General features: G+C 30.7%; 1 protein-coding gene across 3 annotated transcripts; it reads right to left on the bottom strand.

The window, feature by feature from the left end:
• Nucleotides 1-18636: 18636 nt before the first annotated feature.
• LOC132722150 (glycosyltransferase family 92 protein F13G3.3-like) lies at nt 18637-54786 on the bottom strand. Of its 3 annotated transcripts, none has more exons than XM_060706592.1 (2): nt 53970-54764; nt 18637-21529 (listed from the first exon to the last, which is right to left on the bottom strand). In XM_060706592.1, the coding sequence occupies exons 1-2, from the start codon at nt 54485-54487 to the stop codon at nt 20620-20622; spliced, it is 1428 nt and encodes a 475-aa protein (XP_060562575.1). In that variant the 5' UTR covers nt 54488-54764; the 3' UTR covers nt 18637-20619. The 3 variants fall into 3 exon arrangements, with proteins under 3 accessions (XP_060562575.1, XP_060562576.1, XP_060562574.1); XM_060706593.1 differs by lacking the exon at nt 53970-54764 and adding an exon at nt 24087-24980; XM_060706591.1 differs by lacking the exon at nt 18637-21529 and adding an exon at nt 49237-50596 and having other exon boundaries at nt 53970-54786.
• Between the last annotated feature and the right edge of the window lie 12782 nt (nt 54787-67568).

The following is a 67568-nucleotide window of genomic DNA, read 5'->3' as shown; positions in this document are numbered from 1 at the left end:
ATTAATGAAACTACTAATATCGAAACCTGTTAAGATTACAAAGATGAATTATAAAACATTTGGTGTATTTTTGCTTTCGCTATTTTGTAACATTATAATAACAAAAGTGTATTATTTTTGAATAGGTTTTGTGTTGATTTTTTGTAAATAATTTTAACAGATGTTGTATGTTTTCTTGATTGCGTTGTATCGCTTGTGTTTGAAATTTTTCTAAAAGATAATATATAATTTTTTTGAGTTATCGGTTTATTCGCTTTTGTTGGATTTGTTAGATAATAAAGAAAAACATTGATGCAAAGCATCAAAGGGCTCCAAGAAGAAATTTGGCAGGCAACTGAAGAATGAAATATACACATATGATGACAAGATATTCTTATAAACTACCAGAAATGTAATTATCCACTTATGAAATGAGCGGACGAAAAGACATTTTCCCATTAAATGAACTTTGTTGGCATGCTTAAACAGAATTAGAAATATTACTTGTTATTTTTATGATTCGTGGTTATTAAAATAGCCAAAGGAATATAACAATGTATGCAAATCAAATGTATTAATCCATATGTGTAACGCAATGACAACACGCTAAACCACAACCTTTGTTAATTGTCCCTTATTATGTTATCGCTTAATTAGCGAAGACCCCCTCTTAAAAGGTATCTTTCACACTTTTAATTTAGTAAAAATATGGACAACTGGTTATATTTACCAAAATGTTTGATCATGGTTTGAGCATAAATTGTTTTTATTATACAATAATTGTAAATAATCTATTATAATTTTTAATTAAAAAAAATACAAATTTTATGAAATTATTGTTTTCTTTTCTTTTTCGTGTTTTATTTGCTATTTTTAAAATAAATTGAAGTTTTTACTACTCCTTTTTTTATTAAAAAATTTGTAAAAATAAAATTAAAAAAAAAATTCAATTGTCATATTGGACCGACGATTATAAGTCAAAAGCTTAACTGGAAAAAGTCCGTAAATTATGGTTTATCTTTTAATATATTTAATATTGTTTATTTTTAAATCCATTACATGTACATTTGTAAATTTTTCCTTTTATCATTTTTTTAAATTATCAATCCAAAATTGAATAATTCATAAAACCTAATTTGTAAAGCTTTGAAATTAAATTCCTCGGCAATCCTTTTACTAAAACACGGATTTAACAAAATTAAAAAAATGTTTCAAATTGAAATAATGTCATTTTAATACCATTTAAAAATGTACCTTTTTTCTCAATTATTGTACAAATCAAACGGATTTAATTACATATAAAATCCGTGTAACCATATTTATTATTTTTTTATCACATATGATAAAATGAAACATGCTTATTGTTGGGTTGTTTTTTTCTAATTGTAACAAAATATCAAACATCTACTCCAAAACCCGGGAGATAGACCGGACAATTAAAACGTGTGATACTATTGCCGGTCACTAAGTAAATCCCGGTCAAAAATGGGACCGGGCCGAGACCGGTAAAATTACCGAATAGGAGTGATAAATAGATATATCTATAAATAGATTTGGAATATTTAGGTCATCAACTGATCTTTCTAGGATACATGTACAACAATAACATACCATGAATTAACCCACTGTGTACTACAAAATGATAAAATAAAAAAAACCGAAGAGCGCGATTTTATTGACGGAAAACGGTTATTTTCATTTTGAAAATGTTTGCATTCCAAATTCTCCAGTTTCGGCTATTCATGTATCATATAGCGACATTTCAATCTTAATTAATAATCAAGCACCCTCATACCGATCGGAATGATCGGCTTTTATTATGACCGACTAAAAGGCTCGAGAAGTTGCTGTCGCCCTTTCACAAAATCTGATTTCATTCCATAAGAGTGCCGCGCTTCGGCGCGGACGCCAATTATAAGAGTGTAATATTCTGATCGGTTGTATCGCTTTCGTTAATTTGTGAGATAGTATTGTATGAGCGAATTAATCTGATCGGTTGTTTTGCTTGGGTTGATTTTCTAAGATAATGTCACATGAGTTATCGGTTGCATAGCTTGGGCTTATTTGTAAGATGATATTACACGATCGGATGTATCGCGTGAGTTGTAAATCCCAAAAACTCGAATTGTCAAAAAACGATGGAAAAATAGCTCTACGAAATTAAGTCCAAGTATAAATGCATTGTGTGCGCAAAAATTCAATATGATTGGCATTAACGTTTCTGAGACAACTTAAACTTAGATAGTAACGATTCAAATAAGCGTAATTTACTATAATAACGCTTGTGCTGATATGCTACTCTTATTTTCTTGGGTGGGTTTTTTAATATGGACAAAATCATTCACATTTTTGGAAATGTACTACTTACTGAATGAATATACTATCTGAATAAAATAAAAGGTGCAGTCAGTGATGAAATGATACGGGATGTTCGAGCTTAATATTGGTTTGCGTTGGTTGCAATGAGTAGAATAAGTTGCCGTCAGCAGAATTAAAGGTTTAAGACCCATTATGTCCAAGTAATTTTTTTATTTATATTCCTGAAAAGATTTTTTTTGATGTCCTATGATATTTTCCAAAAAGTGTCTTATTGACAAGTTTCTTAAACCGGATTCATGCTTATTTTGAAAGTAAAATAGTGTTAAGTGAACAAAGAGTGTGATTAACACATTGCAAACGGCACCTTAAATTTTTTTTCTTTCTTAAGATCGTAGTACTTTTTGCTTAAGGTTGATTTCCTCGAAACAGGTTTGGCTCATCTGAAGGCATTCAGCTTTAAAATGAACTAGTAATTTTATGGAAGTTAAAATACTACTTTGTTAACATTTTCTTTCTATCTTTATGACAAAAAAATCAGAGCTACTTTCTACTCTGAAACGCTTATCTAAACGTTATAAAACTTATGTTGCCCGTTGTAAAGAATGATAATATTCGTTTATAAGCCATAATAAGTATTTAATGTAAATATTTTATTATATAACTAATGTAATTCAAATGATATGGTATAAAGTATTTACGGTAATGGTCCGGCAGGGTCGTTAGGTGTCCCGACATTAGCATCAGTTTCCCGCATTTCTATTTCACCAGTTATGTCCCGTATTGTCCACAGTTGGCAAATTACAGTGACTTTATGCATTGGTTTTGCACCAATGATAAATATCTTTTTCTCCGTATTAATATAATATGCTGAAATAACAAACATTGTCAAAGATTTGTCTACCGGTTGCCAAGACCCATCTTGGCCTTTCTGTGTTTTATCTAGTTTTCGTCGACAAACTCCTTTAACCAAAGAATTATCCATGACACGAAGATGTTTAACTTTGTCTCCGGGAACTGCTGTATTATCGAACCAAGCATCACTTGAGGCTTTTCTAATCAAACTCTTAAACGGTATATCCAATACAGAATTTAAAATAACATTGTAAACTTTTAAATTACTAGCAACTAATACGAATATTATTGAAACCACGAGAACTAATATCCACACTGTCTTAGGTTTCATAAACCGGTATTTTTTTGATAACATTTTGTGATATTCCTGTCTGTTCTGCATGTTTATGTTTTAGTCATTCAAAACAGTCATACACATTATTTTAAAGTTTATATCACATGCATATTACAACCCACTCTAAGATAAAGCTACTCGTATCCAAGTTTGTTTAATTTGTCCTTATATGTTGATAAAGACAACTATGTGTATCGTTGCTATTAAATTTACTGTAGGTTATCCATTTAAAGAATGAATTGTTTACAATGATCTATTTTCCGACTAATTTGCATGTTTGTATCTTATTATGCAAATGTGCAATTATGCAGATGTGTCGAATAAAAGACACAGTTAAAGTTGTAGTGAAAAAAATTTAAACACGTTCTACGTACATTGCGCTTATCATTCACTCCTGAATGTCTGAATTATTGATCTTAAGGGTTTTATGTGTACAATGAACATAACAACGTAAAATCCTTTACGAAGATAACACTTTTAAAGGAACAACTACATCCCTGATAAACGACATATTCACTTTATTACAGTTTGACATAGTTAACTTGACATCGTCAGTTGTTCTATTTCATAGTGGAAAGATAGCGGATTGTGTTTTACTTTTTTGTTTTGTAATAAGTCTTTTACAGATATTTTTGTGGGGCGGGATAAGTGTTACCTGTTACCTGTATCTTGCGTTATCCTTTTTTGGTTTATTCCAATTTAACTCGGTAAACAATAAAATGTGAAAAAACAAGATCAATAAGCGCATTCCCCAACAAGAACCACCGGAATTGAGCCCAGCTGAACAAATCCAAAATCGTTGTATATGAATAAAACGAGTTAAAATTTGGAAATAAATGATATATTTAATGTCACGTGTTTATTGCCTTTTCATTTTTTTAACTTACTGTAGTCTGAAGTAATCTTAACGGACAAAGAAATCCGATATTGATATTACATACAAATTCAAACGCGCTTGTTTATCTCAATCAACTACGTGTGGCCTATATAACGTTTAACTGCCATGTATATAAATGAGTTAGAGATAACGATTGTTTTGTATTCGTAGCAATACATTGTATTTTGCATTAATATTATCATCATTATCATTAAAGTAATTATGATTATTATTGATCCATGATTGTAGTTCTTCAAATGTTAATTACATTTTGTCGACAAATATCTATTTACATAGCCGTGGAAATTTTCACAACACTCTCGGCAACGTATTGACCGCTTGTAAGCTTTAAATCATTATCCGCTTAATACCATGCTTGACGCAGTAGTCTACAATACTTTACTCTTATTTTGATAACGTTTTTATCATAAGTGAGTGCATTGGTTGCCGTTTGACAAAATACGTGTGTTTATATGAAGTCAATGGCTTTTTAAAGCGAATGTCGAAGTCATATGATCAACACGAGAAAAATATCAGAATGAAAATGTTTATATTATATATCATGTTGTAAATGTGTGCACTAATACATAAATCTGTTTTCAGTATGTCTATAAGCAAATTGTCAATTGTAACATTTTTACTTATAAAAAATTATAAATTATATTTCTTGTACTGATGTAAGCTCTATTTTTCACGTTATTTCAAAGGCTTAAATGATTTATTCTCGATTCAAATTACTTAAATAATTGTATCTATATTACATATGATTATGTTTTATCAATAAAAAATAAAAAATCAATCACAGGAAAAAGACATCAAAGCGAAGTGAGTATAAGAAAAAGCATCGAAACACGAGGCTATCTGATTTGTTCGAGAGGGCAAAGCCCCCCCCCCCCCCCGAGTATAAATCAGATTGTCGAGTGTTTTGATGTTCTTTCTCTTTTGTATCATAGTCAAACATAAAAACGCGTTCCCTGTTGTCACAACATGAAACCCCAGAAAAAAGTAACCAATGAAAGAGCTTCTGAATATTAATCTATTCCTATGGTCCATGATTTTTCATCGTAGCACCGTTACTTTTCCCGACATTTATTGTACAAGATTTTGAAAAGTATGAATCATTGGAATATGAAAATATTTGCATGGTATATGTTTATAATTTAAATATTGAAATATATAAGAAAACAATAACAGGTGGCCCAATGTCAAACATGGCACGTGATAAATCACCTCTCCTATTGTATAACCACAAAGTATTTATCACTTTTATTATTACCCGATGTATTCCTAAAACAGTCACATGAAAACAAGCTTCGTAACAAATGATGTTATGCTGCTTATTTCGTTTGCTTGGTTTTCTTCGTCCTCTTCATTATTACTTTCACCGTTAATTTTGATCATTTCAATATATATTATAGTCTTCTAACTAGAATTGTAAATTTTGGTAAATAACTTGGTGGAAATTGTCTCGTTTTGGAAATGTTCACTGGTTAAAAAGTGATTTATTGCTGTGAGATTAATTAAAGACCAACACCCATAGGGGTAATCAAATTCCCTGCCTTTCATTTTAATAAACATCTGGGCAAATCTCGATTCTTATCTTGTATGACCTAAATACACACACACAAAAATATCCGTGAGAATCATCCACAAATATTTTTTCATTTAATGTCAGTTTCTTTTCTGACTCAATACATATTTAATCAACACAATCGTGTTATCGTGTTTTTGTTTTTATTATTTATTACGCTAATTTAATTGAATAGATATTAACGAATTGCCACTTAAAATATGGCAACAGGAACTACATAAGCATTCTACAAACATTTCAAAACTTATTTGTTGCTTACGTTTTCCAACCGTAAATTGTAAATTAAACACACTTATTGTTTACATACTAAGCTTATATTTAAGCTAAATCCTCAAAAGATATTTTTACATGCTAAAGTAATTAATTAAAATGGATAAAGCGGACATTGACAAACTAATGTTTATTTTTTTCCCAGAAAACCAGACAATGAGAAATATTCAACGTAATAAAATGTAACATCTTCTTAATGATAAGACATTTTGTGTTTTCACCATTTTCATTTTTAAATGTTGAAATTTACTACAACCGGTGTTAGAGGACGTGGACGGTAGCTTGCACTTTTCAGTACCGTCCATAAACAGGCTCAATCGAACCGAGCCTACAACATTTTCCATTTAGCCGTGATGGCCGCTCTGTAGGAATTCTATTTTCTCTATTGTACTGGTCTTCGATATAAATTAAGGTAATGTCACTTTGAGTGGAAACATTTTTGTGTGTCATTAACCAGTCATCGTCCGACTCAAAATATTACCAGAAGGATTAAAATATGATATGCGGCAAAAACGTTTCATTCTGCTTTTAGCTATAACGATAAGAAGACGTAGTTCATGTGTAAATACCATGTTTTTGGTGTACATTATCAAAAAAGTCCGACCATTGTCAAACCGTCATGTTTGCATTTTGTTTTTGTGTAGTTTTTCAGTAATTTGTTTTTCGATTTTTTGTAGAAAGAATATGCTGGACATATTCCTGTTTATGTTGATGATATCTTGTAATAGACTTATAATAGACTAAATCATATAAACAAAAATGTAGGTTTTTAATCATCTTTCGTATTTTTGAATTCCAATCGAGTTTCATATCATTACTTATATTGCTATTATTTAATAAGTAAGTTTTATACAGTATTGTTTTATTTTTTTTATTTATCATTCCTTTTTAGTGTTCAAATGCAATGCCCTTTATCAGTGAAGGACGGTTACAAAATTTTACAGTTACTACACCAAGGGTCGTGTGCGATGAAGAACAAAATTCGACGGAAAATTAATGGACTTGACAGTCATATCTCAATTTTATAAACTATCCGTTGGTATTTGTTGATCCTGTTTTTAGCTCACAGGGTGAGCTTTTGTGATCGCTTTTCGTCCGGCGTCCGTCCGTCGTCCGTCCGTCCGTCCGTAAACTTTTACTTTAAATGACATCTCCTCATAAACCACTAAGCCAATTTCATCCAAACTTCACAGGAATGTTCCTTTGGTGGTCACCTTTAAAAAAATTTCAAAGAATTTAATTCCATGCAGAACTCTGGTTGCCATGGCAACCGAAAGAAAAAACTTTAAATATCTTCTTTTAAAAAACCCAAAGAGCTAGAGCTTTGATATTTGGCATGAAGCATCTTCTAGTGAATGTCTACCAAGTTTGTTCAAATAAAAGCCCTGGGGTCAAAATTGGCCCCGCCCCAGGGGGTCATTGATTTTCCCTATATGCATACAGTAAAAACTTAAAAAATCTTCTTTTACAGAACTCAAATAGCTAGAGTTTAAATATTAAGCATGAAACATCTTCTAGTAAGTGTCTACAAAGTTTGTTCAAATAAAAGCCCTGGGGTTAAAATTGGCCCTGCCCCGGGGGGTCATTGATTTGCTCTATATGCATATAGTAAAAACATAAAAAATCTTCTTTTAAAGAACTCAAAGAGCTAGAGCTAAGATATTTAGCATGAAACATGTTCTAATGGGTGTCTACCAAGTTTGTTCAAATAAATGCCCTGGGGTCAAAATAGGCCCCGCCCCGGGGGTCATTGATTTTCCTTATATGTGTATAGCAAAAACTTAAAAAATCTTCTATGAAAAAACCCAAATAGCTAGAGTTTAGATATTAAGCATGAAACATCTTCTAGTAAGTGTCTACAAAGTTTGTTCAAATAAAAGCCCTGGGGTCAAAATTGGCCCTGCCCCGGGTGTCATTGATTTTCCTTATATGTGTATAGCAAAAACTTAAAAATCTTCTTTGAAAAAAACCCAAATAGCTAGAGTTTAGATATTAAGCATGAAACATCTTCTATTAAGTGTCTACAAAATTTGTTCAAATATAAGCCCTGGGGTCAAAACTGGCCCCGCCCCTGGGGTGTCATTGTTTTTAACTATATTTGTATAGTAAAAACATAAAAAATCTTCTTTTAAAAAACCCACTGAGCTAGAGCTAAGATATTTAGCATGAGTGGGTGTCTACCAAGTTTGTTCAAATAAAAGCCCCTGGGTTAAAATTGGCCCTGCCGGGGGGGGGGGGCAGGTCATTGTTTTTCATTATATGTGTGTTGTAAAAACTAAACATCATGACACATCTTCTAATGGGTGTCTTCCAAGTTTGTTCAAATAAAAGCCCTGGGATTTAAACTGGCCCCGCTCCGTGGGCCTCTATACAGTTGAGCGACCACAGGGCCATCATGGCCCTCTTGTTTCATAAAGTATCAATCATTCAAGTATTACGTATATTTATACATATTTGATAACACACATTTCATGTTACAAATAATGCATGCTTCTTTGATGGTCATTAACATAATTATCAAACGAAACATGGAGGGAAATAAAAGAATGTTGTCTTTTACTTCTAATGAAAGAGCTTAGGTTGTTTGCAGCTTTATCAGTTCACAGTGAATGTAAATCATAAATAATAGATGGTATTCTATTACATGTGAATGTTGAATTGTGTTAAAAGAGTCAATGTAAAAGTTGGTTTGTTTGAAAAATTGCAAACTATTTCAACACAAGAAAGGGTAATTCAATCAAAATATACTTGTTGTCGTTTAGTACAAAAGCTGGCTGCCAAAGAGGCAATAAATCTTCAGACATTTTGGTTATTATCTTGAAGAGACTTCAACAGAAACCAAATCAGAGGCAATTTGTGAACGATGTATTTTCGAAAGAAGCAATGTTGACTGTATTGCAGTATAGACTTGTTAACAAATCAACACTTCTATCTATTCAAATCAGTCAGTCAAATAATTCATGTTTATTCTTCTTAACAATCTGAAGGTTTATCTGAATAGTAAATATATAGTCAAATACACCAATTGATTGAATCAGGTCGGCATATAACACATACTATTCATGTGAATTACCTAAAATATTTATTCTAGTAACTAAAATAAACCTTACATAATGTGAATAAAAACGTCTTTGATTAAGAGAAACAAATGAATACCTGCACATACCATTGTAAACATTTTCACAATTATATTTCAAGAACAATTGGACGTCATATCCAGGATCAAACTAAAGCAAACGTTTTTTGTTTGTTTTTTTTAAGCTTGAGTACCATCCCAAGATAAACATCATTCGCACAATTTCAAATAATGAACTGAGAAACGGAATCAGCTTCCGTTTAAAATTTACTGTATCACTAAATTATATCCTTTGAAAATATAACAATATTGAAGATTCCATGTACTTGTACGCTATTGTTTACCACAGAGATGCTCTTAATTCAATGTTTTGCTGCAACAAGATAATTAGGACTCTTATTAGATCAACACATATTGATTACGTCTTTTTCAACAAAAATGAAGTGACAATTAGCCTTTTGATATACAATTACACCTTAGGAAGCCAACATAATCTAATTAGATAAATCTATGAGCTTCTACTGAACGTAGATATTCAACATTGTTGTTATTTTAGTAACAAACATTATAGTAAAATGGTAATTGTACTGGTAATCACACTTTAGCATGGAAATAATTGGGACTGATTATCAATAAACACTAAAAGACAACAAAATTAAATAAAGTTGTAAAATGACAAACTTTTAAGTAAAACATATCATTGATATTATGCAATCCAATTTCCCGATTCTTCACTTAGGATTTTGCGGACAACAATTTAAAGCAAATTCGCATAATGCAAACGGGCCATCACTTGATGTATAAAGACGATGAAGCCTCTACCGTCAATAATCTAAGCAAGCTTTTATATTGTAAACTTGCCCTTAAGTGATAAAATATATTGAATATAATAAATTTCTAAGCCTTAAGATTAAGTTTATTACCCTATATGGCAGTGGAATAAAAATTTAAAGTCATTACACTTTCAGAACTTGTTTTTGTATTGCTTCTATTGTTTGTACTTGACCATGTGGGATATTTGTAACGGTTTCAATCAGGCCAAAATTATCAGCAGAAGGTCTCAAGACGGTTCAATTACAACTTGAATTACTGTGTAATCAAGAAAAGATCAAATTTGGTATTGTGACATGAATAAATGCGAGTGGTAAAGACACATGTTTTATGCGAATTAGTAATTAGAATAATTTGTATAGCAACAAAGCAGAATCAAATTTATTCGAATGTCATGAAAAGTCGACAGCACGGTGAATTGGTTTATTATATATTGAGAGAAAAAATAGCTTCTTTCCTGTTGTTAAATAATAAACTCAAAACAGAAAATTCATCTATTAGATTTGCTACTTTAAACTTTGAGTATTTATCATTTTCATATTCAAAGTGTATGGCATGCTGTTTTTGTTATAACTTATTTATAATTATGTATAAAATTTTGCATCAATATGAAGGTTTAAACATGATTATAATATTTTTTTATTTCTTTGTGAGGAAAGTTTTGTTTTTGTAGCTTAAGAGATGAATATTGATGAGAACAAATATAATGGAAACATTTATGCATTATGATGTTGAAAATATCAATAAAAAAAATTATTGCATGATAAACTACACTTGATACATTAGAAAGTGTTTAACACTCTCTGCATGTAATAAACTCATATGTTTGATGTCTTTATCTTACATTATTATATTTTAGAAATTATATAACCCAAACAGTGATTTTATCGCTCAATAACATCACTGTTTGAAGTTCGGATGCGACGAAATATATCACGAGGGCGTAGCCCGAATGATATAATGATGCGCATCCGAACGACAAACAGTGATGTTATCAAGCGATAAAGTCACGATTTTGGATTTATTATTTCGATTCTAACACGACATCAACAAATAAATGCTGCCGTACCTGATATTTAGCAAAATTGCGCCTGATTTGTTTCCGTACTTATTTTAAGCGCGTGAGGCGTATGAGGCTCCTTATTTAAAGTCTCTTCATATTCGCAAAATACAAGTATGTTACCAGTGCATAATAAATGCAATAACGACAATTACATCATATGTGACTTTAACTGCTAAAGAATATTTATCAATAAACCATTTAAGTATCTAAACTTTTTTGGACATTCTAGGGGAGATAATTTGATTTGATAATAGTTTTCTATAAGACGTTTTGTTACAAATAACGCACAATTATAAGACACTTTAATTTCTGAATCACATTATTTATTTATTGTCAGTTAAAAAGTGTGTATAAGTATATCCTTTCAAACCTGTATAATTATTGTGCATCTTTTAATGTAATTAATTTAGAACACAATATCTTGCCGAAATGCATCTGATTTCAGTTTTTATACAATTTCAGCTATGCTTTTTTTTAAATACACAATTATCAATATATGACGGATTTTTTTCTAGTCCAACGCTTTTTGTAGTTAAATATGCCCGCTTGATACTCATATTTGCCATTGTATTCTTTATTCATCTGATGCTTTATTTTAGTAATAGATACAAATGAAAAGCGACGTAGGGTTGACCATCTTTGGCCGTTTGTTAACCTTTGTTATACCGGCAGCATAATCAGCTATAAGTCTTCGGACGATTCAATTCCATCTTGATTTAATCTAATCCTAGACCAATCAGGAAAAGATCAACATTTCATTGAGCCCTGATTATTCCAAATAACAAATACCACATTATAAAAATATTTATGGTAATAACAAAGCCAAAAACAAAAATCCATACTGTCGAGTTTTTGGAAAAAACATGCAGCTTACCAGTTTGTTACGCTCAGTCACTTTGGGGTACTGCACACTATGAAAACTGAAGGAAAACATAAGATTTATGTGTTTTTTTTTTTGAGGTTACTGTTTTTTTAGCTTTACATTTATTAATTTTAATGAGACGTTTATAATTACAGTCTACTTTAATTTTTAACATATACGAATAATGTAACATTTTATGTGTTTTATTTGCTTACAAGAGGCCCCTCATCATTATTGTACTGAATGTTACGTATTTTTGAAGATAATGTTTTGTTTCTCAATGAAATGGTATGCGGTATTTTAATATTTATACAAAAATCCATATGTAACTTAAGGCAACTATTTATTACGATCAAGTACTCTTTTATTTTCAATGACTTTTGATTTATGACACCCTTTATGTGCAATAAATATTACAATTATGTATACAAAAACTCACTTATTATGCATTAATCTTGCATAAGCAGATTGATATTACATACTTTCTCTCAAGAATGACTTATGAAACAAAGTGTATGATATATATTTGTGTACTAAGCTTGGCTAGTTATTGTTTATAGTTAAGTGCTATAAGAGTAACTTGCTATCAAGATCGAAAAGAAATTTTAATATAGTTTGCACTCTTATTCTTTTTAATATTCGTTTATCACTGATCTCTGGATAAAGATACAATACAAAATTAATTTTAACAGTGCTTTACCTGGTACGACTAAATACAATCTATTACACGTTACAACTAACACGTTACAACTAAGCAATTTAATACAGTACTGATAACTAAGCATCACATAAGTCAATATGCATCCTGATAAAAATACGATAAGATATGTTTACTCGAATATACATCATTTGCTGGTCGTAATAAATATTTGATATAGCTCATTAGTCTTCGAAAGACTGATAGAGTGTCTCTGGAAAAAAATAAATTGAGACCTTTATCACCCTAATTATAATCAATACTTGACTTGCCATTTAACATTGTCAGCATCAATGCGTCAGCCGTCTATCAATTTTCGCCTGTGTCCCAAATAAATCACTTATTTCTATTTCATCATGTTTTCCTTATGTGTACTCTACACTTGTAGGAGAATTGATTCTCCTGCTGTCAAGATGCGATTTCTCAAAAATTAGTTTAACGTAAGTGGCGATTGCAAAAACATTGAAAATGTTATAAATCAAAGATTCCAGAAAGTATTTAATATATGAAGTTATGTTTCAAGTCACGGATTTGGCTTTGATGGCGTGAACTGCGGTTTGCTTATTACTACTGCCGTCTAGAAACAGGCTAAATTAAGGCGGGCCTGCAACATTTTCATTTTCCCATTTAAGCGTTCTTAAGGAATTATGTTTCTCTATTACAGGATGCAGTCTATGTTGTAAATCTCGGACTTGTATTTCTTTACAAAATCTCGATTAAAAACGTAATTTACTAATACTAATTTTTTAACATTATCAAAGCTATACAGTAATTTCATAATGAATAACTGTTGAGTTGTTTTGAACAAGAACAAGAACATTTAGACATGTTTCAAGATGCTAATTTTTAACAAACAAGAGATGATAACTGAAAACTTTTGCAAAGTACGGCGTTTGCTATTAGGAAAATTATAACTTTATAATAAGCATACTTTGAACAATTCGTGTTTGTCAATGATACACAACAAATTCAAAAAGAACAATACAAGAATTAAGTTTGTTTTTGTAGAAAGCGTTGCTGCAGTGTTGAGGATTTGTGTTGACTTGAACTTGATTAATCTCTGATGAGTTCCTTTCAACATATAATTGAAACGTCTAAAGAATTGTTGAGGACTTCTCTATTTTGGAACAAGCTGGCACCAAAATCATTTCGATTAAATTACCCCTTGAGTGCTAGAATAATTACCGACATCTCTGACAGTTTTTATATTTTCAATTTTTATTTTCAATAAAACCTAAATATATGACGAAATAAATGAATAATTTCTTTTTACTGGCATTTTCATTAATTAAGGAGTTTTATGCTTCAAGGATTTAAATTTTTCATGTTTACTATGAATGCAAGATATGCAACAATGAAATTTTAACATCTTTGATTAAAACTGATAAAACTCAAAACATATAGTTTGTTATGGAATGGCAAAGTTACAATATTATGCAACGCTGAAATGAATGCCTCAAAATTTAGCTAGTACAAGATAGGAACAACTTTATTAAACTTCAACATTGTCTACGTGCTTTGTTTAAATTTTATATAATGAAAAATTGTGCGTCAAGTTGTTAGGCAACAAGTATTCCATTGATTATTCATCCTAGGAAGTAATTCTCACCATTCGTGGTAGCCCACATTAAGACAAAACCGGATTATAACCCATAATAAATAACATAGTTAAATACATTTGAAATTCAATCGCCTAGTTTCACTGTGTATATTACTTCTTAAATTTTAAAAATAATTACACAAGCCTATTATTGACATTTTTCTTACGAATCCCGCTGCAATTACTTTTCAATCGTCTTAAAGTAAATGGCCTAACGGAACACACAGCGCGTTTCAAAGCAAACAACACTGAAATGATTCAAACAGAAGCTGATAATATAAATCTGTTAGGTACAAAAAAGGTTAAAGGTTCATTCCAATGTCGTGTATCTTTACAATCTTTTTTATTAATGTATATATAAGGCACCGTGTCTATTAACATGCATCGGTATTGTCACAATCATAAGAATTCGGGTTTTACATTTATTTATCATAAAGACTATTTAAAAGATATATAATGAGATATGACATCATATTTATAGTTGTACAACAACATACAAATGTATATGTAATTGCATCGAGAATGATATCAACTGATCTGCTTAGATTATGGATGTGAAGTGTCAAATTTTGGTTCTACTGAGATTTTATTAATATTCCGAGCATTTGGAAACTGACAATGTTGAAAATATATTTAATTTGCTGTGATATTCTGATTTGCAAGGCATCTATTTGCTTGTCACTTGACATTTTGCACTATCTAGACTTGCTGCACAATCTCAGCTTGCTGCAGTACCTGGTTTTGTTGCAGCACTACCTGGACTTGCTGACTTTGTTTCCCGATTGTTTTGCTACATCACTGTACTTGCATAATTACCAATACTTGCTGTACAACATGAACTTGCTGCAATATTGGGCTATTCTTTAATTGTTACAATACCTAGACTGCACTACCTTAAGTGCTGCACTACCTCGACTTGCTGCAGTAGTCGACTTGTTGAAATATCTGGATTTTCTTTACTATCAAGACTTGCTGCATTACTTTAGTTTGCAGCAGTAGCTGGACTTACTGCACTACCTGGACTTCCTGCAATACCTATACGTGCTGAATTATCTGAAGTTGCGGCAAAAACCTGAACTTACTTAAATATAAAAATCTGGAAACAAAGTGATCCCTTGGAAGCATTAATCACAACAAAATTACAAGAGAATTGCAGACTCGGTTTGATTGAGTCTGTACATGAGAGATAATGAATACATGCAACATCCCTCACGCCCCCTAGCAACGGCTTGAGCTGTACTCAATTCTCAACATTTAATAGTGCTGGCATCAATGATCCCGAAGGACCAGAAAAATATAACAACACTGAAGTGAAGTACGACTTGGTTTTTCTGCATTTTTGGACCTGTTGTACGCCTATCTGCGTCACTTTAAAGCAGACTTGTACTAAGTCATGCTTCTTTCCAGGGAAGCAGACCTTTTTTAAGTCTTGATTATTACCTGTGAAGCGGACCTCTCTAAGTCTTTTTTCTGGGATGATGACTGTTGCGAATGTTCAATTCATATTTAAAAGCGGACTGTTTCCTAAACTTGCTGCGTTATCCGATTTGTTCACTCGAGCTTTGCCCTATAGACTTTCTCACAAATGGGAGATTTTGTGAAAGTCAAACCTGCAAAATCGACATTTCTTAATTCTTCATTTATTTCCAAATTCATACCTTTGGTCTAAAATCATATAAAATATGTCAATATACAGTATATTGCTGAACATGTATGCTCACTAAAGCAATACTTTATTTGTAATTTAACAGCTTCGAGAATTAATATTGGTATCTAAATATATCCCTCATGTTTCAAATATATTACACTGAAATAAAATATTTTCATACTCGTAGCACTTGATTTCGGCAGTTTCTGGACAAAGCTATCATTTCCAATATCTGGGGAAATTACAAGCCAATCAGAATTTGTGAAAATTTAGAGCAAGATTCAAAAGTATAATCATTTAACTATTGGGTTATTTGGTTCGAATTGCTCTTTATTGAATATCAAATGTAATTCTTGGCATGGGACATCTATTTACCAAGCATAACTTTTACTCCTTTTTTATAGCAAATATCAAAATAACTGTGAAAAGAGATTCTGTAATAAAGTGTGTTACTAATGTGCGTGAAATACAATTTTCTAGACAAGTAATTTCAATATATCACATTTGTATTTATTGAAATCTTTTATATATTTAACCTGGTATCCTTTGTTAACATGAAAAGTTTTACACGTTTGAATTATCCCTCATGCACAGAATCAATCAAAGCGGGTCTGCAATTATCATGTTATTTTGTTGATTTAATGCTTCAAAAGGATAACTTTTTTCCAGGTATTAATCCGAATCTACGATGGGTTGAAGGACATAAACTGTGCAGTTGAGTGGTGTTCAGATACTTTAACTATAAAAACAGCCAAGCTTTCTCAGGTTTTGTTACAGGTTATAAAAAGATAATATTTTTCTAAGGAACAAGTGATTCTGTCTTTGATGATACTGATGTTATTGTAATTGACATGGATAGCTGGTTTTGGGAATGACAGTTAAATTGGTATAAAGTTAAATAGGCCTCAAGTTAAAACGGCCAAAAATATGATAAATCGGTCTAAAAAAAGATGGCTTCATAGGTACGTTTCATATTCATTTTGGAACCAAACTGACAATGTTCAGTCACTTCGTTTCTCAAACAGTCTCTCGCAGATCATTGGATCGATTAGATATGTGTCATATTTTAAGTATGCATCGTAAATGATTGACACATAGAATATTTACTTTGTCATAAATAATCTTAATCAATTTTTTAATTCGACAGCGTACATAACCGAAATGCAGGTCTATATACAATGTGTTTTTCTTTCAAAATAATGATTACGCTTCTTTAATTCAATTGTAAAGTTTTGTTGTAAAATAAATTATCTTCAACATAAAAGTGATAAGACCACCTGTCCTGTACATAAGTATATTGAAAAGATATGTAGGCATCGACGACAGGTTAAGCATATTTTTATAACAGCCAACAAGCGGTCGAGTAGTTAAGGTCGTTAACTTCAAATCACTTCCCTATATTGTGTTGATGGAACGTAAAATATGATAAACAAGATCATCAAGGAAAGGCAGGCCCCCAGTAACAAGAGTCGGTGGCATGGAGCCCAGGAGGACCCCAAACAAAAACAGGGAAAGGCATAAGGCAGAGTACGAGCAGGCAAACCACTACCTAAGAATAAATAATTAAAATAAAAGATACTCATCAGTCAATAAAACGGTATATCTGTCTTTATAAGCATCTATTAACATGTATTCATCCTTTGGGTTAACTGTCTTTAAAATGTCATTTCGTATACGGATTGAACTTTTTGCTTTTGTTTTCTTTAGATGAGTTTGTACGAAAAACATTTATTAATTTGATTTTTTTACTTCGTGCTATTAGACAGAAATCAAGAATACAAACAGTCTTATCAAGACGTTTAACAATAGCTTATCTAGTTTATTGCCATAACTTTCATTGTTGGTCCAATATTATACAAATAGCCCTTGTTCTTAGTACAACTTGGTAAATCATTACCTTAACAATCAGATAAATGTCGTGAAACACACTCTACAGTTAGTCACATTGTAAACAAAAATTTGCTGCGTGCATAATTAATCTCTTAAGATAAGACGTACAAATAGATAAAACAGATAAAACACCTTAAAGGCAAATTAAGCCAATTTATGAAAAATATTTAAACTGTGGTGTCCTCCTATAGTTTCCAAAAGTTTATTCTATGGTCATATATCTGAGCTATGCGTTTTAGCAACAGTAAAAGTGATTTGGTACTTAGTGTTTTGTATTGAAGTCAAATATTTTGTTCTAGAACATTTAGTTATCGACTATATTAATGTAAGTAGTATCGGACCGTTTATCTCGCACTTGCCAACAACATCCATATAAAATTCTTTCGTGTCATATGCAATATATAATACCATCAACTCAACATAATAACTTATTGTATTACAAACCTTCAATTATAGACCAGTTACCTTTAAAGAGACTCACTGTGTCCAAAAAGCCTAAAAACATAAAAATGTATTTCTTACAACTGGGACACTTACAACAGACGTATATGCAAAAGATGTATAAGAAATATAAAAGAAATCAATTGAAAAATATAAAAAAAACAAGATCAACAAGGAAAGGCAGCGTTCAATGAATCCAAACACCACACGACCAGGCAACAAACGAGTGTGCTATTTTAGCCGTATTGAAAGCAGCATGCTTATTTCCATGAAAATATTGGAAATTTATCTATACGTAAAATATAGTAAAGTGAACAAAGATATTAATTTAATTTGCAAAAGAAATTTACAATTCACGTATATTAGAGGTCACAATATGCAAAAATAGCCCTTATTGCATTAGTAGCGCAACAGAAAAATTGTAATTAATACTGCAAGATCGACCTTTACTCGCACTACTTGTAAATTATTACTGCAATCTCTTTACTTTTCTTAACATTTTAGTACAGTTTTCTCAAGGTTTTATTTTCTTGAAGTATGCAACTTTAGTGAAAAGTGCTTCAATATTTAAGGTCATTTTCTACAATTAGCATAATAATTCTGGACAAAAAAAGTTATTGGTTTAGACCTATATTAAATGGGACTTAAATCTTGAAAAATAGTTCCAGTCCCGTCATATCAAAATTCCACTTTAAAGTGACAACATATTTATGATCGCATATAAATAGATTTTCGCCTTAAGAAAGTACCATTCTGTTTTAGCACAATTTACGATGATCCGTTTAGAAGAAATGCCTATTCATTTTAAAAACGAAAAGAAATGTGTGTCAACGAAATGTAAGTGATAAATATGCCACATCAGTGTTTCTCGTTCATTGTGCTTATTACAGATGACTTATTTGTCTGACAAGTATGTTGTAATGGAATACGTCTCGTATTGTTAATTATAATGACAAATACGTAATAGAATATGTCTGGTATTCCTTTTTAGAAATAAAAATGTTGCCTGGTTTCTGCATCCTTCGGCCAACAGAAGAGAGACGTTTCAAAAAATTATGAAAAACTTTTGAAATGACATTAACTGAATTTGATTCCTTTCCTTTCCTTTATTTCCTTGGCCTTACATATGCTTAAATATAATCTAACAAATAGTTAGGCTGCTATATTATTCTTATTTCAAAATAGATTCCTAGCACAGTTTCATTTCAATCAATATATAATTTGTTTGTAATAGTGTTATCACATTTCAAAATGCAGAACAAATCTTTATAATATAACTTTATTCCAGGAATTCCAAGTCTTGTAAATTTGTAAAAAAAGTCTTCGGAAACATGCAACACAATACCTGTTTACTTTTAATATTGATACGATAAATCAATAGAGATACTCTTTATATTAAGTGTTTGAAATACATCAATGAAACGTGTAAATTATTACATGAATTGTAAATATTCTAATTTACTTTTTTATTAAGTGTTTGAAATACATCACTGAAACGTGTAAATTATTACATGAATTGTAAATATTCTAATTTACTTTTTTATTAAGTGTTTGAAATTCATCACTGAAACGTGTAAATTATTACATAAATTGTAAATATTCTAATTTACTTTTTTATTAAGTGTTTGAAATACATCACTGAAACGTGTAAATTATTACTTGAATTGTAAATATTCTAATCTACTTTTCTTTTTATTTACGTGCATTTTACTGAAAATTGATTTTCTTGCATATTTTTCGGCTCATTTGGAGGTACATGTATGCAGCTTCGAAATTTCATATGGCCGTGTATTAATGATCCTTTTTGATACAACTGGAGGAGCGGATCATGTTGTATTAGCTTATTGACGTTTGAACTGGGCCATGTAACCTTTCAAAACTCATTTTAACTAAAAACATATTAACTAAAATGATTATCATCTTATATTTTGACAAGTGATTTTAGCATAGTTATTTGGATTTTTTACAAATAACGACCAACTATTATATATATTTTAGGAAAAGGTTAAGCCTAGAAAAGAACAGCATAATCCTAAACAAACACATCAATTCGGAAATTGAAGGGTGAACAAACACTATATGATTTTATAAAAGGAAAATCGATTTCAATATTAAATGAGAAATTACTAAATAATAATTCAGATATTTCCACACACTTCAAACGTTTTTGAAAGTCAATGTCCAGTAGAGGATTATAATGTCTTTTATAAGTTGTTTCTGTTTCAAAAGTACTTTCATCAAATAACCTCTAAATTGTGACGTAAAATTTTGTTTCCTGTAGTAAGTGTTTTATTCTATCATTAGATTCTTCAACTTTAATTCTTTCCATACGCGTTCAACATTGTTGATAAGCACGTCTTCAAATTTGTCGAGGACTGTAGTATCTTTAACCCTTTGCTGTTTATCCTCGTAATTCTCCCAGTTTCTATAGTGGTGGAGCAAACCTATTTGTTGAGCAACTTTAACAACACGTGCATTGGGGATTTCATGTATAAGGATATAATTGACACGTGATGGCCGAACAAAATACTTTGAACGGTCCATGTGGCGATATATCTTTGTCTCGTGATCAAAATGTTTCAAGGTTATTAACTTTAGTTGTTTGGCCTTTGTCTTTCCTTTGAATTCTACCTCATCATTTGTCCATTCTTTTCTGAAAAAGGTATTTTTGAAAATGAATCCATCCGCCGATTGGTCAAGATCTTTCAGCATTTGAGTCCAGTTGAAAGCATTCCCCGAATGAGGAATAATGTATTCATCCAAGTCGATATTTGACATAAATTCTGAGATTTGCTTAGTCCTGAAAAGACAGTCATTCAGTGCAACAGTTTGACCAAAGTAATGAATGTGATGTTGAACCGGAAACGGAAGTCTCCATGGAATAATTTCTGAGAAATTGCGTTCCGAATAGAATTTCAAAATATTTTTCACATCTTCCGATATTGAATAATCATAAACGATAATTTTGTCGACACCAAGAATTCGATTGAGTTCTACCCATTCGATGAATTCATGAGCACTTCTGTAGCTGAATATTGGCGCCAAACAAACCGTAAAGTGCCGTTGGTAAGTGTCGACTTTTGAGGCATTTTTTATACTCAGGAGATTCAAAGCGTTTTGACACGGATGTGTTGCCAGTGAAACAAATGATGGCGTATCATTACCATTTAATTTACATTCAAACGTCACTGCAGTATACCTGTAAGAGAATAATAAATTGTTGTATATTTATATACAACGTGGTAACATGTGATATGAATTTGAAAAGAAAAAACACTTCCTAGCGGACACAATATCAGATTTAACTAAAAAGTTACGAAATAAGTAAATGTAAAAAGGATTAATCAAATTTAAGAAAACCCAAGGAGAACATTAACTTAATGCGATTCCATTTTGGAAAAGGCCACTACCGGGAGAAATTAGTTGTCGCGTCTTCATCGCTTGATGTCATTCTTATTTTACAACTGTTAGAAAAAATATATGAATATACAATGGTCAATAATTTGCAAACCTTTTATACGTAAAAGCACGTTATGCGTCAGAAACGAATATAGCATTCCTCCTAAGAAAAGGTCGAACATGATTAAAATAACCTTTAAATAACGGTTTTAGAGAATATCATGTCAGATATCAAAGTATCGCTGAATGTGAAATTATTTGTCATAGAAAATAAAATATAAATATGAAATAGTATTTCAACTTCCATACAAAATACAGAATCACTACAACCGTTCTTATTAACAACTAGCAACAAAAGCAAACGACGGGTCGAGTAACTGGCCGATGAGTTACTTTGAAACTAAAACGGGACACTTAAAATAAGAAAGCTTTTAACAAGTAAGAATAAAGGTATTCATGGGGCATAATGGGCCTTTAAGCATGTTTAATATGATAGATAATGGTATGTTGGGATGTGTAATATTACAAATAACGTTACGTTTATTTCTTCCATATATTGTTAGAAAAGAAGTTCACTCTTTACTAGATGATTCACAAACTTAATTGTCGAAACCGAAACGTTCGGCAGTCTAAAAGACAATTAATATTTTTCGTAGTGTTGCAGTTGCTTAAAACACTTAAGTGTGTGTTTTTAGTTTACTTATGCTCGCCACCGGTTGCCCATATGAGTCCCTCAGATGAGTATAGGTCATTTTAGATTTTGGAGGATAGTGCAAGATACATATACAGAGAGAAGGCCCAATTCAATAAGCTTCTCCTGGTTCATAAGCGTGTCCAGTGTTTAAGCACTCAAATACTGGACCTCAATTTAAAGTCTCATCAAAAATACTGATTAGTAATCAGTTCGCCAGTCCGGGAATTGAACTCACAACGCCGAGATTACAAGTCTATGCATGGTATTTATGTATAATATACTAGAATTCAGTATAATACTCAAAAATGTATAATGAAACTACTATATCAAACGTGTAAGATACAAAAGATACTATAACATGGGTGTATTATTGCTTTAGGTATTTTGTAACATTATAATACAAGATGATACTTAATGAGTGTATTATTTTGATAGGTTGTGTTGATTTTGTAAACAAATACAGCATGTGTATGTTATTCTGAATCGTTGTATATATTTTCATGAGATATCGGATGTATCGCTTGTGTTGATTTGTGAGATAATATTATAAGAGTGTAATATTCTGATCGGTTGTATCGCTTTCGTTAATTTGTGAGATAGTATTGTATGAGCGAATTAATCTGATCGGTTGTTTCGCTTGGGTTGATTTTCTAAGATAATTTCACATGAGTTATCGGTTGGTATAGCTTGGGCTTATTTGTAAGATGATATTACACGATCGGATGTATCGCGTGAGTTGTAATCCCAAAAACTCGAATTGTCAAACGATGGAACACAGCTCTACGAAATTAAGTCCAAGTATTCATGAATTGTGTGCGCAAAATTCAATATTATTACATTAATGTTTTCTGAGACAACTTAAACTTAGATAGTAACGATTCAAATAAGCGTAATTTACTATAATAACGCTTGTGCTGATATGCTACGCTTATTTCCTTGGGTGGGCTTTTAAATATGGACAAAATCATTCAACATTTTATGGAAATGTACTACTTACTGAATGAATATACTATCTGAATAAGATAAAAGGTGCAGTCAGTGATGAAATGGTATGGATGTTCGAGCTTATATTGGTTTGCGTTGGTTGCATGAGTAGAATACGTTACCGTCAGCAGATTAAAGGTTTAAGACCCATTATGTCCAAGTAACTTTTTTATTTATATTCCTGAAAAGATTTTATTTTTTTTGATGTCCTATGATATTTTCCAAAAAGTGTCTTATTGACAAGTTTCTTAAATCGGATTTATGCTTATTTTGAAAGTAAAATAGTGTTAAGTGAACAAAGAGTGTAATTAACACATTGCAAACGGCACCTTAAATATTTTTTCTTTCTTAAAATCTTAGTACATTTTGCTTACGGTTGATTTCCTCGAAACAGGTTTGGCTCATCTGAAGGCATTCAGCTTTAAAATGAACTAGTAATTTTATGGAAATAAAAATACTACTTTGTTAACTTTGTTAACTACTTTGTTTTCTTTCGATCTTTATGACAAAAAAAATCAGAGCTACTTTCTACTCTGAAACGTTTATATAAACGTTATAAAACTTATGTTGCCCGTTCTAAAGAATGATAATATTCGTTTATAAGCCATAATAAGTCTTTAATGTTAATATTTTATTATATAACTAATATAGTTCAAATGATATGGTATAAAGTATTTACGGTGATGGTCCGGCCGGGTCGTTTGGTGTTCCGACAATAGCATCAGTTTCCCGCATTTTTATTTCACCAGTTACGTCCTGTATTGTCCACAGTTGGCAAATAACAGTGACTTTATGCATTGGTTTTGCACCAATGATAAATAGCTTTTTCTCAGTATTAATATAATATGCTGAAATAACAAACATTGTCAAAGATTTGTCTATCGGTTGCCAAGACCCATCTTGGCCGATCTGTGTTTTATCTAGTTTTCCTCGACAAACTCCGTTAACCAAAGAATTATCCAATACAGGCCGTTTAACTTTGTCTCCGGGAACTGCTGTATTATCGAACCAAGCATCACTTGAGGCTTTTCTAATCAAACTTTTAAACGGTATATCAAATACAGAATTTAAAATAACATTGTAAACTTTGAAGTTACTAGCAACTAATACGAATATTATTAAAACCACGAGAACTAATATCCACACTGTCTTACGTTTCATAAACCGGTATTTTTTAGAAAACATTTTGTGATATGCCTGTCTGTTCTGAATGTTTATGTTTCAGTCATTCAAAACATACACAATTTTTAAAGTTTAAACCACATGCATATTACAACCAACTCCAAGATAAAGATACTCGTGCCCTAGTTTCTTTAATTTGTCCTTATATAATGATAAAGCCAACTATATATATCGTGGCTAAAGCACATTCATTAAATTTACTTTAGGTTATCAATTAAACAATGAATAGTTTACAATAATCTATTTTCCGACAATGTTTCGAATGTTTGTTTCTAATTATGCAAACGTGCAATTATGCAGATAAATACACAGTTTTAGTTTAAGTGAAAATAAATTAAACACGTTCTACGTACATTGCACTTATCATTCACTCCTTAATGTTTGAATTATTTATCTCAAGGGTTTTATGTGTACAAGGAAATCCTTTACGAAGATAACACTTTTAAAGGAACAACCTCATCCATGATAAACCACATATTCACTTTATTACAGTTTGACATAGTTAATTTGACATTGTCAATTGTTCTGTTTCATAGTAGAAGGCTTTTAAATTCATCGGCGCGGAGAGTGTGTTTAATTTTTTGTTTTGTAATTAGTCTTTTACAGATTATATTTGGTGGGTCGGGGTAAGGGTTACCTGGAACCACTGTATCTTGCGTTATCCTCTTTTGGTTTATTCCAATTTAACTCGGAAAACAATAATATGGAAAAAAAACAAGAACAATGAGCGCATCCCCCAACAAGAACAACCGGAATGGGGCCCAGCTGAACAAATCCAAAATCGTTGTATATGAATAAAACGAGTTAAAATTTAGAAATAAATGATATATTTGATGTCACGTGTTTATTGCTTTTACATTTTTTTAACTTACTGTAGTCTGAAGTAATCTCAACGGACAAAGAAATTACATACAAATTCAAACGCGCTTGTTTATCTCAATCAACTACGTGTGGCCTATATCGTTTAAAAATGAGTTAGAGATAACGATTGTTTTGTATTCGTAGCAGTACATTGTATATTGTATTATTATCATCATCATTATCATTTCTTGTATTGATGTAAGCTCTATTTTTCACGTTATTTTCAAAGGCTAAAATAATTTATTCTCAATGCAAATTACTTAAATGATTGTATCTATATTACATATGATTATGTTTTATCAATAAAAAAACAATCACAGGAAAAATAAGACATCAAAGCGAAGTAAGTAATAGAAAGATCATCGAAACACGAGGCTATCTGATTTGTTCGAGGTGGCCTAGCCCCCGAGTATAAATCAGATTGTCGAGTGTTTTGATGTTCTTTCGTCAAACATAAAAACGCGTTTCCTGTTGTCACAATATGAAACCCCAGAAAAAAGTAACCAATGAAAGAGCTTCTGAATATTGATCTATTCCTATGGTCCATGATTTTTCATCGTAGCACCGTTACTTTTCCCGACATTTATAGTACAAGATTTTCTTTGAAAAGTATGAATCATTGGAATATGAAAATATGTGCATGGTATATGTTTATAATTTAAATATTGAAATATATAAACAATAACAGATGGCCCAATGTCAAACATGGCACGTGATAAATCACCTCTCCTATTGTATAACCACAAATTTTCGTAAGTAATTATCATCTTTATTATTAGCCGATGTATTCCGAAAGAAGTCACATGACAACAAACTTCGTAACAAATGATGTTATGCTGCTTATTGCGTTTGCTTGGTTTTCTTCGTCCTCTTCATTATTACTTTCACCGTTAATTTTGATCATTTCAATATATATTATAGTCTTCTAACTAGAATTGTAAATTACGGTTAATAACTTGGTGGAAATTGTCTCGTTTTGGAAATGTTCACAGGATAAAAAGTGATTTATTGCTGTGAGATCAATTAAAGATCAACACACATAGGGGTAATCAAATTTCCTGCCTTTCAATTTAATAAAAATTTGGCCAAATCTCGATTCTTATCTTGTATGACCTAAATACACACAAAAACAATATCCATGAGGATCATCCACAAATATTTTTTCCATTTAATTTAATGTCACTTTCTTTTCTGACTAAATACATATTGAATCAACACAATCGTGCTATCGTGTTTTTGTTTTTATTATTTGTTATGATTAGTAAATGAAATAAATGTTGATGTCGGATGGCGACATGGCCGATTGACCGTGTGTGTTCAAACTCCGTCAGGGACAAGACGTTCTTTCTGTGCGCCAGCAATTTTACACTCAATGCTTAGTACTAATTGGTTCCGGGAACTGATTCGAGAGTGTTTCAATAAGATTATAGTTTTCAACGCAATCGAACGAAAATAAATTCGTATTTAAATAAATGTTGATGGTATACCATTTGAATGAATGCAAAAGTCTGACCGCTTAACGCAATGGGAAGAGCATCTGATTGTTAATCCATAGGTCGCTTGTTTCATCGTCGGAAAGTTATCTCTTTTTGAATATTATTTACTGATATGTTTGTTTTTTAATGTTTTATCATGTGTAAAACTTTAGGGCTCAAGTTTGCATATTGGTTTATTCTGTTTTAGTCTGTTAATGCAAATTAATTTTATCTGATGAGATTAGTATCGAGATCAAAAGATATTTTACTATAATTGAATTGAATAGATATTAACGAATTGCCACTTAAAATATGGCAACAGGAACTACACAAACATTCTACAAACATTTCAAAACTTATTTTTTGCTTACGTTTTCCAACCGTAAATTGTAAATTAAACACACTTCTTGTTTACATACCAAGCTTATATTTAAGCTAAATCCTCAAAAGATATTTTACATGCTAAAGTAATTAATTAAAATGGATTAAGCGGACATTGACAAACTAATGTTTAATTTTTTTCCAGGAAACAAGACAATGAGAAATATGCAACGTAATAAAATGTTACCTTTTTCTTAATAATAAGAAATTTTGTGTTTTCATCATTTTCATTTTTAAATGTTGAAATTTACTACAGCCGGTGTTAGAGGACGTGGACGGTAGCTTGCACTTTCCAGTACCGTCCATAAACAGGCTCAATCGAACCGAGCCTACAACATTTACCATTTAGCCGCGATGCGATGGCTGTTCTGAAGGAATTCTGTTTTCTCTATTGTACCGGTCTCCGTTATAAATTAAGTTATTGTCAGCATTGAGTGAAAACACTTTTTGTGTCACTTATTGGCCATCGTCCGATTCAAAATGTCACCAGAAGGATTAAAATATGATATGCAGCAAAAACGTTTCATTCCGCTTTTAGCTACAACGATAAGAAGACGAAGTTCACGTGTAAATGCCAGGTTTTCGGTATACGTAATCAGAAAAGTCTGACCATTGTCAATCCGTCACGTTTGCATTTTGTTTTGTGTAGTTTTTCAGCGATTTGTTTTTCGATTTTTTGTAGAAAGAAAATGCTGGACATATTCCTGTTTATGTTGATGTTATCTTGTTGAAAATAGACTAAATCATATAAGAACTACCGAAACAACAAAAATGTAGGTTTTTAATCATCTTTCGTAATTTTGAATTCCAATCGAGTTTCATATCATTACCTATATTGTAAGTTTTATACAGTATTGTTTTATTTTTTTTATTTATCATCCTTTTTAGTGTTCAAATGCAATGCCCTTTTATCAGTGAAGGACGGTAACAAAATTTTACAGTTACTACACCAAGGGTCGTGTGCGATTAAAAACAAAATTCGACGAAAAATCAACGGACGTTACAGTCATATCTCAATTTTAAAAAGTATTGGTTGGTATTGGTTCATCTTGCTTTTTCATAAAGTATCAATCATTCAAGTAATACAACAATGTACGTATATTTTTACATATTTGATAACACACATTTTATGTTACAAATAATGCATGCTTCTTTGATGGTAATTAACATATTTATAAAACAAAACATGGAGGGAAATAAAAGAATGTAGTCATTTACTTCTAATGAAAGAGCTTCGATTATTTGCAGCTTTATCAGTTCACAGTGATTGTAATCATAAATAATCGATGGTATTCTATTACATCTGAAATAAAGGTTAATAAAAAATAGGTTGTTTGAAACAACAACGCAATAAAGGGTAATTCAATCAAAATATCCTTCTTGTCGTTTAGTACAAAAGCTGCCAAACAGGCAATAAATCTTCACGTTTTGGTTATTATTTTGAAGGGACTTCAACAGAATCTACATGAGAGGCAATTATCCGGACGACGTAATTTCAAACTGTAATGCGATATAGGCTTTTTAACAAATAAACACTAAAAGTCTTCTTTTTATTTAAATCAGTACGTCAAATAATTCATTTTTTTCTTCTTAACAATTGAAGTTTATTGAACAGTAAAAATATAGTCAAATACACCAATTGATTTAATACCTACTATTTAGGTGAAACCTAATAGATTTTTTTTAAAAAAGGTTTAATAAAATATTGTACCGACCCTTTTAATGAAGCTTTAATAAAAAATTAATTCTTTTCTATAATAATTTTATCAAAGTTTTTTCAGTCATTGCAATACATTTTTATTGAAAAATTTGCATTCAAAAATGTAAAATGTCATTTTAAATTTTTTAAAAAATATTTTAATGTTGACCAAATCCTTTTAAATTTTCAATTTTGAAAATTTATAAAGACAAAGTTTAAAAAAAGGTTAAAGGATTCTTATGCATTTCATTTTTCAAGACAGAAAAGTCGCACCATTTATTTCTAATACGTTGATTTTCTTTTCTTTTCATTTTTCAAAAACTAAATGGCTTGAAAAGTCTCCTAATAGACAGTGTAATATGCCCGTCTACGAACTACTTTCAGAATATAAACAAATTATGCAAATGAGTTTATATGTGGAATGTAAGCTTTTTTGAAAGAAAACATTGTGAATTTGTCCTAGAGATTTTCATTATAAAAATATTTGTTTGGTTCAAAATGTATCTTGTTCCAACTAATCCCATTAACCCAGATTTTTCATATTTTATCTTTGTTTAGAAAATACTTAATCAAACAAAATACACGAAAGCAATGCAACAAATGAACACTAGTATTTAGTTACACCCCTTGTCCCCTTTTGTTCCCGTATCAGCCCCTTTTATTTGTTATCATTTCACTTATTACATGTCCCTCCCCATCTTTTACCGCCTTTTTGTCCCTTCCCGTTTTTGGTTCGGTGCCTTCTGGATGCCATGCTGCTGTGGCTGGATTAAGTTATGTGAAGGTCACCTTGCCGTGCTGTTGTTTGTTCTCATTTCATAGTCAGGTATTGTTCAGATATGTCATTTACAAGTAAGAAGTAAGCCGGTTTGTAGCAAACTACATAATTATGTCTTATTTACAACGTTTCATTTATAGTCAACGTCAACCTTTATTAAATTTTTAAGTAAAAATTGCAAACAAGCAGCTGTGTAAATACGTTTCGTTCATGACAATTGTATTTGTTGTGCTTTTTAAATTTATATTAAAATTCGTACCAGTAATATTATGCACTTGTGTCTGAGGCGTTGCCTTTAAGGGTTTGGGGCATCAGAATTGCAGCCACCATATTCTCTGCGTGATCGTTGGGATACGGCTAAATGGGTTTGAGTTTCTTAAGTATATGCATCTCTTAGCGTCAGCAGGTCTGTTTGACCTGGGTAACATCCGAAGCTATCCATAATCATATTTGCTGTCTCTACGCGCCATATGACTTAAATTGTGTAGATGCGCCGTAAAACAAAATTTAACAAATACCAGTAATATTATTTGATACTTATCTTTCATAAAGGTTGTTGACTTAAAACTATTTGCTCCTAATCGTTTACAGGAGTCACAAAGAATTGTGTCTTTAGTCGTCAATAGATCATTTAAAAACATTTCCAACAAAATCTATCGGTATCTATTCTGTGATATCACGTATTTGATTCCGTAGGCGTTGATACTCTACAAGGGATTTAAAAGCTTAGGGTATACACATAGGCTATAGATCAAAATGATTATTTCTGGACCTACATGAGCTACATTTTAATATGTGCACTACTGACGAATAGCATGACATTTTATGACAATTATAACATTTTATATGTCTTATAGATATCATATAGCATTTTAATTAGTCAAACGAAACATTTTATACTGATTTATTAGTCTAACGAAATGATTTATTATTACAAGGGACTTTTCATAATTGATTTAAGTTACGTTTCTCAACACGTGCACCTATTATCGAATGTCCAACGATTATGATAAATCATAAATACGAAAGTGCAATTATTTGTGATGCTTAAGTCTTAACAAGAATTGCAGTCATGTGCTCCGTCATTAATATTTTTTCATTCTAAAATTACAAGTGATTAGCCTAATTTGTAACATTTGTCAACAATCAGAAGTAACATTATTATTATACTCATTATATTTAATGTGTGCATTTAACATTTGAAGACTAACTTTACAAAGTTATGTAGTAATCACCATTTATTATCTTTTAAAGAGGAATTTCCTATGCAGGAACTAGAGTTAAAAGGTCATAGATTGGAGGATATCATTGTGAAAATCAACTATGTAAATTATTTCATGTAGTTAAAACTCGCAATGGCAACAACAAACATACGTTTTCGCAACAGCCTACAATTCAACGTCACTATTACAAATGTCAACCTTCCTGTAAAATTCAAAATGACAAGTTACTTTGATCTTCTAAAACAATTGTGCAAAAGATTTAAAGAAAACAATCTTCATGTGAAGTTAAAAATGTGTATCATTCACAAGCTTAATGCTGTTAAAGTTAATAGAAGTCGATGTTTGTGATGTTTATGAATGCAAATTGTCAACAATATATAAAGTTTTTTTTCCAGCTGGAGCTCCAGTAGTTACCGCGTTTGCAACATTCGAAATTAATATGACAGTACCTCAAAGTCGAAGGTTATTAAATATAATTCAATTGTACGAGATTTCATGACATGAGCTAGAGTTCCATATGCAAATAAATCTTCTTTTTACAAAAAGAGGAATTGAGATTATCATCAAACACAAAAACACACAAAAAACAACAACAGTATATTATATAAATATGTAAATAACTAGAGAAGAAATGCCAATTCTGTTAACATTTAATTTCCGTTTCTAGACAAATTAAATCATCTTTTTAAAGTAGATGCTGGCCTGAAACAATTTAATCATAGTCAATGATTGTACTTGACTTTTTTCTTGAACGCGAGTTGCTTCAAGTCGCCAGTCTTTATTAATTTCCGCTTGTAACCTAAATTAAACGCTCACCAGTATCCCAAAAAGTTCATATACTGGACACTGAAAATGATAAATAACATTTTTTTGTTTCTATTTCTGCGTAAAACTGCAATGTCCTTTGGATATATATCATAACTTATTAAAGAATAGTCGGGGAAGAGACTTGAATGTACAATTTACGTCGATTTTTCTTTTCTGATAATATATGATTGCCACATGCCCATGAGTATTACAGCTTAGAATTCATTTGTTTGTAATGCCTACTGTTAAACTAACCGAAGCAATAATACCACCTAAATGTCTATATAGAATTATGTATTTGTGTTTGGTGTATCAACCATCGTAACTTGAAAAATATTATATAAACTGCATAAGTAGTATACCTTACCTTTAAAAACTGTTTCTTATTTCTCGTAATTCGACATCGGCAAAGGGATATGTGAATGACTGTAAACCTAAACCGAAATGATTTCTTTTTTATTTTGGTTATGATCGCTTTTTAGCATTAATTTTCCTTGGAAGACAACTGTAAATCATTTTTCTTACAGACAAATTGAAGATGTAAATACCACAATTTGGTGAATAAATTTGGAAATTACAAAATTTCTTTTAAGTTCCTTTTAATGCCAATTCATTTCCGAGAAAGGTCATAAATTATTTCAACACAATACAAAAGCAGCAATTACACTTCACGCCTTCAGTTCAATCTTTAAACTAACATGTGTATCACAATTTAATATAACTGTAAAAATAAAAATTAGTTCCCATCGGAAAGACCGTTAACTACTGACTGTAACACTAAATCGTGACACATTCTACGATTGTCCGATAATTTCGAAGATTCAGTTTACTTGTACGTTTTTGACCTGCTTGACCGTTTCTAGTCAAATTTTTTTATAGGCACATTTTGTCTTAAAACAATTAAATTTTGTTTTCTTTAGGAAGGTTAAACATGAATTTAATAATGTTTAAATATTGGTTTCAGAGAATGTGAGATGCTTGTTACATGGCATAAATAGCGATAAATGTGAAACATTTTGTCATCAAAATAGCAAAATGTAAACAATGTATTATTTTAACTATATACAAATTACTATTTCACTTTAAATGTACTTTTTGCCAAAAAAGCAAAATATGAACAAGATTGTTAAGGTAATTGACTAATTAGTAACGTTTTGGATATTAAAAATGTACTGTACACTAAAATCAAAGAAATTTTAAGAAATAAAAATAAAGTAACTTCTGAGGCATAATTGGCCTTTAAATTGTCGACGTGATTTGTACTTTGTCTTACTTTGTCGTCCAATTAGATGCCTTTATTTGTATTTTTTGACAGTCTATCTCGAATAAACAGTCCTCAATAAAGTTTATTTAACCATTCATTTAAACGTCTTGTCTAAGAAATGTAGGTCAATGTCTACGTTAGTTAGACGCTAAAAACGAAAAGATAAATGTCTAAAACAGGTCTTTCGTTTCTCCCTTTTGGGCTGTTTAAATTGGTTTGTTTATAAACCTCTAACTATAATATAATAAAATTCAAAATATACTCTTGAATAGTTTGTAGAGAAATACAAGTTAATTTAAACTTTTATTAGATCAACACATATTGATCACGTCTTCTTTAACAAAAGTAAAGCATCAAAGCAGCAATATCTGCAATTAGCCTTTGGATCCTTAAGTAAAACCCAATAATCTAGTAAGCTGCTACTGTGCGTAGATATTCAACATGTTATTTTAGTAACAAATATTGTGAAGTAGTGTTTATTTTTATATAGATTTTAAGATTGGATGGAAAACCGCACAGGGTGAATCCAATCCAAAGTGTCACGTAAATAAACGTGTCACTTTCACGTATGTTTTAAATCACTTTCTTCAAGCTACACATTGTATGATTTAGCAATACACACAGTTTTAAGTGAATAATGAATTCATTTATGCGATCAACAACATACTTTCTGTCCTCGTTTGTTTTAATAGTATGAAAATGCTCAATTATAAAAGTGTTTTTAAATTGGTTGTTAATCTTCAAGAGTCTTGATAGCCTTTTTTAACAACAGTGGCAAAATCGACAATAAGTCCTTTCGGCATTTCAGTTATATCTTATGACATATTCAGCATGGGCTAATCAAGTTAACTGACACAATATCTTTGTTGACGTAGATACGATCTTTGTTGACGTAGATACGACATGAAAGCTTCAGTTTGTTTTGTTTTCTTTGTGTAGTAAAACATGTTTCCATTTCTCTTGCTTTGGTTAATTGCTTTCGGCACAGCTGTTATGATGATCTTGTTAAACAAATTAAATTCAAACTGTTCGACACACTTGTACACGATAATAAAAGATAAAACAAGGAAAAGTTTAGAAGTTTGTATATCTATTCAAATCTGTATTATAATACTGTAGATCAAAATGTAATTAAGTTAAACACAATATTATATTTTGAGTAAAGTGTTCGATCTCTCCACTATATCAAGTAAGGGTTAATACAGGATCTGCTTTGAAAATATGGTTAAGATAAAAATGATAACTTATTGAACCCACTAGAGGCGATATGAACTATTGTATTAGTCCATCGATATTTCTAGGTATATTTACCCGCCAAGTTTTCATATTTGTAATTGCCTTCTAATTTCATCTGATGCTTTATGTTTTATAATAAATACACGAAATACGCGAATAGCCACCTATTAAAGCTTTATCGCGATTTATATTATAAGTTTCTCAATTTTTTTTAAAAAATTTTGTTTTCTAGTTTTATAGATATTTAAGTTTTTTTCACTTTTTTTGGACGCGGTATAATGAAATCATGCTGTAACACACCAAAGAAAATCTACAAGAATCCTCGAAAGAAAAATAAACTGTAAAACAACTCTGATGTTGACCATTTTATAAGTAACCTAAAATCGAAATTACGCTGTAATCAAAACACGTGTACATCTTCTTCTTTAATCTTCAGCACTGATGAAGTTAGTACGTTGACATTACCGATGACAATAGATCATTTGAATTTTGATTTAATGAGTCCGATAGCGTGCATTTTATGTTACAAATAATGCAGAATAATACATTTTGATGATAACGTAAAACAAATCATTTGAAGAAATAGAAACATGTTTTGTGTTTCCTTATAAAGAAAGCACAGTGATTATTTTCAATTATTTTTTTTATTTGCGATTTATTACATCATTACGTTGAGGTAAAAAATAATTTTTTAAAGTCAAAATTTGCGTTCTTTAAACTTGAAATGATTTCTTGCACGCCTTGGAAAATGATTTCAAGAAAAGTAATATTGTTGTCTTTTCGTGTTAAAGCATTAACATGTTTTGCCAAACAGAAATAGCAATCCCAAAAGACTGTTATGTTATAGTAATTGAAAATGTTTTAGAATGCTAGGAACAATAAAAAATGGTTGGATGACGTTAATTTCAAAATTAGAGCTTAATTCTAATAATGACGTATGCATTTCTTTTTGGTAAAACGTTAACGCTAAGCTGTATGATTGTATTCATGTATAATAAAACGTCTTCAGATTCATGATTATTTTTATTGTTAATGAATACAATGGAGTTTAAACACTGATAAAACTTTATTTGTTATACACAAATAAATTTTAAGCTGGCATAATAAAACACATTTCAATTCACAGCGAACGAACTATATAACATATTAACATGCTAACACAAAATTTTATAACTTTTTGATAGACGAATCTTTCGAAATTGAATGGTAAAGGAACAGAATAATGACTACATCTAGGTATTTGCATTGAATTTAACATCTTGCCTACAAAATCTGATGAAAGGGCTGTCAATTAAAGGTGTATTATAACCGTTTACAGAATACTATCAAAAATTCAACTGATGAAGTATGCCGTTTGTAATATAAAATCTGTGTAAATCACAAAATATGTGATTTTTTCAAACAGTTCTTTGAATCAACTCACAAAGTTGCATGCATATTATATCTCTTCAGACAATCTGCTTTTGTGTTAAACTCTTTAAAATGACATTTTTTCTGTCGTTAAGAAAAGGACTGCGTAGTTGTCAAAGTACATTATAATAACAAATGTCAATTGTTTGACTTTGTAGGCGATGGGGAACATGGGAACCATTAAAAGCTTACGGCATGCAAGTATAATATTGATAAAATGATATTAAATATAAAAATAACACGTGCTGCAATTATTGACGAAAGGCAGGACTTTTTATATTTATTACTCCTATCATTTAAAATTTTGGTTATTGGAAGAAAACAATAAAGACTAATCTATTAATCTAATAAATTTTTAACAACACATATTTATAATTGATTCAGACACATTTTCAAGAAATACACCGATTATCAAATACCCAACGATTATAAAGTCAGAAGTCGATGAATTTATTTTTAAGTCTTAATGAAAGCTGCAAAAAAATGCAAATAAATGATAAGTAACGAGTTACCTTTTTATTCTAATAATAGTAGGCCTTTCTAATTCTATGATTTATCTTTCTTCTAAGAATCAATATTTTTTTATGAAAAAGTAAAGCTGAAATAATAGGTTCAGTTCTTCTTCAATTACTAAAATAAATATCTTTATAAAATGTTTGTAATTATTAGAGTTTTGCTTCTTTCCCGGAATAAAGTTAAATGCATTGGGGTTACGATATCTGAATATATTTCAAATATTTTGTTATTGCAAACAGCAACAAGGCATTGTATATCCTTAAATTGCTTCGTTTTGGTTTCATGAGTAGTTTCAGCATTGTTGTACACATTTAATTTTTCATTAACTCTAAGGTTTAAATCAGGATCCATCTGCCTTAAAGTATTTAAACCGTTAAAGTAATTAGTATCGGGCAATTTGATTATGATATTATCTAACATTTTCTTCACAGTGTGTTATTTTTTCTCCTGATAAGGATATCAAAGTAAAACTGACCTCTAGTAATATCGTTTTGAACCCTTTTTATAGCACTCGCATGTTGACTTTTTCAACCTTCTTACAGACATCCTTAAAACGCTGTTTTTAGATATGAATGAATTAAACAGACAACATATTATTTCCTTTACTGCCATAAAAATAGTAAATTAAGATTGCAATTAACATGAAAGCAAATACAATATTCTTTTTGTTCGTTTATTTTTTCCATTTTTAGACAAATAAATCATCTTTGAAGGTGAATAATGGACTACAATATAACCAGAACTTGACTTTGCATTTAATTTCATATGCTTAATCCGCCAGTCACCTATTGATTCCCGCTATCGACCTAAATAAATCACATTCAGGTGGTCCAACGAATATGCTAATGATAGCATAAATAAATATTTTACTGCAAGCCCCCCTCGTAAAGTTAAATCCTTTTGGTTGATATTCTCTTGTAACCGTAATATCCTTAAGATTAGCCCGTCACAAGATATTGACCTAAAAATCACATACAAGTATTTCAACAAATATGCTTATGATAATATTAATACATATTTTTGTTGCCAGCCTCCCATGTAACCGTTGATGTCGTTTGTATAAGCTATTCATAACTTATTGAATTACTAATTCGGACGTGATAATTAAATGTACAATTTACATCTTTTATGCTCGGTTATACTTAATATTATCTTGAAATCATGCATATAGACATAAAAAATCAGAAAGTGGCAGACGGGCATTTCAATTCAGAACTCCTCATTCATTGTAATCCCTATCATTAAACTAACAAAAACAATGGGGAAACCGTGTTAAACTAACGAATATACTTAGAATAATGTCTGTGTTTGATTTATTCACCCTTGCCGCCGAAATAATAATTTTTTGGGGATATCGATTCCCCTTTTATTAATTTATATACATAAAAATCTGAAACATTACGATACATTTTAAAGTTCTTTAGTTTTGACAAAATCAACTAATGTTCTTCTGAAACATGTTTGGTAAACTTTGTTAACAACCGTTTACCTTGTAGATTATAGCGGTATATTGAATAAAGAACTTTAAGCAGGTAAATGACCCAACAAGTGTTAAAAATGGGTGCGTATGGTAACATTTTCATACATATTTCAAACATTTTGGATTATTTAAAAATTATTTATCTTGTGCAGAAACAAAGGAATACGAGAAACAAAGGAATATATGCACATATCTTTTTTTTTCATGACAAATTTGACGTCATGACTTGATAACGTAATGAATGAGAGAGCAAGTCGTTACGCGAAAAAGAAATTAGAACTGACTTAGAACCCCTACAAAAGCATAAAAAAATATAAAATGTGTTTGTGTTGTACGTAAAATCAAATGATATTTCACTCGTGCACTCCAGGTCATTCAACTTGAATATTCTTGATTTCGTTGCTATAATGTACAAATTTGGCAAACGTCTGCGAGTTAAAACTATCAGAGTCTAATCTATACCCTTATCAAAATCAATCTAGAACGTGACATAAGAAATATTTTTTTTATCTCTGAACAAGCATACTTTTTTCTATTGCTCTGCTCTCAAAAACAAGTATTGATTTAAAAAAGGATTAACAGAGTGTACAGAAGCGATATTGATTAAGTGTGATTTCAATAATGTACAAACGCACGAAAATTTATTTAAAATTCAAAAGGGATCACTAATAAAGAATTTAAATTTTCTAATGGTCCGATGATTATTTTATGTCTTAAAATAAAAACAAGTAAAGAACTAAACTTTTGAAAAATTTGAAAATAAGTTTTTTGTGTGTGTGTTTTTTTAGTTAAATGCTAAAGACCTTTGAAGGAATTAATTGAAATCAATATGTGTTATTTATGTTATGTTAAGATGAAAATAAGAAACTTTTTTAAAGCTTGAGTACCATTCTAAGACGAACAATATTATTACAATCTCAAATTAAGAATTTAAAAAAAGTAATCAGCTTCCGTTTTAAATTCCATTTTAAAACATTTTCCTATTGACCGTATCACTTGTTAATTATATCCTTCGACAATATAACAATATTGAAGATTCCATGTACTTGTACGCTATTGTTTTATCAAAATGATGCTCTTAATTCAATGTGTTGGTGCAACAAGATAATTAAGACTCTTATTAGATCAACACATATTGATTACGTCTTCTTCAACAACAAAAAGAAACAATTAGCCTTTGGATATACAATTTCTCCTTAAGAAAGCCAATATAATCTAATTAGATAAATCTAAGAGCTTCTACTAAACGTAGAAATGAAACATGTTGCTATTTTAGTAACAAACATAGTAAAATGGTGATTGTACTGTAATCACATTTTAGCATGGCAATAATTGGTGCTGATTATCAATCAACATTAAAAGACAATAAAATTAATCAGTAATAACGATTTTAAAATACATTTAAAAATAACATATTGCCATCAAATTTCACGATTGCATTATGCGGAAAGCGAAATTAAGCAAATACGCATAACGCAAACGAGCGCACACTTGATATATTAAAGCGTTTAATGTAGCAAACTTTTATATCGGAAGCTTGTCCCTAAGCGATATAATGCATGCATAGTGATCATAACAAATTTCTTACGCTTACGATTAAGATTATTACACTATATGTCAGTAGAATTAAAGATATAAAATTTTCAACCCTTATTCTTGTATGACTGCTCTTGTTTGTACTTCACCATTTGGGATTATTTGTGAACAATTTCAATTAGGCCAAACTTATCAGCAATTGGTCTCAAGAGATTCAATTATAACTTGAATTACTGTGTAATCAAGAAAAGATCAAATTTCATTTTGTGACATAAATACATACGATTGATAAAAATCTGGAAGTGATCTCTAAGAAGCATTTATCACAACAAAACGACATGAGAATTGCCGATTCGATTTTATTGAGTCTGTACATTAAGGATAATGAATAAATGCAACATTCCTCACGTCCCCTAGCACCGGCTTGAGCGGTACACATTTCACAACTCTTAAAAGTTATGATGACATGTATTTTATGCGAATTAGTTATTAGCATATTTTTATTCGACGTCATACAAACGCCCGAAAACATATTCCCACATTGTTCTGTTATTTTGATAACAGTGTCGAAATTATGATGCATTGAAGAAAGCAATTATATATAAAAATAGCACCTGGGCCGGTAACGCGTTACTATAGTTACAATTATGCTAGTTATTCTGCTCTGAGTAATGCATGAATGATTTACAGCTCCTTGTAAATGGCAAAGAGATAGGTCATGACAGTGATGTAAATAAAAATATTTTATGCATGTTATATGGGTCCGTTTCAAAGATATTGAACCAGTCTACATAATTCTTGATCACCCCTCGTACCAGTGTATAATAAATGCAATAACGACAGTTACAGCATATGTGACTTTTACTGCTAAAGAATATTTATCAATAAACCATTTAAGTATCTAATTTTTTTAACATTCTAGGGGAGATAATTTGATTGGGATCATCTATAAGACGTTTTGTTACAAATAACGCACAATTATAAGACACTTTAATTTCTGATTGAATCACGTTATTTATTCATTGTCAGTTAAAAAGTGTGTATAAGTATATCCTTTCAAACCTGTATAATTATTGTGCATTTTAATGTAATTAATTTAGAACACAATATTTTGCCGAAATGCATCTGATTTCAGTTTTTATACAATTTCAGCTATGCTTTTTTTTTGAATACACAATTATCAATATATGAGGAATTTTTTTTCTAGTCCAACGCTTTTTGTAGTTATATATGCCCGCTTGATACGTATTCTTTATTCATCTGATGCTTTATTTTAGTAATAGATACAAATGAAAAGCGACGTAGGGTTGACCATCTTTGGCCGTTTGTTAACCTTTGTTATACCGGCAGCATAATCAGCTATAAGTCTTCGGACGATTCAATTCCATCTTGATTTAATCTAATCCTAGACCAATCAGGAAAAGATCAACATTTCATTGTGCCCTGATTATTCCAAATAACAAATACCACATTTATTTATAAAAATATTTTGGTAATAACAAAGCCAAAAACAAAAATCCATACTGTCGAGTTTTTGGAAAAAACACGCAGCTTACCATTTTGTTAAGCTCAGTCACTTTGGGGTACTGCACACTATGAAAACTGAAGGAAAACATAAGATTTATGTGTTTATTTTTTTTTAGGTTACTGTTTTTTTATTTTAGCTTTACATTTATTAATTTTAATGAGACGTTTATAATTAAAGTTTACTTTAATTTTTTAACATAAATTATTTTACGAAAAATGTAACGTTTTATTTGTTTTATTTGCTTACAAGAGACCCCTCATCATTTTTTTGTACTGAATGTTACGTTTTTTTGAAGATAATGTTTTGTTTCTCAATGAAATGGTATGCGGTATTTTAATATTTATACAAAAATCCATATGTAACTTAAGGCAACTATTTATTACGATCAAGTACTCTTTTATTTTCAATGACTTTTGATTTATGACACCCTTTATGTGCAATAAATATTACAACTATGTATACAAAAACTCACTTATTATGCATTAATCTTGCATAAGCAGATTGATATTACATACTTTCTCTCAAGAATGAATGAAACAAAGTGTATGATATATATTTGTGTACTAAGCTTGACTAGTTATTGTTTATAGTTAAATGCTATAAGAATAACTTGCTATAAAGATCGAAAAGAAATTTTAATATAGTTTGCACTCTTATTCTTTTTAATATTCGTTTATCAATGATCTCTGGATAAAGATACAATACAAAATTAATTTTAACAGTGCTTTACCTGGTACGACTAAATACAATCTATTACACGTTACAACTAACACGTTACAACTAAGCAATTTAATACAGTACTGATAACTAAGCATCACATAAGTCAATATGCATCCTGATAAAAAATACGATAAGATATGTTTACTCGAATATACATCATTTGCTGGTCGTAATAAATATTTGATGTAGCTCATTAGTCTTCGAAAGTTTAATAGAGTGTCTCTGGAAAAAAATAAATTGGGACCTTCATCACCCTAATTATAATCAATACTTGACTTGCCATTTAACATTGTCAGCATCAATGCGTCAGCCGTCTATCAATTTTCGCCAGTGTCCCAAATAAATCACTTATTCCTTTTCTGTCATGTTTTCTTTTTGTGTACTTTACACGTGTAGGAGAATTGATTTCTCCTGCTGTCAAGTAAAACTTGTTCATGCGATTTCTCAAAAATTAGTTTAACGTAAGTGGCGATTGCAAAAACATTGAAAATGTTATAAATCAAAGATTCCAGAAAGTATTTATATGAAATTATGTTTCAAGTCACGGATTTGGCTTTGATGGCGTGAACTGTGGTTGCTTATTACTACTGTCGTCTAGAAACAGGCTAAATTAATGCGGGCCTGCAACATTTTCATTTTCCTATTTAAACGTTCTTAAGTAATTCTGTTTCTCTATTTCAGGATGCAGTCTATGTTGTAAATCTCGGACTTATATTTCTTTACATTAGCTCGATTCAAAACGTAAGTTACTAATATAAATAGATGTTTGGAATAAGAAGAGATTGTGTGTGTTTTTTTTTTATTTCATTTTATTTTAACATTATCAAAGCTATACAGTAATTTCATGATGAATAACTGTGGAGTTGTTTTTTACAAGAACAAGAACATTTAGACATGTTTCAATGCTAATCTTTAACAAACAAGAGATAATAACTGAACACTTTTGCAAAGTACGGCTTTTGCTAATAGGAAAACCATAACTTTATAATAAGCATACTTTGAACAATTCGTGGCCACGTTTGGCATGCAGTTATTGTAAACAAAGTATATTCTGTTCCTAGAGCACTGAATGTAAAAGGCGGTAACGGGCACTCTTCCGCCCTTATTACATGATATGTAAACATTAACATTTCTTCTTTACTGTTATTTCTCGATAACTAGCATTATGGTCACATTTATAGCTTGAATGTGCTTGTCCAACTTTCAGTGTGGACTAAATCAATTTTAGGCACGGTTGTCAAATCTGTTGCCACCAGAAGGCTAAAGAAAACCATGTGATGTGGTAATTATTTTTATCTTGTAGAAGAAAGCTATTACTTTGAGATTCCGCTACATGTATATATGAAGATATAAATTCCTAAACAGTTACATTTGAAGGAAAAAACGATAGATAAAGCAATATTAACTGCGTCGTATCCACACTTTTTCATAAAAATTCTGCCCCGCTTCGAGTTGCAAGTTCGCTATAACTTTTGTTTTACAAAATAGTTGTGCAAGCAACATTTAACGAACGAAGCGGAAAATAGCGCAGCGTGTTAATACATATATCTGGTTTTCTGTCATTTCCAACAAAAAGAGTTATAAACAAAAACATACGTTTTTCGTTCCAAGATGGCGGCGTTTGTTTACATTTTGCAGGATACGACGCAGTTTTGATTCCCAGCCCTGTTTAACTTCATTCAGTTATGTTCTCTAAATAATTATATCGTCTTTCCATCTGGTATTTTCCTTAATGGTGATTTCTAACAATAAAGCATTTAGTTAAAAGAAAGTCTAGTTTAATTTTCAATAAAACCTAAATCTGTGACGAAATAAATGAATAGTTTCTAATTACTGGCATTTTCATTAATTAAGGTGTTTAATGCTTCAAGGATTTAAATGTTTCATGTTTTCTATGAATGCAAGACATGCAACAATGAAAGTTTAACATCTTTGGTTAAAACTGATAAAACTCAAAACATAGTTTGTTATAAAATTGCAAAGTTACAATATTATGCAACGCTAAAATGAATGCCTCCAAATTTAGCTAGTACAAGATAGGAACAATTTATTAAACTTTTACATTGTCTACGTACTTTGTTTAAACTTTATATAATGAAAGATTGTGAGTCAAGTTGTTAGGCAACAAGCATCCCATTGATTATTCTTCCTAGGAAGTAATTATCACCATTTGTGGTAGTCCACATTAAGTCAAAACCGAATTATAACCCATAATAGATGACAGTGTTAAATAAATTTGAAATCGCATGATTTAACTTTCTATATAACTTCTTATATTATCAAAGATAATTGCTCGAGCCAATTATTGACATTTTCTCACGAATCCCGCTGCAATTAGTTTCCAATCGTCTTAATTATTTATGCAAATGGTCTTAAGGAACACACAGCGCGGTCCAAAACAAACAGCACTGAAGTGATATTCAAACAGAAGCTGTTAATATAAATCAATTAGGAGCACAAGAAAATAAATGGTTCATACTAATGTCGTGTATTTTTCCAATCTTGATCAAATACTGTTCATATATATGAACCGTTTCTATAAGCATGTACCGGTATTGTCAGATCCATAAGAATATATGTGGAGTGTCAAGTTTTGGTTCCACTTTAGAGATTTTAATAATATTCTGAGCATTTGGTAAAGTAACGCTCTTGAAAATATCATTAATTTGCTGTGATATTCTGATTTGCTACGAAAATATTTGCTTGCTGCTTGACTACTACCTACATGCTGCGCAATCTGAGATTGCTGCAGTATCTAGTTTGCTCAATTATTCAAGTGTTGCAATACCTTTACTTCCTGAACAACTTTTGGTGCTGAACTACCTGGATTTGTTGAAGTACTCGACTTGTGCCTATTCTTTCTCTTTTAAAATTTATCTAATTTCCCTTTGAAACTCCCCGGGAAATTTTAGGGGAACTTCCTCCCCACTCCCTTTGTACGTGCTTTTTCCCTTTGAGGTTGCGGCCAAAAAACGTACCTTATTTTAAATTTTATAAGACTTGCTGCCCAGTATTGGACCTGTTGTACATCTTAGCCTGTCTGCACTACTTCAAAGCAGATTTCTCTCCTAAGTCATGCTTCTTCCAGGGAAGCAGACCTTTTAAAGACTTGATTATTTCCTAGGAAGCTGATGTCTGAACATGAATTGCACAAAAATATTGGTCTTCAATTTAATTCTGAATATACTGCTGTACTATCTTTTACATACCGATGATATATTTACAATTTTAAAGTTATAAATTTAGACACCTAAAAAGAGCTTCCTTAATAGCAAACCGCACCATGAGCGTAAAAAATTGTCATGTTTGTAATTTTCTTGACCAATCAATGTTTTGCTATTCAAATTGCCGTACCAAAGGGTAGATCTGTAAATGCCAAGTTTTACAAAGGCAATGTCGTTCATAAATTTAAGAATGTTTGAAAATCCGTCGACAAGCAACTGGTCTCCGTGGTACCAGGTGGTTGCATGACATTGCTTCGTCACACAAAGCTTCCATTGTACGATGATATCTGAATCAGGAAAAGATGGTCGAGCTTCCTTTCCGTCATTATTCGCTAGATCTTGCCCCTTGTGTCATTTTCCTAATTCCGAAGCTCAAAAAACGTCTTGCTGGAAGAAAACAAACGCGAAAAAATCTCGGTTCGGCTATTTTTCAGTGTCTGGAGAGTATACCACGAAAAGATTATGAACACGCATTTAAAAACTGGATTAAAAGACTAAAACTTTGTATATCACATGGTGGTGAGTATTTTGAACGATTTATTCATTATTTTTATTATTTTGGCACTGTTTGTTAAGCACGTCTGAAAATTGACCCAGTTGCATCAATATTTGAACACCCCTCGTATAAGTGTCATTATTATATTTTATTAACAAACAGCCGATTTGATAAACATTTGTACATGAAAGAAAAGTAAGATTGCCTCATCACAACTAAGAATTCAATCATAATAACTAGTTATCAGTGGTTGAAATACAACTCGTATACCTTTGGTCTTGAACCAGATTCAAAAATATGTGAAAATAGATTGCTGAAAATGTTTTCTCTCTAAAGACAATTATTTTGTAATTTCCAGCTCCGAGAGATGATACAAGGCATCTAAATAAGTCCTTTATGCTTCAAATATATTACGCTGAAACAAACTATTTACATAACACTTGATTTCAGCAGTTTTCAGACAAAGCTATCATTTCCAATATCTGGGGAAATTACAAACCAAACAGAATTGGTGAAAATTTTTAGCAGATGCAAATGTATAATCATTCAACTGGTGAGTTATTTGGTTTAACTTGCCTTATTTGAAATAAAAATGAAAATCCCTTTGACTTTGGGGCATGCTTTTCCCAAAGCAAAAAAACTTTTTTTTTTTATTAAAATTTTTATAGCAAATATAAAAATAAGGGTTTTGGAAAAGGGAGATTCTTGTAATGTAGTATGTTACTTTTGTACGTGGAATACAATTTTCTAGACTTATAATTTCAATATGATTACAAATGTATTTGTTTAAATCTATTATAGGTTTCACTTCAGTGTTGTTATATTTTTCTGGTCCTTCGGGATCATTGATACAGACACTATTATGTGTTGAGAATTGAGTACCGCTCAAGCCGATGCTAGGGGGCGTGAGGGATGTTGCACGTATTCATTATCCCTCATGTACAGACTCAATCAAACCGAGTCTGCAGTTCTCTTGTAATTTTGTTGTGATTAATGCTTCCGAGGGATCACTTTGTTTCCAGATTTTTAAACCTAGTATCCTCTGTTAACATGAAAAGTTTAACACGTTATAATTATCCCTCATGCGCAGACTCAATAAAAATGAGTCTGCAATTTTCAAGTAATGTAACTGATCACTTTTTTCCAGATATTAAAATTGAATCTTCTATGAAGATGAAGCACATAAACTGTGCAGTTGAGTGATATCCAGATACCGTAATAATTATAAGAAAGAGATCAATGATCGTAAAACATCCAAGCTTTATTTGTTTTTTTTTACAGGTAATAAATATCATAATATTTTTCCAAGGAACAAGTGTTTCTATCTTTAATGACACTGATGTTAATGCTATTGACATGAATAGCTGGTTTTAGAACGTGTCATTTGGTATGACAGTTAATTTGGTCTTAAGTGAAATCGGCCTCAAGTTAAAACGGCCCATAATATGACAAATCGGCCTAAAAAATAGGGGGCGTGGACGGTAATTTGCACTTTCCAGTACCGTCCATGAACAGGCTCAATCAAACCGAGCCTGCAACATTTTCAATTTTGTTGTGTTGGACTTTCTTTAGGGATTCTGTTTTTCTCTATTTCATAAATATGCTTCATATTCATTTTGGAACCAAACTGACAATGTTCAGTCACCTTGTTTCTCAAACAGTTTCTGGCAGATAATTGGGACTATTAGATAGATTTGTGTCATATTTTAAGCATGCATCGTAAATGATTGACACCTTGAATATTTATTTTGTCATTTATAATTTTAATCAATATGTTGTGTTGACAGCGTGCAAGTCTAAAAATAATGTGTGTGTTTTGTTTTGTTTTTTTTTCTTCAAAATAATGATTTCGCTTCTTTAATTAAATGGGAAACCTGTGTTGTAAAATAAAAAAGCTTCAACATTAAAAGTGATTAGGCCATCTGTCCTGTAAATTATTATATTGAAATGATATGTAGGCATCTGCGACAGGTAAAGCATATTATTATAACAGCCAACGAGCAGCCAATTGTTTAAGTCAGTAAAACGGTTTATCTGTCTTTATTAGCATTTATTAACTTGTTTTAATTCTATAGGTTAACTGTCTTTAAACTATTATTTCGTATACAGATTGACTTATTTGTTTTTGTTTTCTTGAGAAAAACATTTATAAATTATTTTTTTACCCTTTGCTGTTTGCCACAGATCAATAATACAAACAGTCTTATCAAGACGTTTAACAAGTTATCTAGTTGATTGCTATCATTTTCATTGTTGATCAAGTACTTTTTACAAATAGCCTTTAATCTAAATACAACTTGGTAAATCATTATCTTAAAAATCAGATAAATGTCGTGAAACGCACTTAAGATTCACATTGCAAGCGTGCATTATTAATCTCATAAGATAAGAAGTACAAATAGATAAAATAGATAAAATACCTTAAAGGCACATTAAGCCTAAAATAGTGTTATTCTTATTTCTCAAAAGCATTTAAACTGTGGGGTCCTCCTATAGTTTCCTAAAGTTTACACGTTGGACATATATCTGAGCTATGCGTTTTAGCAACTGGTACAGTTAAAGTGATTTAGTATTTAGTTTTTTGTATTGAAGTCAAATATTTTGTTCTAGAACATTTAATTATCTGCTTTATAAATGTATGTAATATCGGATCATGTAATGCACACTTGCCAACAACATCTTTCGTGGTTTGCTGTTATATCTGTATCTAAATATACTATCAACATAATTATTTATTTTATTACATTAAACGTTTCATTATAGGCCATTTCACTTAAAAGGAACTCCACTAAGGTACAAAAATCTAAAATCATTAAATTTAAATTTCTTACAACACAACTGGGGCACTTAAAACAACAGACATAATTATATGCAAAATATATAAAAGAAATATAATAAAAGGTATAAATTGAAAATCGTATTGTGTGCTATTGTTAGCTCATTTAAAATGAAAAATGGTGCAATAAATTAGGCCATTTTCACAATTAGCATACTCATTAAAAACACGCAGATAGCGAATGATATTTTTAAAACTGTAGACAGTTACATCGCATAGGACTTTAATCTCGAAAACAATATATATTTCCAGTCCTGTCATGTCAAAACACCTTAAAGAGACAATCAACATATTAATGGTCGCATATAAGTAGATTTCCGCTTTAAGAAAATATCATTCCGTTTAAGAACATTTAACGATTATCCGTTTTAAAAAAATGCTTATACATTTTAGAAACGAAAAATAAATATATGTCAACGAAATTAAAGTGATTAATATGCCACATTAGAAACGAAAAATAAATGTATGTCAACGAAATTGAAGTGATTAATATGCCACATCAGTGTTTCTCGTTCACTTTGCTTATTACAGATGACTTATTTGTCTGACAAGTATGTTGTAATGGAAAACGTCTTGTATCGTTAATTATTATGACAATTACTTTATAGAATATGTCTGGTATTCCTTTTCAGAATAAAAAAATGCCTAGTTACTGCATCCATCGGCCAAAAAAAAGACGTTTCTAGTGAGTATGTAAAACGTCTGAAATGACATTTACTGAATTTGATTTCTTTTCGTTCCTTTTTTCCTTTGCCTTACTTGCATTTAATTATTACTTTACGTATAGACAGGTTGCTATATCGTTCATTTCAAGCATTACATAGATTCCTAGAACATTTTCATTTCAAGCAATATAATGTGTTTGTTATAGTGTTAACATATTTCAAAATGCAGACCAAATCTGTATTTATATTACTTTAATCCAGGAATACTAAGTCTTATAAATTTGTAAAATAGAAAACGGAAACATGCACCGCAATACTAATGAATTCCTGTTTACTTCTAATATTTTTAAAAATTTCAAAGATTAGTTTAATAAAAAAGGGAAAATCTACTTTTTAAGTGTTTTTAAATATAACAAAATCTAAAAATGTAAAATTTTCACTTGAATCTTTAAATTTAAAAAAAAAAAATTTTTTTATTTTCATTTTTTTTTTTAGTACATTTTACAAAAAAATGATTTTCTTGTAAACGTTTGAGCTTTAGAAATTTCATATGATCGTGTATTAATGATCCTTTTTCATACAACCCTAGGAGCGGATCAGGTTGTATTAGCTTATTGCCGTTTGAACTGGGTCATGTAACCTTTGAAAACTAATTATAACTAAAACATAACTAGAAAATAACAGTAGAATCCTAAACAAACAAATCAGTTTGAAAATTGAATGGTGAACAAACACTAAAGGAGTTTATACAAAAACTATCGATTAAAATAATTAATTATAAATGACATAATAATAATTTAGATATTTCAACACACCTCCAGTGTTTACAGTTGAAAGTCAACATTAATCTCCAACAGAGGATTATAATTATGTCCTTTATTATCTGTTCTGTGTTTCGAAAGTACATTCATCAAAATACCTCTAATCTTTGAAGCAAAATTTAGTTTCCTGCAGTAAGTGTTTTATTCTAACATTAGATTCTCCAACTTTAATTCTTTCCATACGCTTTCAACGTTGCTGATGAGCGCCTTTTCAAATTTGTCGAGGACCGTAGTATCTTTAACCCTTTGCTGTTTATCCTCGTAATTCTCCCAGTTTCTATAGTGATGGAGCAAACCTATTTGTGAAGTAACTTTAACAACGCGTGCATTGGGGATTTCGTGTATAAGAATATAATTGACACGTGATGGCCTAACAAAATACTTTGAACGGGCCATGTGGTGATATATCTTTGTCTCGTGATCAAAATGTTTCAATGTTATTAACTTAAGTTGTTTGGCCTTTGCTTTTCCTTTGAATTCTACCTCATCATTTGTCCATTCTTTTCTGAAAAAGGTATTTTTGAAAATGAATCCATCCGCCGATTGGTCAAGATCTTTCATCATTTGAGTCCAGTTGAAAGCATTCCCCGAATGAGGAATAATGTATTCATCCAAGTCGATATTTGACATAAATTCTGAGATTTGCTTAGTCCTGAAAAGGCAGTCATTCAGTGCAACAGTTTGACCAAAGTAATGAATGTGATGTTGAACTGGAAACGGAAGTCTCCATGGAATAATTTCTGTGAAATTGCGTTCCGAATAGAATTTCAATATATTTTTCACATCTTCCGATATTGAATAATCATAACCGATAACTTTGTCGACACCAAGAATTCGATTGAGTTCTACCCATTCGATGAATTCATGAGCACTTCTGTAGCTGAATATTGGCGCCAAACAAACCGTAAAGTGCCGTTGGTAAGTGTCGACTTTTGAGGCATTTTTTATACTCAGGAGATTCAAAGCGTTTTGACACGGATGTGTTACCAGTGAAACAAATGATGGCGTATCATTACCATTCAATTTACATTCAAACGTCACTGCAGTATACCTGTAAGAAAATAATAAATTACTGGATATTTATACACAACGTGGTAAAATGTGATATGCATGAGACAAACACCTCAAAGCGGATACAATTCCAGAATTAACTAAAAGGTTACGTAATAAGTAAATTTAAATAGCTCAAGGACAACGTTAACTTATTGCTTATTCAATTTCGGAAAAGGCCACTACTGGGAGTAATTAGTTTTCGAGTTTTTATTTCTTTTGATGTCATTTTTATTTTCAATTGTTAGAAAAAAATATATAGAATATACAATGGTCAATATTTTGCACTTCTTTTATACGTAAAGCCACGTTATGCGTCAGAAGCGAATATATTATTCCTCCTAAAGAAAGGGCGAACATGATTAAAATAACGTTTAAATAACGGTTTTAGAGAATATCATGTCAGATGCTTATCACCTGAAGAAAGTATCGCTGAATGTGAACTTATTTGTCATAGAAAATAAAATATAAATATGAAGTAGTATTTCAACTTTCATACAAAATACAGAATCACTACAACCGTTCTAACTAACAACTAGTAGCAAAAGAAACGACGGTTCGAGTAACTGGCCAATGAGTAACTTTGAAACTAAAACAGGACACTTAAAATAAGAGCGATATTTTGAAGCTTTTGAGAAGTAAAAAATAAAAATATTCATGGGGCCCTCGAGATTAATACGATGAATAATGATATGTCGGAATGTTTAATATTATCAATAACGTTACGTATATTTCTTCCAATGGCATATATTTTGTGGAAAGGGATACACTTTTTTTTAATGATTAATTGGATGAAATTTTCGGCTTGGCTTAAAGGCAATCGGAACACCTTTACGCTTAGTATTTTTCGTAGCGTTGCGGTTGGTTGAAAAACTTGTGTGTGTTTTAAGTTCAGGTATACTCGCCACCGGTTGACCAAATGGGCGAGTCCTCAAAATGAGTATTTGTGAATTTAGATTTTGGTCAAGATACAGAAAGATGGCCCAATTTAAGACGCTTTTCCTGGTTCTTTAGCGCGCCCAGTGCATAAGCACTCATACACGGGACTTTGATTTAAAATCTCTTCCGAAAGACTGATAAGTAATCAGTTTGTCAGCCCGGGAAATGAACTCACATCGTCGAGATTATCAGTCTATGCATGTTATTTACGTATAACATAATTTTGCAACCGAGCCTTCTTGTACATGTACGTAAATAATTTTAAACCTGGAAAAGAGGAGATCTGATCAAGATTTATTAAGTCTATTACTCGGTGCACACGTTTGTTCACATATTTGTAAAAAAATGCACATTCGATAACCATTTTCCTATCAGAAATGTATAGAAAGATGATTAATTTTTGCAACTTCGACTAAAAGATTCTGCCTGGATATTTCTCTATTCTCTATTTAAAAAAAAGACAGTTTGCCGACTAAGTCAATATATTTAAACATTGATTTGAAATCTTATCTTTATGATAATCATAAATCGTTTCGAAGCGAGGGATACAATGAAGATCATTTGATACAGTTATGATATTCTTCCCTTAAGTAAATACAACTTTCTTTTTATTTACAGCAAATAGATCCACACAACGTAGATTATATATCTTTATTCAAAATAACTTATGATATTTTAATTTATGTTTATTTTTTGTTAAAAACAATTAGTGTTATTTATCATTCTCGTGCACACCTGAAAAAATATTGAACTCGGCTGGCACCTTGTTCAACAAAGTTTTGACAGCCAAGTTTCTTCCAATAGAATTCAGTATTGTACTCAATAATGTATAATCAAACTACTAATATCAACCAGATACTAAAGCATGGGTGTATGTTCCGGTCGATTTTATTGCTTTCGGTATTTTGTAACATTATAATACAAGATGATAGTTCATGAGTGTATTATTTTGATAGGTTGTGTTGATTTTGTAAACAAATACAACATGTGTATTTAATGCTAATTCGTTGTATCACTTGTGTTGATTTTCTAAGATAATATATTTATGAGTTATCGGTTGTATCGCTTGTGTTAATTTGTAAGATACAATTATATGAGTGTATTATTATCATAGGTTGTGTCACTTGTGTTTATTTGTAAAGTGTAATTTTCTGATTCGTTTTATTTAATTTTTAAGATGATTTTATATGGTTGTATTATTCTCATCGGTTGTGTCACTTGTGTTGATTTGTAAAATATACTTATATGAGTATAAAATTCTGATCGGTTGTATCGCTTGTGTTGATTTGTAAAATATACTTAATTGAGTGTAATATTCTGATCGGTTGTATCGCTTGTGTTAATTTGTAAGATTGTATTATATGTGCGTATTAATCTGATCGGTTGTATCGCTTGAGTTGTAATCCTCATAACTCTAAATGTCAAACGATGGAATATAGTACAAAATATAATATTTATGCATTATGTTCGTAGAATTCAATATGATTGCATTAACGTTTTCTTTGACAACTTAAACTTAGATAGTAACAATTCAAATAAGCGTAATTTACTATAATACAGCTTGTGCTGGTATGCTACGCTTATTTTCCTGGGTGGCCTTTTCAATATGGACAAAGCCATCCAACATTTTACGGAAATTTACTACTTACTGAATCATTATACTATCTGAATAAAATAAAAGGTACTGTTCGTGTTGAAATGGTACGGACGCTCCAGCTGATATTGGTTTGCGTTGGTTGCATGAGTAAAATTAGTTGCCGTTAGCAGACTAAAGGTTTAAGACCCATTATGTCCAAGTACTTTTTATTTATATCCCTGAAAAGATTTTAGTTTTTGATGTCCTATGATATTTTTCAAAAAATGTCTCATTGGCAAGCTTTTGTAAACCAGATTCATGCTTATTTTCATGAAAAAATGTGTATTTAAAAGTAAAATATTATTAAGTGAACAAAGAGTGTAATTAATATATTGTAAACGGCACCTTAAAATTACGAAAATTACCAAAACTAAATCAAAATATGCAAAATTAAAATCTTACAGCGTTAGTCACGGAAAAGTAGTTGGTGACAGATACTGAACAATTGCTTAGAACATGTAAATTTTCTTGACTTGTGATTGTTTTCTTTCTTAAAATCTTAGTACATTTTGCTTAAGGTTGATTTCCTCGATATAGGTTTGGCTCATCTGGAGGCATGCAGCTTAAAAATGAAATAGTTATTTATATGGATGTAAAAATTCTACTTTGTTAACATTTTTTCTATCTTTATAATAAAAGAATCAGAGCTACTTACTACTCTGAAACGATCATCTAAACGTTATAAAACTTATGTTTGCCCGTTCTGATAATATTCGTTTATAAGCAATTATGAGTCTTTAATGTAAATATTTTATTATATAATTAATATAATTCAAATGAAATGGTATAAAGTATTTACGGTAATGGTCCGGCAGGGTCGTTAGGTGTCCCGACATTAGCATCAGTTTCCCGCATTTCTATTTCACCAGTTATGTCCCGTAGTGTCCACAGTTGGCAAATTACAGTGACTTTATACATTGGTTTTGCACCAATGATAAATATCTTTTTCTCAGTATTAATATAATATGCTGAAATAACAAACATTGTCAAAGATTTGTCTACCGGTTGCCAAGACCCATCTTGGCCGATCTGTGTTTTATCTAGTTTTCCTCGACAAACTCCGTTAACTAAAGAATTATCCATTACAGGCCTCTCACGAAGATGTTCAACTTTGTCTCCGGGAACTGCTGTATTATCGAACAAAGCATCACTTGAGGCTTTTCTAACCAAACTCTTAAACGGTATATCCAATACAGAATTTAGAATAACATTGTGAGCTTTTAAGTTAGTTGCAACTAATACTAATATTATTAAAACCACAACAAATAATATCCACACTTTCTTAGTTTTCATAGACCGGTATTTTTTGAAAACCATTTTGTGTACTATGCCTGTCTTTTCTGCACGTTTAAATCATTCATAACAGTCACACACATTTTCAAAGTTTAAACCACATGCATATTACAAACCACTCCAAGATAAAGCTTCTCGTGTCCAAGTTTGTTTAATTTGTCCTTATATAGTGATAAAGCCAACTATTTATCTTGGCTTAAGCAAATTCATTAAATTTTCTTTAGGTTATCATTTTAAAGAATGAACAGTTTACAATTATCCATTTTCAGACTGAAATGCATGTTTGTTTCTTATAATACAGAAGTGTCGAATAAAAGACACAGTTTTAGTAGCATTGTGAAAAGATTTAAACACGTTCTACGTACATTGCACTAGTCATTCACTCCTTAAAGACCAAACCTAGGAATGGCTGGTGGGTGGTTTCCCTTGAATTTTTTTTAACTGTATTCAGCTCAGGGAGAGATTTTCAAATATATTTTATGTAAAAACTGTTTTTTACCAATGAAAAAAATCCTAAATGAAGCCAAATGATTAACCTATGAGTCTAGATAAGAAATTTGAAAATGTATGAAGAAATAGGTTCATATAAATTTATGTCAAATGATAACAGAAATTCAAATTTGAACTAAGGGGAGGAGTTTATTATGTAAATAACCATGTGACCACATTGTTTGTAAACATAGCAATGTGATCACATGGGAATCCATACACATGCAAGAAATACATCAAATTATTACTTACTTGATTTAATGGTTTTTTGTAAGGTTTGTCAGAATAATCCAATTTGCATCAAATGAATTGTAGTTAATATTGATAAAAGTGCATAAATCCAGGGCATTTCACAATGAAAATATACAGAAATGATAAAACTCTTGACTTGTATTTCTCACTATTGTACGTATATCAATTTTACAGACACATTATACTGAAGTTATAAATATTGGTAGTAACTTTGTATTTCATCAACTAAGGATAGAAATAGTGTCCAGTGTAGGATTGTTCTAGTCGATTAGGATACAGTTTCCTTAGTTTATTTAACACAAAATTTTTAATTATATGTTCTCTAGTTGGACAAAAAAAGTGCTAAGAAGTTATCATTTCTTCAATGGAGTAATACATTGGTTCTTAGTAACTTCCTTTTACACCAAGCATTGGGTCTTTACATAATTGAACAAAAGATTTTGTATCGGATTTTTATTAAATTTATTTAGCTTTTTTGCCTTGACCTTTTTTTCCATTCAGGACTTTTCTTTCACATTTACACATGATGAGCAAAAACATTATACACATGAAAAAGTAAAATCAGAATCAAAATCATTAGTTTCATCTGCTCTTTGTCTGATAATAAATAATACTATAGTTAGCTATATAAATTAAGACCTTACAGGCCTTGTGACCCCTTTTGTACTGTAGTGTTATATGCCAATTAAACATAGAAATGTGATAATTTGTTTTATCTCTGCTGATAGCAGCATAGCAATACACTTCCTAATTAAAATATACCTGAGGTACCAGAAATCATACCATATAGTAGTTGATTATGGGTCAAAATAGTAGTTGATTATGGTCACAACAGGAAATATTTCAAGAATAGATATATCTGACCGTTTGGCATCAAGGGATAAACTTGACAGTCCTGCAACTGGTGATCAAAAATTAGGCTAACTTTTCTTGTCTCTTAAAGAAAGGTAGGTTTTTTGTGTAAAAACTCATCGTCTGCTTTAGCTATTTTTAGAAACAGTACACTTAGTCAGCTTTTGCTGGACGTCTATCACTGATAAAACAATGTAGAAAGAGTGTTTATTTGCATCCGATAGTCTGATCGGATGTTGGGGGTTTAATGTCTGAATTATTTATCTAACGGGTTTTTATATGTACAATGAACAAGCAACATTTACGAAGAAGAGGAACAACTACATCCCTGATAAATCACTTGTTCTATTTATTACAGTTTGATATTGTTAATTTGACATCGTCAATTTTTCTATTTCATAGTGGAAACATTTTATTTATCGAAGCGGAGTGTGTGTTTACTTTTTTGTTTGATAATTAAACTTTTACATATTTTAAGGGGGCGGGATCAGGGTTACCTGGAACCACTGTAACTTGTGTTATCCTTTTTTTGGTTATTCCAATTTAACTCGGCAAATAGTAATATGAAAAGCAAGATCAATGAATGGATCCCCATACAAGAATCAGCGGAAAAAAGCCAAGCATGACAAATCCAAAATCATTGTCAATGAAAAAACGAGTTAAAATTTGACACTTAATGTTATATATATAACGCAACGTCATCAATACTTTGTCATTTTATAACTTACTATAGTCTGAAGTAATCAAAGAAATCCGATCTTAATTTTACATAAAAATTCAAACGCGCTTGTTTATCTCAATCTACTACGTGTGGCCTTTATAACGTTTAACTGCCATGTATATAAATGAGTTAGAAATAACTATGGTTTTGAATACGTAGCAATGCATTGTACATTGTATTATTATTATTTTTAAAATAATTATTATTATTGATCCATTGTAGTTCTTTAAATGTTAATAACATTTTGTCGTCGTCAAATATTTATTTACATAACCGTAGAATTTATCACAACACTTTCGGCAACGTATTGACCGCCTAAGCTTTTAATGACCATGCTTGACGCAGTGACTTAATCTTGTTCTACAATATTCTACTCTAATTTTGATAACCTTTTTTCATAACAGAGTGCATTGGTTGCCTTTTTACAAAATACTCGTGCGGTTATATGAAGTCACTGGCTTTTTAAAGCGACAGTGTCGATTTCATATGATCAACACGAGAAAAATATCAAAATGAAAATGATTATATTACCTATGTTGCATATGTGTGCATTAATACATGCATCTTTTTTTCTGTATGTCAATGAGCATATTGTCCATGGTAATGTTTTTGACTGTCAAGAATTAAAAAAAGATTGTTTTATAAATATTTTTTTTGTATTGGTGTAACATCTTTTTAACACGTTCTTTCAAAGGCTTAAATGCTACATTTAAATTGATTTATTTCATTTAAACTTACTAATAAGAGATTAAAAGAATATACTAATAAAAGAAAGGTTAACAAAAGGCAGTTACAAAATTAGCTATATAGTGTATCAAAAAAAATCATGAGTTCATAATTTAAGTTGAAGAAAACCTTTAGGAAGAAATAGAGTTTTGTAAATCTTGAGGGTTGTTATATTGGTCAACACCCTTTAGGATACTGAATAGATGGTTTATTCTTGAGAGGTATAAGTTAACACACTTTGGGATACTGAATGGATGATAAATGTTGAGGGATGTTGTATTGGTTAACACCCTTTGGTATACATAGTGTGTGTGATCACGTGACATTTGTTTACGGTCCGCATACAGTTCTTGCTCATTTTTCAGTATACCTTTCAATATTTGAGTAATAAACCATGTTTCCAGTAAATACTTGCCTATTCCAATGGTCCATGATTTTACATTGTAGCTCTGTTACTTTTCCCGTTTAGATTGCAGAAATTCTATACGGAAATATTTTAATGATAATATGCGGTAATATTTTGTCACAATTTCATCAAGTATTTTGTATATAGAGTTTTTTTTTATACAAGTATGAATAATTGGAATCAAAAAAAAAACTTGCCTGGAACATGGTATATGCATATGTTTATAATTCAAATATTAAAATATATGACAAAACAATAGCAAAATGACCCAATGTCACTGTAAAACATGGCACGTGATCAACCACCTCTAACAAACTTTCATAAGTATTTATCACTTTTATTTTTAGGCGATGTATTCCGAAAACAGTCACATGAAAACAAGCCTCGTTTAAAATGTTCTTATGCTGTTTGTTACGTAAGTTTGGTTTTATTCTTCCTCTTCATTATTACTTTCATCGTAAATACTATTGATTATGAATCATTTCAATATAGCCTTCTAACTAGAATGGTCAATAACGGCACATTACTTGGAGGAACATGTTTTTGTTTTGAAATGTTCACTGGTTAAAAAGTGATTTATTTTTGTGAGGTTAATTAAAGATCAACGTATATAGTGGTAATCAAATTTCCTGCCTTTCATTTTAATAAAAACCCGGGCAATTTTTATGATTTTTATCTTGTATGACCCAAACACACAAAAACAATATCCGTGATGTTTATACATAAATATTCTTTTGTCAGTTTCTTTTCTGCCTCAATACATATTTAATTAACACAATCGTGTTATCGTGTTTTTGTTTTTATTATTTATTTTGATTAGAATGAAATAAATGTTGACGCCAGATGACATGACCGAGTGGTTAACGCGTCGGACTAGTTTTCTAAGGATTGCTTGCCGCGTGTGTTCAAATCCCGCCAGGGACAAGACGTTGTTTCTGTGAGCAAGAACTTTTACACTCAATGCTTAGTACTGGTTGGTTCCGGGAATGGATTCAAGAGTGTTCTAATAAGCTTATAGCTTCCAAGACACTCGAACTAAAATATATTCGTATAATCTAAATGTTGATGGTATACCATTTGAATGGATGCAATACCTGACCACACAGTGCAAATGAAAAGAGCTTCGGATTCTTAATCCAGAGGTCGCTTGTTCCATCACCGGAAAGTAATCTTTATGAACATTACTTACTGACTGGTTTGACGAAACTCCGGGATAAAATGTTTTTTTTAAATATTTCATCATGTGTTAAATTTTCGAGCTCAAGTTTGCATATTAGTTTATTCTGTTTAAGTCTGTTTATGCAAATTAATTTTATCTGACGATGATTTGTATCGAGATCAAATATATTTTACACTGATTGAAATATATAGGTATTCACGGCCTGGAAACTTCATTAATGCTTACGTACACCACCATTCTGCTAACATTTCAAAACAAATTTGTGGCTTACGTTTTCAAACGATACCGATTAAAATGCATAACACAAACATTGACAAACTTATGTTGTTTTTTTTTATTTCCAGGAAACAAGGTACTGAGGCATTATAATCAAATGCTACATCATATTATAATAATTAATTTGTGTTTTCACCATTTTCATTTTGAAATATTAAAAATTAACTTCACTTGATGTTAGGGGACGTGGGCGGTAGCTTGCACGTTCCAATATCGTCCATGAATCGAACTGAGTCTGTAGCATTTTTTCCAGTTTGCCTATTGAGCGCAAACTCCTCGCAGCGGTTACTTCCCCTGATCAGTACAGTAACCACTGCCACCACAAGTAAATTCGGTCGAATATAGCCGGATATATTTTTTTCACTTTTAATTTTAAAATAGAATACTTTATATCATTTTAGTTTTCTTTCGTTAAATAGTTATGCTTAATGTACAAGAATGTAAAAAAATATATGCATAAAAATTATTTTGTAAACATAACGAAATATATTTTCACTGTGACACCGCATGTATAGTAAACAATGGCAAAATTTAGACATTTATTGAACGATAGCGCAAAAGATTTGACCCGGCACTTGTTTTAAAGTTTAAACAAATTGTGTGTTTTGAACATATTTTGTCTGGTAAGAATGTAATTATAAATCTGCCAGTTTGATATGGGGTCCTTGGCGTTCTGAAACTGGCCGCCATGTTTTTGTCACATGATACAACTATCGTCACGTGATTTCAGTGGTGGCAGTGGTTAAAGTAGCAAAGCGTGACGTAACCGCTGTGAGGAGTTTGTATTGAGCGTTCTTTAGGAATTCCGTTTTCCGTATTGTCTGGTTTCCGTAATAAGATAATGTCAGCTTTTTTTGTGAAAACTTTTGTTTGCGTGTTATTTGCCGGTCATTGTCCGACTCAAAATGTCACACGATAGATTAAGTAATGGCATATGCAACCAAAAAGTTTTCATTCCGCTTTTAGCTACACAGATAAGAAAATGAAGTTCATGTTAGTTGAAAATGTAAATGACATGCGTAATAAGAAAAGTCAGGCGATTTTTAAATCGTTATGTGTGCATTTCCTTTTCTTGTTTTGTTTTTCAAAAGATTTTTTTTGTAACTTTTTGAAAGAATGTGCTGGCCGTATTCCTGTTTATGTTGATGCTTGTTGAAAAAAGATACATATAAAAACTACTGTAACAACAAAAATCTACGATATTTTGAATAATCACTCGTATTTTTAATTCCAATCGAGTTTCATATCATTACTAACATTGCTATTACTAAATAATTAATATGTAAGTTTTATAAAGAAAATTTGTCAAATACAATGTTCTTTTATCAGTGAAGGATCTCAATAAAATTATACAATTACTTCATCAACGGGCGTGTGTAATAAAGAATAATATTCGACGATAAATCAACAACTAAATAAAACCATATATCAATTTTTGATAACAATCGTGAGAAAAAGGAAGGTTGGTTTTGATTAACCTTTGAAACTTGCTTATTAAGTATGAATAATCAAAGAAATATTTAATTTATGAGCCTTTGATTCCGTAGGCGTTGATACGCTTAAAGCAATTGCAAAAGCATATGCTATAGAACAAAATGATTATTTCTGGACCTACATGAGCTACATTTTAAAATGTGCACTATTGACGAATATCATGACATTTTATGACAATTATAACAATTTATATGTCTTATAGATATCATATAGCATTTTAATTAGTCAAACGAAACATTTTATACTGATTTATTAGTCTAACACAATGATTTATTATTACTATGGACTTTTCATAAGTGATTTAAATTACGTTTCTCAACACATGCACCTATCATCGAATGTCAAACGATTAAGATGAATCATTAATACGGGATGCGAATATCTGCGTCTTTTAACAAGTGCTTCTTAAATTAGAAGTGATTAGCCTAATTTGTAACAGACCGTAACTTTGAAATTCTTAAATTATAACAATAAGTAACATTATTTTTACTCATCAAATTTAATGTGTGTTTTTAACATAGGTTGGCTTGCTTATTTAACTAATTACTCACGCAGGAATGACGAGCCAGAGTTGAAGAGTCAAAGAATAGACTTATTTATATTCAAATAGCCACGGTTTAATTAAAAACTCGCATTGAAAGTGACAAACAAAGGTTTCCGCATCAGGCTACAATTCAACTGAAATAGCTGCCGCATTACAAATGTCAACATTCCTGTACAATTCATGATCACAAGTGACCTGGATCTTCTTAAACAATTGTGAACAATATTTAACGAACATAATCTTCATGTCAAGTTAAACACAAGCTAAATGCTGTTCATAATTTAATAGAAGTCGGTGTTTATTAATGGGTTTAATCGCTAAAATAATATATAAATTCCGATAAGGCGAGTTTTCTTTTTCCAGCAGGAGCTTCAGTTGTCACCGCGTTCGAAACATTCTAAATGAAAATGTCAGTACCTTAAAAATGCGTTTCAATTGTTCGAGATTTTATGACATGGGCATGAGTTCCAAATGCAAATACCGCGTTCGAAACATTCTAAATGAAAATGTCAGTACCTTAAAAATGCGTTTCAATTGTTCGAGATTTTATGACATGGGCATGAGTTCCAAATGCAAATAAATCTCCTTTTTATAATTATCATCTAACACAAAAGTAAAAACACAAAATATCAACAGTATATGGTACTTGTATATAAATATCTAAAAAAGGAAATTCAATGCCATTTCCGTTAACATTTCTTCTCCGTTGTTTGACAAATTAAATCATCTTTTAAAGTAGTTGCTGGCCTAAACAATTTAATCATAGCCAATGACTGTACATGACATTTTTCTTGAACACCATTTGCTTTAAGTTACTAGTCTTGATTAATTTCCGCTCGTGACATGAATGAAACACAAAACAGTATACATGTACTGTATACATGAGACTGAAAATTGTGAAAAGCTTTTTCGTTTTTATTCCATCGTAATACTCCAATGTCCTTTGGATTAGTTTATCATAACTCATTACAGAATCATTTAAGAAGAGGCTTGAATGTACAATTTACGTCGATTTTTCTTTTGTGATAAAATATGATTGGCACTGGTCCATGAGTATTTCAGCTTAGAGCTCATTTGTTTGCAATGCCTACCATTTAACTAACCGAAGCAATAATACCACCTAAAAGTCTTTATATAGAATTATTTATAATTTTGTGTTTGGTTTATTTACCATCACCACTTGAAAATTAACTATACAAATGAGCTTTACTTTAATAGAGCTTACCTTTACTATAGCTTAACGTTAAAACTTCTAATTTCTCCTAATTCGCCATCGGCAAAGGGATATGTCAATGACTCTAAACCTAAATTCAGCAATTTGTTTAATAAATAACGAAATTTCTTGGAAGTTCCTTTTGATGCCAATTCACCTCCGAGAAAAGTCAGAAATTATTTCAAAACAAAAACAAAAGCAATGATTGTACTTTACACCTTCGGTAAAATCTTGAAACGAACATTTTTATCACAATTTAATATAACTGTAAAAAACAAATTAGTTTCCATCGGAAAGTCTGTTTTCTACTGACTTAACACTAAATCGTGACGCATTCTAAGATAATCATTCATTTTACTTGTACGTGTTTTACCTGCGTAACCGTTTATAGTCTAAATCATAATGCCATAGAAACAAATAAATTTTGATTTCTTGAGAAATGTCAAACATGAATTTTATAGTTACATAGGATGTTAAATACTTGTTACCTAAATAAAGTAGCGATAATTGTAAAAATACTGGTCATAAAAATAGCAAAATGTAAACAATGTAGTATTTTAACTTCCATATAAAATACTGATTTACTTTAAATGTACTTATTGCCGAAACCGCAACATATGAACAAGATAGTTCAGGTAATTGACTAATGAGTAACGTTTTAAAAGGTACAACAAAATCAAAAAACTTTTGAGAAATAAAAATAAACATAGTTGGCCTGTAAACTTAACACGAGATTTGGACTTTGTCGTGCCTTAATTTTTTTTTTTTTTTTTTTGGCAGTCTATGTCGCATAACTAGTCACCAATAGTGTTTATTTAACCATGCATTTAAAGGTCGCGTCTAAGGAATGTATGTCAATGTCTAAGTTAGTTACACGCTAAAAATGAAAATATAAATGTCTAAAACAGGTCTTTCGTTTCTCCGTTTAGGTTACACGCTAAAAATGAAAATATAAATGTCTAAAACAGGTCTTTCGTTTCTCCGTTTTGGGCTGTTTAAATTGGTTTGTTTATAAACCTGAAACTATAATTAAATAAAATTCAAAACATACTCTTGAATAATTTGTAGATAAATACAAGTTAATTTAAACTTTTATTTGATCAACACATATTGATTACGTCTACTTCAACAAAAATGAAGTAACAATATATTCAATTAGCCTTTGGATATACAATTACTCCTTGATAACCCCAAAATCATCTAATCAGTTTATCTATAAGAGATGCTACTGAAATTAGATATTCAACATGTTACTATTTTTGTAACAAATCTTGTGAAGTGGTGTATATTGTTATACTTTAACATGGAGAAAATAGATTTTGAGATTGAATGGGAAATCGCATAGGGTGAATCCAATCCAAAGTGTCATGTAAATAAACGTGTCAGTTTAACGTATGTTTTGAATCATTTTCTACTAGATGCACACCACTGTAAGTTTTAACAATACACTAAGTTTCAATATAAGTGAATAATGAATGCATTTATGATATCACGATGTATGTGACTTTACTGTTCTTGTCTCTTTTAACAGTATGAAAATGCTCAATTATTAAATTTTAAAGTATTTTTAAATTGGTTATTAATTTGCAATGATCTTGCTAGCCTTTTTTAACAATAGTAGAAAAATCAACAAAAGGTCCTTCGGGCATTTCAATTATATCTTATAACATATTCATCACGGACTAATTTAAAGTTTCTAAAGTTAACTAAAACAATTTCTTTGTTGATGTAGATACGACATGAAAACTATAGTTCTTTAATTTGAATTTGTTTTTGTAACAAATGATGTTTTTATTTCTATTGCTATGGGTAATTGTTTTTGTCACAGCTGTGTTTTGGACGTAGTTTATCCGAGGTGAAGGTGTCTAACAATTCTCTAAATATTGATCAAATTAGTATCAACAAGTCTTATTTCAAACAAATAAAGAAGTGTCAAAAATGCAGTTTTGTTGCAAGTTAGATAATGAATATTATACTTATTTCAAAATACAGACAAATAAAATTCAGACTTTTCGACGGACTTGTACACGATATTTAAAGATAAAACAAGTCAAAAGTATAAGTTTATCTATTCAAATCTGTATTATTATATTGAAGCTCAAAACATAATGATTTTGTAACATAATGTTATATTTTTCAGTAAAGTGCTCGATCTCTCCACTGTATCAAGTAAGGGTAAATTGAAAATTTGATTAAAACCCACTTGAAGTGATATGAAAGATTTGTACGATTACATCGCTATTTCTAGTTATATTTGCCCTTTAAGTAGTCATATTTGTAATTGCCTTCTACTTTCATATGATGTTTTATAATAGTAATTAATATACGAAATATGCGAATCCTACATACCTCCAGATTAGCTAAAATTAAACTTGAGAAAAAATGTACATGTACTCAGATTTAAGGAAAGTAAAATGTATTTAAGATTCAGGTAATTATTAACAAATTTTGCGGATTAAGGACTGATTTTGCAGTATTTATCATCATATTTCTATCGTGTTACGGGATTTTTTTACCTATTTAGGTATTTTACGTGGGTTGCAAGTGCTGCTTGCAATGTGTCAATTTTGTTGTTGTTGTTCACTTCACAATATTTTACTTTTAAATACATTTTTAAATATTCATGAAAATTAGCACGAATCTGGAGGCATGCCGCTTTTAAGCTTATCTGTTAACTTTTGTTATACCGGCAGTTAAATCAACTGTAAGTCTACAGGCGATTCAATTATATTTATATCTTCATTTATTCTAATTCTAGTCCAATCAAGACGAAATCTGTGTCATAAGTGTTTTCCAAATAACAACTGCGAATGTTTGATATCTGTATGCTTATAACAAGATACACATTTTAATGATTTACGGTCACCATATCGGTTTGTTTTTCTGTAAAAGCCATACTTTTCATTGGTCGTTTTGAAATTACATACTGAAATCTGGGAATCTCATTTTCAATTCTAAAATAATAAAATCAACTACCGCTGTAAGAATTTTAAATTGTATTACAATAAACAGAAACAGATAAAAAAGTTACAAAAATAATTTCAGCAATAATATATGTAGCATAATATCATGTATCTAGTACATGAATGAGTGAAAGTACTTTGATAAATTTCGCTCTGTTAATAAAACACTTAGTCTAATGCCTATAAATACAATGTAAGTGTCTTAACTTGTTGGATACGGAATAATAAAATCATGCCGTAGGACACCAAAGAAAATATTCAAAAATCATCCAAAGAACAATTAACCGTAAAAACTCTAACGTTGGCCATTTTATAACATATAACCAAAACTTGAAATTACGCTGTAATCTAAACAACATGTGCACATCGTCTCCTTGAATGTTCAGCACTGTTATAATTGGTACGTTGACACCGAGGGCAATGAATTATTTGAAGCTAATCCGATATCCTGTTGCAATATATTTAATCTGATTTTTTTTTCAATTAGTTATTGGAATTTTTCTTTGGCGTTTTCGGTTTCAGTCGTAATAATTTTCGTTCTTTAGAAATTACGCACCAACATAACCGCAAAAGCTCCATCTATGATCTTGGCAAATATCCTATAGATACAGCAGAAACAATGTTTTATGTAAAGAAATATTTAAGATATTTAATTCAATGAATTGCATATTTGTTTCAGATAGCGTGCATTTGTTTACAAATAATACAGAATGATACAATTTGATGACATAAAACAAATCATTTGAAGAAATAAAAACAGTTTTTTGTTTCCTTATAAGAAAGCACAGTCTATTGCTTGAGATTGATTTCATCATTACCGTGATATAAAAGAACATGAAGTAAAATGCGTTTTGGAAACTTGAAATGATTTCAGTACTCCTGGAAAATGATTCACGAAATGTATTGTTGTTATCGTTTCGTGTTAGCATACATGTATGCCAAACAGAAATAGAATTCCAGACATGTTATTTTTATAGTAATTGAAATTTTATTCATGTTTAATAAAATGTCTTTAGTTGCATGATTTGTTATCATGGAATAAAGAAAGTGTTTAAACTGTAATACCTGACTGTTAAATTACAAAATAATTAATTAAAGCTGGCAAAAAACAAGCACAGTTAACTAAATAAAAATTCAAAAATACCAACACCAAATTTTATACATTATTGGTATCTTATTAAAACGGATATTTCAAAAATCTGTCAACCGGTGTCAAAGGAACAGAATAATAAGTGCATCAAGGTATTTGCATTAGTTGATGTACTCGTAGCAATTATAAAAAAAATAATTTAACAGTTTCACACATGTAAACAAAGATAATATTGATTTTTTAAATTTAATTTTCAAACTCTGATTAGGCAATACATAATCAAATTTATTATATATTTTATAAAAAATTAAATGATTAGTACATGCAAATGAAATGACATTTTCGGATTGATATTACATTTGCTTGTAATCTTTTGTTCTTATTGTAACTAAAACTGAGCGAGTCATTGATTCAGAATTGATGGTTACAGGGAAGGAATAGAACTTGCAGATTAGTTGATAATACATAATATTTGTTAAGATAGAGTGTCACACCGATTTATGTTCTATTATGCTGATAACATATTGCCAACAAAATCTGGTGAAATGGCTCCAAATAATAGATATAACCGTTTACGGAATACTGTCAAATTCAACAACTGATACAGTATACTATGCCTTCTATAAACAAATCTGTGTATATCACAAGATATGTGATTAATTCTCAACAGTTCTTTGAATTAACTCACACAGTGTCCTTTCTATGAACATTATTTATCTTCAGACGATCTGCTTTTTGTGAGACTCTTTAAAATGACATTTTTCTGATGTTGATAAAAGCACTGCGTAGCAAAAATCAAACTCTCACCAAAGTACATTATTTGTTTTTGTAAACCTATTAGCATCAAAATGTCAATTGTTTTGCTGCGTAGGAGATGGGGAACATAGAAACAATTAAAC

This window comes from Ruditapes philippinarum, unplaced genomic scaffold (assembly GCF_026571515.1).
Source record: "Ruditapes philippinarum isolate M1 unplaced genomic scaffold, ASM2657151v2 ctg3992_1_1_1_1, whole genome shotgun sequence".
NCBI lineage: Eukaryota > Metazoa > Mollusca > Bivalvia > Venerida > Veneridae > Ruditapes > Ruditapes philippinarum.
Note: the sequence above shows the minus strand (reverse complement) of the source record. Positions and strands in the feature narration are given on the sequence as shown.

What these genes read in the sequence shown, in the direction of transcription:
- LOC132722150 (XM_060706591.1), bottom strand. Translation starts at nt 54,487, where the DNA reads ATGGTTTTCAAAAAATACCGGTCTATGAAAACTAAGAAAGTGTGGATA. An exon ending in GACCCTGCCGGACCATTACC is followed by an intron (nt 50,597 to 53,969) that starts GTAAATACTTTA and finishes ATTTTCTTACAG; the next exon opens with GTATACTGCAGTGACGTTTG.